This window comes from Platalea leucorodia (genome assembly GCF_965183815.1).
Source record: "Platalea leucorodia genome assembly, chromosome: 6".
NCBI lineage: Eukaryota > Metazoa > Chordata > Aves > Pelecaniformes > Threskiornithidae > Platalea > Platalea leucorodia.
This window is the reverse complement of record NC_138828.1, coordinates 12,762,374-12,834,462: the sequence shown is the minus strand read 5'-3', so window position 1 is coordinate 12,834,462 and position 72,089 is coordinate 12,762,374.

The window sequence follows — 72,089 nt, the reverse complement described above, 5'->3', positions numbered from 1 at the left end:
TGGGTATAAGAGGAATTACATAAGATAGTCTCTTGTGGAAACACCTAACATAAGAATTAGCACTTTCTTATTTGTTCTTCTATCAGTGGTTCAGTCCTTTACCACTTCATTATATTTCATAATACAGCAAAGTGTAAAGATCTTCATGTATTATGCTGATCTAGTGCTAGCAGAATTTCTCCTTCATAGTTGGTCCCAGTGAATGTAATTATCTAATAACGTTCTTATAAATAAGGAAAGAGCACTTCTTTAACTGTGGGGTGATATACTTTGTTATAAGTTGGTCTTGACCTGCACAGCCAGGAAGACTGTGTTGTAGTCACGCTCTGTGCACTATTGTATGAGCGAAGTGACTGTAAACTCTGGGCTATGTGACCCCTTTGGAATCTACAAAGTCGGTGAATTCATGGACAGCATGTTGTGCAAATCAGATTGCGTTGATTTTGGTCACTCAAATTACATTATGTCCAATTACCAGCCAAGTAAACTTACTTTGTAGCCTTATATCTGTTCTTGTACTTTTTAAAATTGTCCCTATCTTTGCAAAATTATTTTCATTAGATGGTAAGGCATGTATTCTTTGACTTGGTGCCTGCACTGCTATTTCAAACATAGGCTGTTACTGACGTTTATAATATATATATGTGAGGTATTGTGAATGTTAAATAAAACCTTCCAGATCTTTAATGTGTGATTCAGAGGTCAATAAGATGTCCCTGATTTACACAGCAATATGGGCAGGCTAGAGAGGAAAATCTCTTGCAAAACTGAGAGAAGAACTTTGTAGCAAAGGTGTCGCTGACTTTAGTTTTGTGAAGCTGCAGATTAAATGAGTACGTGGAATGTGACACAGGGAAAATAACCCTTCTGTGATCTGTGTTTGTGGTCCAGAGCCATCAGTATGGAGTATAAATGTAAAGTTTGTGCCAGGAATACTCAAACATACAAGAGAGATGTGGGCATACTGAAGTGAGCCCAGCAAAGGACTAGTAAGGTGATTAAGGGACTGGAGCATCTCTCATACAAGGAAAGGCTGAGAGAGCTGGGACTGTTTAGCCTGGAGAAGAGAAGGCTCAGGAGGAATCTCATCAGTGTGTACAAATACTACCTGAAGGGAGCGTGCAAAGAGGACGGAGCCAGGCTCTTTCCAGTGGTGCTCAGTGACAGGGCAAGAGGTAATGGGCACAAACTGAGACACAACAGGTTCCTTCTAAACGTCAGGAAAGACTTTTTCACCGTGAGGGTGAACGAGTGCTGGCACAGGTTGCCCAGAGAGCTTGTGGAGTTTCATTCTTTGGAGATATTCAAAAGCCATCTGGATGCGGTCCTGGACAGCCTGTTCTGGGGTGATCCCATTTGAGCAGGGGGGTTGGACCAGATGCCCTCCAGAGGTCCCTTCCAACCTCAACCATTCTGTGACCTTGTGTGAATGTCCTAAAATGACCAGCCTGGGTCCTGTCCTCAGGGCAAAAGTCAGATTTGTTTCCTTCTTTGGGTTACTTAGGATCAGCTTCTGCCATATTCTATTACACTGTGTTGCATATGATGTGATTTAAGATCATGCAAGTAACCCAGATTGGAAGCAGGAAATTAAAGGATTTTTTTTTCACTTTCCCTACAGTGGTATTTTAAATTGCAAATTCCTGGCTTATTTTTGTACTGCTTTAATTTGCTGAGAGAAGCTGTGAAATCACCTTGGCTTGGAGTGCTAGTTTTGCTATCCGTCTGGTTAGTGTATTAAGTTTATAGATAACTGATCTGAATGGGATAGAGGGAAACGGGGAAACATCTCTCAATGACAGTTCAGTGGTATAAGTGACATAGAGCGCAACTTAAAAAAATAAGCAGGCATACTTTACCATAAAGCAAGGAATTTGAAATTCCTCTGGTTTTATTATACTTTTATATATAGATATTGCATAGGTTGAAAAAATGTCACCTTCACAATTTGGATTCTTCCATGCTTGTGTAATATAATGTCTCATAGTCTCAGAAGAAACTAGTAAATCATCTACCCTGACACCTGTTACCATTAGCCATGGAGCTTCACCAGAATACCCATGCGTAGCTCAGAATACATTTAATCTGAAGTAATTATCAGTCTGAAGAGCAGATTAAGATATTTCATACTTCATTTGCATCTTCAGCTTCAACTGTGTCATTTCTCACCCTGGAAAAAAAAGAAAGACCTAGAGAGTAATCATATTAAAGCTAGCAAATGTTTGTTTCACCTCATGGCTACTGTGAACAAAATGCTACAATCCTTTATTTAACTCCTTTTCCAGTCAACAAGATTTGTTCCTGGACTAAGGATGCCGGAATCAATAAATATTAACATCATAAATATAATTAACAAGAAACTCAGGAATATGAAGAAAAAACATTTAAATGTAGTGTGTGCATGAATACATATATACACATATATGACTTAAAATTTGTGCTTATTAGGAATAAAACTATTCACACTTTTCGATGAGCTATGTTTTATATTTAACTATTTTTGTGAGTCTGTTCTAGTAATGAGTGGATCGGGATTCAGCATTTATCCTAGTAATTCAATCCCAAAATTATGATGGCTCAAAGCTTTTTATTGTACAAAAACTTAAATTTAATTAAGCAAACTGCGGTTCCTGTATGTCCTCTGCCTGAAATGAAAATGAGACAGTTTACAGATCAGATCTAACATGAAAAATAAAGCATCATTAAATACATCTTTCTTTTAATAGTTAGAAATCATTATGCAAGATTGCATAGCTAATACAGACAATTAAGTTTGTCAGTGAAATATTTACTTTACTTTTTGAAGCAAAAGTAAAGGAAAAAAGAAAATTTAGGAAGAACGATGAATGCTATTTTAAAAATGCTATTAAAATAAAGCCTGTATTTTAGTCCTTGAGTGCATGCGTAACAAATACATTTTCATAGTCCAGTCAAGACTGTAATAGTTCAGAGCCGATTTCTCTTCAACAATGTACACTAACAATTTTTGTCTTTGTTTACCATTTATTTTTGGTTAAAGAACGAAACTTAAATACTTTGTTGGCCTGTGTGTCTGTCTGTGTGAAGGAAACTCTCAGGAGAAACAGATAGTAAAGAACAAACTAAGCATGAAAGATCATGCATTGTAGCACAGTTTTTGAAGGCATTAGAATAAAAGAACTAGAAAATGAACAAAACTAAAGCTTTTTTTGGTATTAGGTCCCTCATTCAATCCTGTTGCATGTTTTAAGAGAAAACAGATGCTGTGATCCTGTCCTAAATACAAAGGAGAATATCCATTCACTGAACAAAGATATGTGCTTCAATGGCTCTTCTCATTAGTTGCCAAGTGTTTGGATGGCAGCATTTAATAAAGAGAAGTGAGAAGAAGCTGTAGAAGTTTGTGGAAATGTAGCACTAGTTACCGTTTTAGTCAAGAAGATACTGCTGATTCAGTTTCACGAGTACTTTTGAAGAATATTCTTTTCCTGGTGAACTCGCTACTTGAGTCTGAGAAGTATCATATTTATTCACATATTTTATTATTTTGCAAGAATGTAAGCCATGCACGGTACAAAATGACCCAGAGTTACATTCTCAGAAGCTTTGTGGTTAAGTATCCAGATATTTTAAACTCATTTTTTATCATTTCCAAATGTTACAGAAAGTTTATACTAAAGTATTTGATAACTAACGATTAATTTACACTATGTCAGGGTGATTGTAATGCATATAGATATTGCCTTTGATGTGAAAATGAGAGTTAAAAAAATCAAACTGGAGATTACTAACCCCACCAGTAATTGCAGAACATGATATATTATATGCCTCAAAGGCACAACAATTTTCAAATTTCAGGCTATTGTGTAATGACAAAATGTACAAGAACTTAATTTTACTAACATTTATTCCTGAAAAATGAATAACATATCAAAACCATGCATTTATAAGAGCTTAATTGTGAGGAGCAGCCTGCTCAATATGCAAAATCTAGTTCCATCTTACTATTACTGTAAAATCTGAAAACAAATGATGAAAATTTTCACAAAACTTAAAGGAAACAGGTTGAACATATGTTTTTTTACTTGTGTTAAATGATATGGTCTCTCATGCAAATATATGGGGGAACTGGCAAAGCTTCTTAGGACCATCATTGAATATAGTGACAAGGAACAGAAGAGTAACTTTTCTTAACTTGATTCATTATTTAGTGGTACTTTTGGACAATGTGCATCTTTGTTTCCTTTCTCAGGTGTACATTTCTTTGGGAAGGCTTCCTTCAGTCCCTGTTCCTCTAAATTTATTTCTGGCCTGCTGCTTTTTTTTCTTTATATGAAATATAAAGCTCTGAGAAGAAATATCTGTTTCCATTCTGTAACTGAAACAGCTCCAGTCTCTTTCTTTGTATTTTCTGGAATATGCTGTCTCTGACATCTTTTTTCAGATTTGTTTTTGCAGGGCGTCAGATTCCGGTGCAAGACACTCTTCCTTGCCTTGGATATCTGCCAGCTGATAAATTACAATTAGTGAAGATAGGGCTATTTTCTTAGCTGTGATTGGGAAGTTGAAGAAACTAGATAAACTCATAGCCAGCCTATTTCAGAGGGAAAACTTTCAGGTATTCTGAACCACCAAAGAGACAAAGCAAGTGAAAAGTACTAAAGATCTGTGCACGTTAGCTGATTTACTGACAATAACTCCAAAGAAGTGTACAAGAGACAGGGCACCACTCAAAGACCCTGATCTCATCTGCAAGAGCAACCTGAATTGAGAAGCCACAGTTTTGGCTTGCCACTGCTAACCAAAGACCAGCTGGACAAGATTGCTGTTAGGGCGTAAGAAGCCATAAATGTTTTGATCAGCAGTCCTTCCTATATTAGTTCATTTCCCACAATCCATGATGATTTAGAAGTAAAAATGAAAGCAGGAACTACCAGTTATTTCTGGGAAAACACATATGAATAACTAGGCAGAAAACGTGAATTACATAGGAATGGGATGTTTAGTTGCTACATGATATCTTATTTTTAGGATTGGGACAAGCCATTTGGTTTATGCAAGCCACGGGTCCTGATGTCACAGCACCATATACAGAGAGTTAATAATCTACTAAGTCCTTCATTTCTCACATTGTGTCATTTATAGGTGACTTGATCTGCTTGTTCTTCAAAATAACCAGAAGCCATATGACCGCAACAGCTATGTCAAATGTGAGCTAACAATCTGTGCTATAAAACAGGGCTGATAACTTGGGTTCAGAGCCATGATAATGCAATCATACAGCTCTCCAATATCTATCAGTATGGTACATGCTCTTAGGCTGTGAGTGAGAAAAATGAATTTTGTAACTTTTCCAGGAGAAAGTGATTATTAAGTTGGTTAGTTTTTATTTCTGATTTGGGTACTGAGATCAGAAAGTTCAACCTTTTTGTATCTGGCAAGTCTGTGCTAACAGGATCCTATATAATAGCTGAATCTTTATTGTATTCATAGATTTCACTTCTTTAAATGTACAGTAGGCTTATTCTTGTAAAGCAAATTTACCATTTACATTATACCTTTGATACAGAAGTGCACAGCAAAGTCTTGTAGGGCATGTAAATTCCTGAAATATTGAAAACCTCATGATGGTATTTAAGTGAAATACTTATCTGGTATAGTTACTACAGGTTTTCACATAGGTTGCTGCTAGGATATTCACAGTTTTTTTGTGGTTTTCCCAATGGGGATGTCTCCCTGCGTTTTGTTCTAGAACTCTAGTTATTAATTCCTTTATGTCCTTAATCAAACTGTATTTTTTAAAAGGAAGTTAGAAATTGTCAGGGCTATTCTGTAAGGCTAAATAATATTGTATTGATCATATTTTCTTTGATGGCACTTTGGAGAAAAAAAAGCAGAGGTGGAAAAGTATCAACAGCCACTTTTAATGTCCAGTCTTAAGCTTGTGTATTTTTATTCTCTTTCTGCCAGTTTGACAGTCTCTCTTGCTTATCCAAAATCTATGTTAGTGTTAGGTTCTGTCGTGGTTTAACCCCAGTTGGCAACCAAGCACCACACAGCCACTTGCTCACCCTCCCCCTACTCAGTGGGATGCGGGAGAGATTCGGAAGAGTAAAAGTAAGAAAACTTATGGGTTGAGATAAGAACAGTTTAACAATGGAAATAAAATAATAATTAAAAATTGTAATGAAAAGGAAAGCAACGAGGGGGGGGGGGGGGAACAAAATCCAGGAAAAGGAAGAGAGACAGCTGCTCACCACCCACGGACTGATGCCCAGCCTATCCCCGAGTAATGCTTGCTGCCCCCCGGCCAACTCCCCCAGTTTATATACTGAGCATGACATCGTATGGTATGGAACAGCCCTTTGGCCAGTCGGGGTCAGCTGTCCTGGCTGTGCCCCCTCCCAGCTTCTTGTGCACCTGGCAGAGCATGGGAAGCTGAAAAGTTCTTGACTTAGCATAGCAACAACTAAACCATCAGTGTGTTATCAACATTATTCTCATACTGAATCCAAAACACAGCATTATACCAGCTACTAGGAAAAAAATTAACTCTATCCCAGCTGAAACCAGGACAGGTTCCTTTTAAAGCTATGTAGTAACACATGTGGAGGTATTTGGTGAGTTCAACAGGTAAGATAATTTTGTGGGTAATACCATTAACCGCATAACATTTTTTCATTTCAGTTATGACTCATTATCTTCCTTAAGAGCAATTCCTCTGGATTTTAGCCATTAGGTAAATGACACTTAATTATTTATCTACCTAAATAACTTGAACCCATAACTAGAATGACTTTATGCTGATCTTCATGTTGTGGTAGAATGTTATTTTAATATATATAAAATACAGTGAACGTGTCCAAAATAGAGAATATTGAGTCCTGTATAGCGTTTTATGGATGGTAAACCAAAACTAACCACCTATATTTCTTGATCTGCCAGGAATCTGTTTTTGTCAAGCCAGCCTGAACTTTTGATTAGCTTCACAAATGATTTTGTATTGCTTGTGTGATATCATTTGGTGGTAAGTAAAGGAGAAAAACAGCTTTGAAGTACTCTAAATAATTTTATCTTCTACTCAATAGCGTATCTGTTGCTCATACCTATTTTAAAAAAAAAAAAAAGGAAAAAATTCTTTGGCTCTTGATTACACAAGAGAGAAAATGTTGGAGAAAAACAACTAAGGATGAAAAGATTGACAGGATAGCTAAAGAGGAAAGCAAATAAAATGCTTGGAGAACCTACCTTTACAAGAATAGGAATGAAATATATCATAAATAGAAAGAGTTGGAAAGCCAGAATAATATTAAAATCAGGGAACTGAGCTCTCTGTGGAGCATCGATAAGTGCTTATGAAGGATGGAGGATATTGCCAAGGACCATTCCTGGTTGAGTAAGGAGGGATACATCTGACAGATGAGGGAAAAAATGATACCTTCAACAGGTGAGGGCTGGCCTTGGAAAATCCTGAACTGCTTTGCATGTTGGTCTACTTATCCTGTATATTGACCTTCAGTTTATAGGCATGTTTTCAGATTGAAACTTTGTGCACTTTAGCAGCAAACAAACAAATATCCTATTACTGCTGCTGAAACTGTGGTGCCCTTTAAAACTGATGGTGTTAGCTTAGCTGAAGAGAAAGAAGAAATAAAATTAACAATTTAAGAGACTTTCATACTTATACTTTTCCATGTTTACATAGTCTTTAATCTGTGGGGACTCCTGAGATCTTAAGAATTATTTGTATGTAAAATCTGGGGATTAAACGTAGATTGTTTGAATACATTTAGAAAATGCAGTGAGCAATCAGTGCATGTTTTAGTTCTGATTCTTAATTTATAATATGAATTAATGACTTATACATTACTTTGTGTCTGTAAGATTTTAGAAATTACTCTCATGTCTTTACCTTTTTAAAAATTGTATAAACAGCTGTAAACACAGAAACAGAAATTTTTCTCCTGGTTGTACTTCTATCTAGTTACTTTAGCTATCAAGGTACTTTGTTGCTTTATTATATCTATTGATTATTCTGTGATTGGTATCAAGTATCACATTTTGTCAATGTTTGTAGAACATCTAAATCCTATAAAGATCTTCCTACATGAAATTTAATCTTAAATTTATATTGATCCTTGACATATTTATGGCTCTAATCAGCTTACTTGCCTAGGTCTCTGATATGAGGTTATTTAAATAGAAGATGCATGCAGAAAATATAAAAAGTATATTGTGTGGGTAATGTTTACTAATGTCTATTAAAAAGGTCTTATTTTTGATGTCCAGAAAAGTGAGAAGAAGTGTTGTGGAAGAGACTTTTATAAATTATGCCATAATGTTATGATAATCGTATCTTTGCAGTTCTTGCTGCCCTGGTTTCATTGACAAATGTTTCTCAGAGCTGCCTTTACTCCCCTTGACAGCTTGTTTCCTCTTTCTTTAAAACTACTGCATGGAGGAAAGGGCTGAGAGGAAGTAGGAGACACAATATTCTGCTTTGAAAGCATGTCCGCTCAATGACTTTCATCCATGCATTTCTAGATACTTTATGCGGTGCAGCTTACAAAGTTTTTATATGTTACAGGCCAAAAAGTGGAATGGTTATGGATAAATATTGCCTAGAAAGCCTTTTATGGTACTATTTCAATATTTAGAAAAGGTGTACTGTGATAAAATGTATTATACTTAAATTACACACTGAGATTTTACATGCTTTAATGAATGTTGTTAAGTAGAAATGAAACTTGTTTTGTGCAACATAAGAGAAAAGGAAGGTTAGAGTTTAAGTTCTCCCTGCTATGCCTGGGTTTCCTCAGGCTGAATATTAACAACCAGATTAGCAGTGCTAAAACTAGCAAAAGAAAGTGCCAAAAGAGTGAAATTTGCATGGGAATTTCAGGAGGGACCTTGGGGATGGGGGGAGCAGTGAGGAGGACCTGGGTAATTTTGCCAAAGCACACTTCTGTTCATACCTCTTGTGTCAACTTTTGATAGAAGAATGTTTTCCTAATTGCTTGCATTTCATTCCAAGTGGGTAAGTAAGGATGTAGTAGAGGAACGATTGACAGCGTGAAAAGTCGGAGAGGGAATCGGTGTTTGTGAGAAGCACTTATATTTTAACATTGGACTCGGTGTAATATGTTGCTTTTATTTTTCTGACCACTCTCCTTTCCTGAATAAATTACGATTCCAAAATAAACAGCAGCTGTTTGTTCCCCCAGCCCAGGGAAAAAAAAAAAAAAGGAAAAGGAAGCCCTTCTTATGTCATAGATGTAAAACCATATTGAAAATGTGAGGTAAAGCAGATAATTTAGTAAAGCCCATTTTAATATTTGGAGGAAAAAAAAAAAAGGTTTGGGAGGATATAGATTTCAATTATCACAGTGGTTTTTCGCATTAAATGTAAGTGGCCATTATACAGAAATAAGTGCCTATTTTGGAGCTGGTACTGTTCAAAGTCAGTTATTCACGATTATAGGTGCCTTTAAGTACATTTACTAAAGGGCAAGCAAGCCCAATTACTGAGCTGGTGAGCAGTGGTTCCCCAAACAATGTGACCAGTCCCAGTTGCTCATGCCACACCGGTGCTGTCAGCTTCTGTGGATGGACATTGTTTGCTATCACTGTCCTTGGGTGCAACAAGCACCTGGGAGGCACTGGCATTGCCCCATGATGGGTCTGATCCACGTGTGAAAGGCAGAGCAAAGGCAGATGCCTCTGCATTACCAGCTGCTGAAAGTTGTGTTCTGCTGCAGAGGGGCAGCCAGTCCTGAGCCCTTTGGACCCAGTTCAACATAGCCCTCAAGCACTTGAACAGCCTTGAAGAATTAATACTAATGAATTGATTAAGATTCAGGCTATCGGGATTCATGACGAAAAGAATTTTCTTGGTGTCTTTCCTCTGAATATCTCTGCTCTGAAACGCTACAGTGCATTTCACTCAACATTTCAGCTGAGGTCAGTGGAGACAAACATGTCTAGCAAGAGGTACGCTCCACCATGGTCCAAATGATATCAGTGAAGTTTTACTGAATTCCCTGAAGGACACATTTTGGGGGGATCTGAACTTCAGTGGAGTTCCTTGAGGTGACAGACAATAAGATGAGGAGTTTTCAAATGGTTTTGTTTTCTCTTCGGACAATTGTGTCAATGTTACTGCTGAAACAGATTCAGCTTTCTTATGGAAGGCTAGGAAAAGTCTTTTCCTTAATTAAGTATTTTAATGCAAACCAACATCTTTATTCTATTGTGTAGATTTTCCTGTTGTTCCTGAAAGGTGGCATATTCTGCTAAACTGTGCAAATGTTCAATAACAGCACAGGTAAGAGCCTTTTTTATGCAGCGAAGCTCATTGGTTTATATGACTAATAGCATAAGAAAATTCTTTGCCAGAGAAAACATTTTCTTTTAAGTTCTTTTAAGTTATTACTAAATGACAGAGTAACTGTTTGGAAGTGATAAATCTGTCACTAACTGAAAAGTATAAGCCAGTTTTTCAGTAGTTGTCTTTGAGACTAGGTTATTATCAGAAAACAATTAGGATAAATTTTTGCTCTGGTATAACTCGAAGCATTTTCAGATGGTTATAGGTTTTAATGTTTGTGTCATTTACCAGTTAAGTATTTCTAAATAACTTGCCATCTGGTCCCTACTGGAGCATTCAGAAAGGCTATTCCCATTGAAATGAGTTAGATACCTATGAGCTCTTGAAAAGCAAACTAAAGAAAGCTTAAACAGAGCCATGGATGCTAAGAGCTTATGAAAGGGGCTTCCAGCTCTTTTCTTTTTTTTTTTTTTTTTGGTAATTTTATTTTTTTGTTCTTTTATTGCAACCTTATTTGAAAGCATAAACAAGTTAAAAACAAGTTCTTCTAATTTCATTGCTGCCTTTACCATGGGATGTAGATATTTAAAGTCCAGAAAATTCATTACTATTTAGTAACTGTATACCAACACAAAAGAAAGTATATCTATGAATAAGTTTGTGGCTGTCAAGTGGAAAACAACTGTTCTTCAGAATTTTAGAATTCATCTGCTGTTTACCTGCCTATATCTTGTTTTCTTTCAGACTTTGAAGTTCATGATGTTTCTGCTACAGGTTTGTACTTGCATAACTCCTTTTATCTAAGTATATCAATCTTCTTTTTGGGGGGAGTGTGGGGTGTGTGGATTTTTTGTTGTTGTTGTGGGGTTTTTTGTTTGGTTTTTTATTTGTTGGTTTTGTTTTGTTTTTTTTCCCCCTATAAATCTTATAAAGTCTTGGGAGATAGGGAAGTCTCTACACTTGTGGATAGATACACTGAAGTAAAGAAATCGTGCATCTTGCTTAAGATTTTAATAAATATATATATTAATATATTTACATATATATATATATAAAAAAATTAGTAGCATGTATTCTTTCCTCTCATTTGCAATACACACACTTGTGTTAGGCTTATACTTAAAACATGAAATTTTGTCCATTTTTAAGTGATCTTTAAGGGTAAGCATTCATCACATTTGTATCTCAGGATTTAATCTGACTATGGTATGTTGATTCTGTTAAATGTTAAAAAAATATTATTACATTTCAAAGTATTGCTTTTTTAAAAAAAAAGAAATTGAGCACAGATGATTCAAGGTAGGGATAAGTTCTTGTGCAAAAGAGCAATGGATTCAAAAACAGTGATTGCTGAAGACTTCACTTATCAAATATACTGTGAAGTTTGTACATCTGAAAGTTTTTCATAAGATTATATTGGCTCAGATGTATCATTCCACCAACAGATCTGTAAAAAAATATAACTTTTTGAAAGATGGGAAACAAATGTAACTGGCTGAAAATCACTTAAATTGTTTCTGTTGGCAACAGATGTAATACAAGAAAAATTTTACTGATTTCTGTTTAAAATTAATATCAATTGAGTATATTCATGTTCCTTTTGATATTTTATAAATATTTTTATCAACTCGCCTTAACTTTCCAAAGAGATTTATTATATTTTATCAAGTATCTCAACAAGTTCTTCAGAAACCATTTAATAATACAATTAATGAGAAACTTCGATATGCTTCTCTAGTGTATTCAGAGAATGATGGAGTATTTAATCTTAAATGGGTAAAAAAGATATGGAATGGAATGATAGACAGAGCTTTGATCCTTTAATATTGTTCAGATATGCACATTAAAAGAAACCCTGGAAATCTTTTCTCTGCTCTAATTTTATTGTATTTATATGCCCACAGCTAACTTAAAGCTTTTAGTGTGTCCTTTCCCCACCATTTCAGTCAGAAGGATCTGAGATTTAAAATGAAAATTAAAAAAAAAAAAGTTGGTAATCCAATTTGAGGCAGTTGACTGACAAAACTAATTAACTACTCAAAGACAATCTTCAAGGATAAAGACAGTAAAACCTGAGAGAAAGAAAACAAGACAGAGTTCCTCTGAATCCTAGCACTGTCACAAGAGCATTAATATTTGTCAGGCATAGATTCTGAATAATGTTTTCCATTTAAAATTGTAATTCCATTAGAATTTAAGTGTGAAAGCAATATATGTAAATAGCCTTTTATAAAAATGTAATATTTAGAACACACAAAGCTTTAATTAGTTACCTATCTTCTAAGATCTAATTAACATCTTGACAAAACCTACTCTCTCTAAATCTGTTAAGAAAAGAGAAGTCCATTTTGCTTGCTCAGGTCACATCAATGACTAATTAAATGGATATTTTACTAATTTTTTGAAGATACTCATCACCTACAGGTTTCTATAGTACATCATTTTTAATCTTTATTTCTAAGGGGAAGGAGAGATCTAACTTGTTCAATATCTGTAAAGTCTTTTGTGACAAAAAAATACATAGGCTTGTGGAGCTGCAAGTGAGACTCAAGGCCATAGTACAGAATGGAGTAAGACTGGTTGTAGTTAGTATTAAATGACATCCTCTTCTTCCATGTATTGTTTCTATAATCTATACTTCTACAATATTACAAAATTATGTTTTCTAAGTGTGAAAACAGATGTACTCAGCAAGTGACCTGGTAAAACCAGGCATATAATGTCAGTCTCCTGTCACAGGTACCCCTGCTGCTGTTGTCTCTTAAGTTAGCAGTCGATGAAATAATACATTTTAGTATGTGTATCTTAACATCCACAAAATGGAAAACATGAGTCGTAAACTGACTTTCATCTTCATCAGTGACTTCAAACAATCCGCTTAGCTTTGCACTGACATAACTGAACACTATTGCAGACCAATGATATCTTCTAGCTGTAGGATTCTTAACGATAGCATTTCTCTAAATGTTTCCTTTCCAAAAAAAGTAAAATATTCCTTCTTCCCCCCCCTTAAATGTACTATAACTGATTCTAGTAGAAGAGAATTATAGTAGTATAACATAATAAATACTAACCGTTTGGATGTTTAAAATTATTTCTATGAAAATAACAATTAGCTGGACATCAGAATAAGGCCAGTAGAAAGTATCTGTATTTAAATTAATCCCCAAACTAAGAAAAAGGGAAACACAAAGATTTATTCAGTAACTTGTTGACATTAATCTTTCAGAATCCCAAGACCTGTCAGAAATTTCCTATCTATGAATAAATACATCCTGAGGTGCTTTTTAATTGGTTTGCTCATTAAGAGAGTATATATTTTAAAAATGGTCGGACTTGATGATCTTAAGGGTCTTTTCCAACCTAAAAGATTCTATGTAAAGACCTATACAGTTAAAAAACATATATGTAACTGAACAAAAAGAATGTCACAATGGTAGCTGATCATAAGACTACTGTAAAATGATGAGGTTTAAAATATTAAAGGAGTCTTCTGCTATGTGGCAGAACTGATGTTTAGATTAGAAATGCTCTGCTCACTTTAGAAAACAGTAAAGCAATAAATTGCACATTCTTGTATACATCATTTTAGTTTTATGGTACATTACCATTGGATGCTTAAGCTATGGAGGAAAGCAAGACAGGACAGATAACAAGGGAATGAGTAATTTAGTTTTGCAACAAAGTTATTACTATATATAAATAAAAAAATCAAATGTGAATGAAATAAACTCTATGCAATTATTCATTATGTGTCAAAAGTTCGGGAACAATAGAAACTTAATTTTCTTAAAAGATGACAAACATTTGTGTCATTGAGATACAGTGCACATCTGTGCTTGCTAATAAAGTCATATCTTGTATTTGTTAAACTGTGATAGGCAATATAGCCACTTAATGTAGGAGAGCTCAAATCAGTTTTTCATTATTTCAATAGAAGAACTTGGAGAATGAAAATTAAATACTCAGTGGGACTATTATATAGATGTGTATCTGCTCGTTTATAATACATAGGTACAGCTATTTATACACTTAGTCACAATGGCATCAATAGATGCTGTAAAAAGAGCCATGGGTCTAGGGGCATTTCAGAATGTGCATACACACAAATATGTACACCCACATGTATTCACACTATCCCTTCAGAAAACAGTCAGAAGAGAAGACAGACATAAAAAAGACACATAGGAGTTTTTGGGATCGGAGTATAATAAAGTAATGGGTAGGTGTTTGTAACCTGATAGCTAATGTTAAGAATAGTAGAGAATTTTAGCATCTGATCTTTACCAGGGTTTGTAGTTTGAAAATTCATGGTGTCCAAGGCAACAAGGTAGGTGGCTAATACATTGCAGTAAGTTTTAGTATAGAATATTCACTTTACTCTCTATTTTTAACAAGATTAAATAACATCAGCTATGTAACATAAAAGCTCGACGTCCTACTAGTCCTATTTATTTACACAGTAAAATGAAGACAAGTTTATTAGGAATGAAATCACTTAATAGTTGCGTTTACAACTACTGTTAACTTTTTCCATGAATGAAAATTACTACTACTACTTTAGCTCACCCATTTATTTTACATTATGATGCTTTCTGAACAGGAGGACTGGTTATTTCAAACCTGCTAGGCTACAAGGAGAAAATAGGGGCAGGGGAAATAAGGACAAATCATATTAGTTATGAATCTTACTGCTTTAAATTACTCAGCATGACCACGTAATGCTGGTTTTAAGTAACTCTCTGGTACAGAAGCATTAAAAGAAGACTGAAGTTACAGGACAGAGGATTTATGATATTAGCAAATCATACAGATTCATCGCTTAGAGCTAGCTTAATGAGTTATGAGTAATGGTAGAAGGTCAGGGTCTACCCTAATGTTAATGAGACTATTTAGGCAGGTTTTATCGATCAAAAAGGTGTTTAAAGGTTGCAGAATGACTGGGTTTGCTGGGGGTTTTTTTTGGTTGGTTGGTTTGGTTGTTTTTTTTTTTCTTCCCCTCTTTCAGAGGGATTTTCTTGTGCCCTTTCTAGCAGCTGTGAGGAAGGGATTCCTCAGGGCTCAGTGCCTTGGAATCCATGGGCCTCTGGGCAGATCTTTGTGCTTCTGCAGCCACTTTGAAGTGTTGGCTGCTCTTTTTTGCAATAGCAAATTGGCAAAGCGAAGTAGGTGCATTTCATAGCCACTAAAAGGCCTGTTTTCTCACTTCCCTCTCCCGCTCTGTGTGCAGATTGCCAATCAGCTTCAATATATACGAGTAAAAGGATTTCTGTATTTGGAAAAGCTAACTGCATTATACTTCTTGTAAAAATATTTGGATTAGCCTATCATAAAATGTGCCTTTCAGAGCTAAATTTAAATAAGATTAATTTACCTACACCTATTGATACTCTGTCTGAACAGAATGGATCAAGCAATTCTTTATGGGTTTGTTGTTGTTTGTTCCCGACAATTTTGGGTAATATATAACCTTGAGGATTCCACAACATTCTGGAGTACTTTATTCTTCTGGAGAAAATGTTTAAGTGATGGCAAGCCCCTAGAGAGGAGGTAATTTCAGTAAAAATACTGCACCATTTATGTATTATGCTCACCAACAGTCATCTAATTTCTTTTAGACTACTGATTAATTTTCTGAGAGATCCAAATGATCAGCAACTTAGAATAGCCTTTTTCCCTGTAGAAGAGAGAAGACTGCTAAAGGCAGGGAGGAAAAAAAGATGACTTAACTGTCCTGGGGGGATTAGGAAACTAAGATTAGCATAGAGGAGGGCTGGAAATCCACAGATGCCTTTGCAGAAAAGATACACTTAAGGACTCATCTAAATGTTTTCTAACTCGGAATCTAGCCCTGAAGCAGTGTCTATGTGTTTGTCTGTATGTTTCATTGTCTCACTTTACCAATTTATACTACATGCTGATGAGATAAATTTCTCAGTATTCAGTCATTTTTTTCTGCTTGCTTCCATATTGTATTTATATGTAAATCTGCGATATGAAAATGGGTATTCTGTAGCCACTGTGCCCTTGATGCAGTTGGTAGGGATCTAGTACATGTCAAGGATGATCTTTCACTCATATATAGTGTTGTTCATTTCCTGGGAGACCAATCTTGGTGGTGGTAGGAGGGGGGAAGGATTAAAACAGACAAAAAAAACCCAAAAAGCCTTATGCTTAATATGCCCATTCGCTCACACTTACTGGCTATATACCAACATATTCAAGGACAAAGAGAGAAAAATAAAAGGAGCGTGGCCCAGCTCTAGCTCCATCGCTCCTTTGTCGTGGGAGCTGATTATCTGTGCAAATGGCCTTGGCCCAGCTCAGGAACAGGAGGAAGGGATAATATAGAAATAATAGAGCAGTGTAGGAGCATATAAGCTTAGGCTGGTATTGTAGATGTAAGCAATGCTGCAGTATGATGCCTAATAATTCTGGTATTGGATATATTTAAGACTGTAATAGTTATATATTGGTGTATCACCTTGTCACTGAGTCAGGTCTTCTTTTCTCTTAATATTCTTGTTAATAAATGCAGTGAAATTATAAGCATCAGCTCTTGTTCTTCATGGGTTATATATTTCTAGTATATATTCACACCAGAAAAGTATTTATGTCATCCTTGTTTATGTAGAGATTTCTGTGGACACTTCAGTAGTTGAACTAGATGGTAATCAGTAATACAACAGCTTGAATAAAATGTTCAGGTGTAAGTTCTCGAAAAATGTAAATTCCCTTTGTTGTTGAAGTTGTGCATGCCTGTTTTGTAATGATGATACAGTGAAGTGCAAACTATGCAAGCTTTAATTTTAATGGGAGAAATCCCAACATTACTAAGATGTACAAAGCTTACCAATTTACTAAATGTTTTATAAATTTTATCTAGACGAAGGTTTGTTTTTTTATTTTACATTGACCGGATTGCTTGGATCCTCATATTTAGCAATATGTTCAGTAACTTCTATGAAATCTTTTTTCAAGAAAAAAGTTCATTTTTCTTTTTCCGTGAGAATACTGCTTTCCTTCTTGAGCTGACCCAAGAAAATCTTGGAAGACTCTTGTATCTGAAATCAGCAAAGATTAGCTTTCTCTCCCAGATAAGCCTGGGAGAAAATGTGAAATACTTAAAGGTTTATGTGTGTGAAATACATATATTTGGGGAAGGGAAAATATTTCAAGCAATAATAATCCTGTTGAAAACACTTCCTCATTTTTGCTCTTGCTTCAACAACAAGTCAAAGGAGAGCTTAACAAATCATTATTTTCTCTGACTCTGGAGCCTGTTTTAACAATAATCCTTAACATTTTTTAGTTGCCCACTGTACTATATAAAGACAACAGGTATTTAATTTGCATGGAGTTTAGTTTGGTAATTTCACATTCTAGACACATTTCTGAGGGTGCATATTGTTTTCTAGTTTATTTCTTGTATTTGTTCAGGCTTTTTATGTGTATCTGTAAATAACAAATATCTAAACGTATCTTTACGCTTATGTGAGAAATCTTACCTGTTCAGAAAATTATCCTTCCATCTGAAGATGGTTATTTTAAAATGAAGAGTAGAGTTTTATTTTATTATTGAAGTAAAGATATTTGAGCCTTTCCTGGGATGCTACCAGTAAGTCAAAGATCGTTCTTCTAAGCTGATAACTTAGCACGTTCCATTTTGAAATGGGCATTTGTACTGTTATTTCTATCAATTTAAAGTTCTTTTTCCTGTAATTGTACTGACCTAAGCCGTTACTTTGACAGCTTTCCATTACTTCTATTTTTTTGTGCTCTAGTTGTTATGTTACTGTCTACGAGTACAGCAAGAATCTCATTTTTCTAGGCCTTTGTGAGATATATCTGATTATCTACCATTTGAAATATGTTTTTTTATTATTTTTCCAAATGCTTATTACAGTTTACTTTTCTTACATTTGCCTGGATTTATAAAACAGTAACTTTAACTAATACTGAAAATTAAATAGGGGATAATTAGACTGATACAGAAGAACAATGACAGACCATATTGTGAGAATGCTTGCAGGGGCATTGCCACCGCCCGGAGAATTCAGGGAGCAAACAGTAAGGTTGTCTCAATGGGAAAAGTGAGTCAACATACAGGTAAATAGTCTCCAAAAGCTTTGTCTGCCAGAACATGGAAAAGAGATTCCTAGAGCTCTCTTTGCTCTTTTTCTCTCCACTTCAGGGCTGTCCTTTTGGTTAACAGTGTCTGCAACACCAGAGATCTGATTTGGATGGATTTTCATGTTCAATTCTGTCAATTAGTGAGTTGAAAAAGATGACAGCTATGATCAGGAGATAGAGAGGAACTTCAGTGACAAGCAGAAATCAGGATTAAAGAGAACCCATCTGCCACACAATATCAGAGCCCTCACTGAAGTCAGTGGAAATGTCTGTATAACTGGAAATATGTTTTCCTTTCAAAGAAAGAGGGAGTAATTTTTTTATAAATTGCTCCATTTTGTCCATAATCTTCATATTTTTAGTAAGATGAAAGGAGAGTGGAATGGGTCTACTAGGCTCTTGTAACTATGAGGAACAGAGGAACATAGGCACAAATTTATACTACTATTTTTATCAATGAATACAACAGATAAAAGGAAAGAGATGGATATCTCCTATTCTCATAAGATGTTAATGAAAGATTTAATTAGCAGTAGCAGCATTGTTGTATAATAAATCAATTAATCTCTCCTGCCCTTTCCCTTGTGAACCTTTTAAAAAAAAAAAACCTACTAAATTAATTAATTGAAACCTTTTGTCACTGAATCATTTCCCTACAACCCTAAATAATCCTGTGATGCAATAGAGTAAAAGGTCATATTTTTGATACATGTGGGATGACCCTTCTAGCTTGAATTAATTCACAGTGGTTTCGCAGAATAACTTAAAACAGACTCTTTGCTGCTTAGTTTGGAATTTGAAGGGACCTTCTTACTGATATGCTTATTGATGATGATGATCTATATATAAATACATATAATTTATACATATTACAACATATACAATGTATACGGTGATACAATAAGAATTATAATGTAACATATAATATACAATACACACCTCCCCCCCCTCCCCAGTTCATCTTGCAGCACATGTCTTTTGTACATGTCTTAGTATTGCTAATCAGATCACAGAGGGAGAAACATCCATGCTGGAAGTGCTCATATAAAGGGGACAACACTGACTTGTGGCAATTCCTTAGTTTTGGAATGTGGTAAGAGCTAAGCTGTATTTTACCTCATATTTTTCACATATCAAAACACTCAAAGTGTTTGAAGTGGAAGATAAGCAGATGACTTCTCTTAATGATGCATATTCAGAAGATAATCTGCTTAAAGAATGAAGCGGGGAGTAAGGAGATGAATATTTGACTGGCCTACTACCAGGAGGGTCCTATATGTCCTTGAGCCACTTATCTTGAGCTCAGCCTTTGCTTGTTCACTCAATTACTACATCTATAAAAATAGGTCAATAATTCATCAAAGTTAATTAGAAGGTGTTGGATATCTTCAGAGAGAAGATGTTGTTATTAATAGCTATCTTTTTATATCTTGCCTTTATTCTTATTTAAGGATTAACATGCCAAACATGTAATTTCATATAATACTTAAGGTGCTTTCCACAATTATCATAGCCCTGTCTGAAATTCTGACACAAGAGAACTGCAGCCAGCGTCTCCCCAAAGGTCAGCAGATGTTTGAATTACTTTTTTGCCATTAAGGTGACAGTGATTATACTGTCTCTGCTGCTTAATATGTGTGTGTAGGGTTAAAATACATTGAAATACAAAATAAAAATTTGGAAATGAGTAATACATATTTATAAGAAATTCATATTGTTCACAAAGTTTGTTTTGCTGACACTGTTTATAAAAGCACAGGTGTGTGATAAAAGCTTTCGGGTTGAAAGAAATATGCTCCTTAGTTGTGATTGGGCTGTTCTTTTCTTTTTCTTCTGCCTTTTATGAAGCACATTCCATCTTTAACAAATTATCTACTCAAAAATAATCAAGATGCTCTCAAGTATTCAAGTTGCCAAAAGCAATCCAAAGACTTTCTGCTTGTCTTGGTTTTGGTTGTCATCTTTAAAAGCACAGAACAAATTTTCACTTCACTTCATTTTCATTCACATTCATTTCACAAATGCATTTTGATTAATATTGTATGCTGTATTTTTATATGTAGATTTAAGATTGTGTTCTGAAATCTGCGGTGAGGAGATGCTGTTTGGAAGGTCTTGGAGGAAAAAAAGATTGATGAGAAGTTTTGCTAGCAGAGAACTAAACCAACAGGTGCCACATTGACGCAAGCAAGCACCTGAACTCTCCTGTGTTGGTTCTAAAGCATGTCCTCCTCTTCTTGTCCAACTTGCTTTTTCTTGTGGGGAATGCTGTAATAGACAGCAGAGGAAAACCTGTTTGACAAAGGTCATTTGACCAATACTGCAAAAGCCCTTCCTTCTGCTGCTTGTCTAAATCGTAGTCATATCTTTGCTGAAAGGATTTATGCTTTACCACGTGTGGAGTGCCTCTTCTGAACTAATGACTACTTGGAAAGGAATTTCTCTAGAAAGACAAATGTTGAAAGGGTCTAGATAAATGTGTTCATGAAGTAATTGGGTGAAAGAACTCCAGTAGTGCTGTTGACCTGAAGTAGCTGGCTCTCTTAGCTTTCATGTGAAAGACAACTTTTAAACCTAGTTCATCAGGCTGTAACAAACCTGTTTCCTCCTGGTTGTCAGTGAATCAGAATGATGCAGAGCATCTGTGATTATTGCATGAGAGATTTCCTAGGGCTGCCAAGCTAGAATGTGCTAAAGCATAATTTCTGTCAATCAAATTGTGCACAAGTTTTTCAATAATTTATGATAAAAACATAAACATTTTGATAAAAGTTGATCTTCTATTTGGCAGATGGTTTTGTCCCTTAAAAACAGGATAATAAAACACAGAATTATTCTTTAGCTTCACATACTTATATTACTTCATACCTATACTAATATGGGCATTTCTCAATAATGAGAACAAGGTAATAAAAATGAAAGTAAATCATTATAAAATGCTTTCAGACTAATTGACTGACTTAAAAGCAATGCATTAATAAAAATACTAAATGACAGTTCAATTATTGAGAAATGATATATATGTAAGTAAGGACAAATAAAGACTCGGTTCAGAAAGGTGACAGCAGTGTTTGCTTTAAAAATTAAGTATCTTTTTTTTTTTTTTTTCTCCACACTAGAAGGCAATGTTAGACTATTAAATATGGAATTGCAAGTTACCACAATTAAGTCAATGATCTTAAAGCGATATATGGAAGTTTCATAGTGTTATTTTCTAGAAAACTTAAAGTATCCTGCTGGGCATTATTCTTGTCTTAGTAAAAGGAAATGCGAAGGCTTATTGTGGGGATAACCAAGTCAGAGCAATCCGAGATATCCTTGAGAGCTGAGAATAAATATGAAACAACTGATCCATTAAGGAATCAGTATTAGCCGGTGTAGGTCTTTTATTTTATTTTTTTACAAGAAGCTTGTGAGCATGCTGTTTTCTATTCTTTGTGGGTTTTTTCTTTGATTAGCTCTGTGCTGCAATCACTAAAGATACTGAAACAAAAATGTTGCTGAGCAGACGTTGTACTAGAAAATGGGTCCAGTTCATTAAATGTATTTGTCTCATTTAAATGATTTACTATCATTTTCAAAAAAAGGTCTTTTAAAAAAACCCTCAACTACTACAGATACATGAGTTTATTCCTCCTAAAAGCAAATATACTTCATTTATTAAAATTTAAAGCTAGGATACTGACAGTTAGCAAATGATAAACTCTGTATTCTTTTTGTATGCAATAACAATTCATCTATATAAAAATTCATGGGTTTTTTTATGGATGGTAGATAGTATACGAAGTTATTGGAGAAGGTGGGAAATAGAAGTCCTGAATTGCAGAGTCCTGCTGTCTTGCCTGATTTGCTTACAATAACTTCAAGTCAAATGCACCTTTTTCAAATTCGATTTGAGGCAACTTCCTCCACCTTTGTGAATCCTTGTTTCCTCTGTTTCACATGTCTGAAACTAATGATCTATTTTTCTATTGGATGATTAACATTTCTATTTTCTCACCTATTTGTTAGTGTTTGTCATAATGCTTTGAAATATTTTTGAGGCATTCTTGAAGACAAGTCTATGGCAACACTGAACAAAGCTATGAAACGGTATCCCATGGACATAAGAGAGCCACAGACAAAATCTATAGCTTTCACTATAGTGTTTTTATGTCATAACTCTCAAATAACTCTTGCTGGAGGTAGTCAGCATGAATTTACCAAGTGCAAATAGTGCTTGACCAACCTGATCGACTTCTGTGATGTGATGACTTGCTCTGTGGATAAAGGGAGTGCAGTAGATACTGTTTACTTTGATCAATGTAGCTCTTCATTTAAGTCTCCCTTTGAAATTTTATGTTGTCATGATATTCAAACTGCCTTCTTTGCAGAACCTGTTGTATGAAATATTGTGGGGAAGTCTAAGGAATATTTTTAACATTTTATGTAATTATTCTCTTGTTGGTTTTTTTGTTTTTTTGTTTTTTTTTTCATTTTCTGTGATGCAAAACCTGGATTGTTGATATTTATACTGTTCTTGAATTTTAAGAGCAAGTTTTTATTATTATATAAATGATGCTTCTTGAAATTCATCTTTAATGAAGTTTCCTCTAAGCACTTTTCTCAATGATAAATATTATTAACACCTTAAAAATAGCTCATTGTTGTCTGTATGCTGTAGGTCATGAACTAATAGGAACTATTAACTGTAGGCCCCATAGGATAGCTAGACAGAGGCTTGTGTGAGTCTGAATTCAGAGGGCACTTTTCAGTGTGACAGTGTGAGGGAGCTGGAGAATGTGTGTTATATTCTTACCTCCTTTTAACTATATTTTTTGTAACTCAGCTTCCTTCATGCAATAGTTCATTAAATGTCTGCATCTAATTCACAAACGTGTTTCTATTCACAGCATGTGAGTACAAAAATATTGCGTGGCAATAGGCCAGGAGAGATTTGTTTCTTTGTACAACCCGTTTTTTGATCTCCTTGCAGAGAAGTTCAATCTTCACGTAAAATCTCTCAGTGAATTTCTTTGCAGTCAGCTGAGGTGTAAATGCCCATTCCTATGGGAAAGGAAACAGAGTTTTGAGATATTTTGCCTCTACATCTTTTTTTGTATTTAACTTGATCTTCAGCAGTCTGTCCCCACAGCTGCCTCACAGTCACTCTACTATCACAGTCCTTCATCTCCTCCTTCTGGATATAAGCAACCAACAGGCTAAAGGATTTTAGTTCTCATATAATCTATTTTGCCCTTCAGTCTTGACTGTTTTGATCAGTCCCTGGCCTGGAAATCACCTTTGCCCATACTTCAAGGCAGTTTTCGTTGGAACTTGCTGGTGATGTAAGTCAGACACCTAAGTTAACCAGAAGTGAATATCAACTGGTTTGATAATGAGAGAGAAAAATAGCTGAATAGGTCTTAGAGTAACCACTGATGTTTAGGGAAAGTAACTCCTCAGTGAAAAGGTATTGGTTCTTGGTAGGAGCAGCAGGGAACCTAAAAGGGGTGGTCTGTTCCAACCAGTCCTTCCAAGCGTTGCTGTCATCAAGCAGAATATGTTTTCAGCATGCATTTGTGTTTCTTCCTTTTGTGTGTCATGCCCCATAAAAAAGTAAAGTAACCTGCTTTCACAGTAATTTGAAGACCCTGGTGGCCTTCATTATAGGCAGAGAGATTTATATGAAAGGATAGGACAGCTGTAACGTCTTCTGTTCTGAATTATCCAGGTACTCAGGTGGGAGCAAGTCAAGCTGTTTTCAGAAGTATTTAGTTATATATTCTTCATTTATGTGGGAGCTAACATCTTCAGAAGTAATTTATTCTTTGTCTCAATGGCTATGTGCTTATTATATTTTTGGATGGAAAGTGGCTCTTAGTTGAAAGAATGCTAAGTTATTGTACTGCATAGCAGTCTAGAGCTCTCGGATCCTAGGCTTCTTGCACTAGATTTGTCTTGCCCCAAACTGGGAATAAATATCTGACTCCCCCCTCCTTCCCCATATGTATATGTAGATCTTTAGGAAAGTTCTTTTTAAGTGATTGCATTTGCACTTTACTGTGCAAGACAAATGTGTGTTATTACCAAAGGGAGCGGCATCTACTTCAGCTGCTGCTGTTCAGTTTGACAGTGATCATGAATCAAAGCCATCAGCTGTCACAACTCACGTTGGTGTATTAAGTGAAATCAACAGCAATTTACATTAGTACATCGGGCTTTGAATGGCAGCAGCTAAAGTGGTCAAATTGTCTTTTTTTAGTGAGTTTCTCTGCTTTTTGCCAGTAACCTCTGGTGCAAACCTTTAAATCCAGCCTAACTTACATTGTTAGGGTTTAGAAGAGCCATTCTGATCTGCTGTTCCCAAGGGCAGAAGATTAATTCATTTTTAATAATAGCAATAAGAATAATAGAAAACTAGTGTGGGACTACCATGGGACACATGACATGGTTCAGAATATTTTTCAAATAAGAAAGATGTTTCTGTAAAATCTGGAGGGCAGGTGGTTCCTAACGGAAACTAAAAAGTGATAGTTAATCCATCTTTTTCTAATAATAAGGTCAGTGATTATAATGGGCATAAAATGCCACACCAGAAATTACAGTTTAGAGTTTGATGCTGAGCACAGGTAAGAGAAGCAGTAATTTTTGTGTGTGCATTCAACTTTCTAAATGTGGAAGGAACATTATTTGACATAAATATTATGCCATAACATTAAAAGTCTATGTATGTGTTCCTTTTCATTGCTTCTGTAATATCCCATCTTGATTTTTTTTTTTTTTTTAGTTTTTTAACAGTATGTTTATAAAAGTAGTCCTTGCTGAATTAACTGTTTCCCCATCTTGATGTCCAACCACTCAATCCATTTATAATGATATAAATATAGATCAGGCATCATACACACATTGTAGCAACTCATCTTGATTCCATCAATTTTATCATCAGTGGAGGGAGATGAAAAGGCACAATGTGATTCCAATGGTATTGGTTTAACACTGCATATTTTCAACTACACTGTTACTGAAAACTGTTACAGCTCTAAGCAAGCTACATAAATACGAAACTAGTTAGACTGCTAGCAAAATAGCTTTATTTTACATAAAACATTTATACAGTTCATTGTTGGACTCATTTGAGATGCAGTGAAATAATTAGAAGCAGTGATTTCTCTTAACTTTAAATTATAAGTCCTAGTTAGTTAATGTTTAACATTTACTGTTTATTTGCATATGTATAAATTTTGGATTTTGTCTATTTTTGACATCTCAAATATTTTTTCTCAAGTTTTCGAAGTCTGTTTTGAAATTTGGGATTATGTGTCCATATGCAAAGAATAATCAAACGTTTATAAACATATACAATATTGGCATTCATTTAGCTTAAAACAAATGGAAAACATAGAAAGCAAGTATATTCCTTATGAAAAATCAACATATTGCGGTGTCAATTTACCATTGGAAACCTCATTCTGGACAGATTGGTTTTGATGTGGCTAGAAAACAAAACAAACTAACAAAAAACCCAATTACATTATTATTTTTGTCATTGTAAAGAATTAGTTCACTCTAGATTTTAATTTTAAAAATTTTCTCTCCACATCTACCCTGGATCAAATCTGTTCTGATTCCTTTTTGGATACCTTCCCTAAGCTGGATTTCTGTTCAGATCTCATTTAAAGGTCTTTGCATTTGTCTTAGGGGGGCTTTCCATACTTTTACTCCATTCCAGTAGCAACTTTATTTATTTTCTATAGTGGCTTTGGTCCAGCTGATTCTCAAGCAGTTCTTGTTCATACTTATTTTGTATGTATCCACCTGCAGATTGCAATCTAAGGTCTTGAAATTTAATTTACAGAAGAAATTCCTGCTGCCTGTCTATGAATAACAGTCTTCCTTATTAGTCAGTCTTATAACAATTATTTTAGATCATAGTATGTAACTAACACGTTACATATGTATTTTGTAAGTAGCATATTCAATACTTCATATTCTTTTTGGAAATACTATAACTCAAATGTTCTGTTAGTGAAATCCTTTAATGCACCTTTTGCATAGTCTGTTTTATTATGATTTATCTATGTGATAATCTTAATTTGATGTTTTGCTGCATAAATAGACTATTATGAGAGCAATTGCTTTAGCAAAATTTGAGTGTCCAGAAGAATTGGACAACATTTGTTAATGGAGTACATGTCAGTCATTTACATTTTAATTATGAAATATTAATACACAAAATACATGTTGAATGACATGTCTTCTGAACCTAATTGCATCATGTAACTAAAGATTGATTGGACTCTTGTTAGTGACTAGTAGAACATAGCCATTAGTTACTAAGTCGATTCTTTTTTTTTTGCTTCAGGGAGACTTTATGCTAAAGTTGTGATTAAACATGTTTTCTATCTGTTCTAGCCTAACCTAATTATATCTGACCAAAACAAGAGCCATTGTGAATGTCCCCACTTTTCACATAAGCACAGACTTTGGCCCAAAATATTTGCTCTTGCTGTGGCATTCCCTTACTTTTTTACAATATCATAATCCTTACTGGAAAAAATGGTTTGGAATTAAAAAGTTATAAGTCACTTTCCTATTTAGCCCTACTGCTCTGCCAGATTAGCGAGAAACAAATAATATTCTTTCTCCCTGGTCTTTCTTAATTTCTTCCCAGAGCATTGTTGCATGATAATTTGGAATGACTTGTACAATTGCTCAAGAAACATGCCCTGAATGGTTTTAAAACCTGCATCGTTCCAAGTTTTGCAAGTGACAACATATCCACAAGCTCTACTTTATTTGGTTTTAATCTTTGAATCAAATTGATTGTAATGCTAGTCTCTAAATACCTGACAGATGAAAACAAATTCTAAATTGTATTGGGTCAGGTGAAGTTTGCTACCACAAGGCAGTTTCATATCACATAGTTGTTCAGGATGACAGCCCAGACTACCTCAGGGCATATCATGCTGTTATGTTTCATGGCACCTTTGGCCCAAAGAGTGAGTAACACCGTTAGCTTCCTTGTTCTGATCTTTTTATGGAGTGAAACCATTTTGGATTCTATCACATTGCTTTGATCAACATTTTTAGCTGTGGTAACTGTTTCACTTCATTTAAAAGTGTGGCAATAAAAGACTTTAAGTTTTAAGAAACAAAATACATCCTTCACAAAAAGTCATAAAGGGAAGAGTCTGTTGTTCAATGTGAGCAGAGATAACCAACCATTGACTTCATCCCCATGAGAGTCTGTCATGTTTTATGTTAGATCATGTACTATGTCATTATTATAAGTGATCCTCAAATATTTTGCCTATTTTAGTCCATTTATGTTTTTATATCTCTTAATGTTTCCAAAATATTTTTCCCCTCTGCTTTTCTATGCTATAACTAGCTGCTATTGGAAAAAAAATTAACTCTGCAATTTATTCTCTCTCATTCCTATGCACGATAGTAGCATACTTTCTTTTTCAGCAAAGTGAACATCTCTAAATACTTGAGACAGGAAGGTTTAGGGTGGTAATGATTCATGATGGCAGTGTTGGTCCTGTGAAGGAAAATAAGCTGTTAGGAAAGACAAACACTGTCTAGTTCTCACTGGGTGATGCAAAAAGTTGCAGTTGTGAGGAAATTTTGTGTCCTTTTTCTCATTGCTGTTCCATTGAGTCTGGCGTCTCACACCTACAAGAGTCAATTTTTCACATTTTCAAAGCGAATGGTCAGAGTCCAGAGTCTTTGCATTTATACTGTCCTGAAATAAGATTTTAGGTTATCGGCAAGTTAAAGTAGTCACGAGACAGATGCTATCAAATTGCTAAATTAGTTAGGACTGATTAAAGAAAAATACAAAACCCCATGATTTTTAGGTTGATGTGGAAACTGTGCAAGTTGTTACTTGTTGTTTAGAGACCGTGCACCAGAGGAAAAAAAAAAAAATCTTGTAAAAGCAGTCAGTGTATATATTAAAACCCATGCAAGTTATGTAGAGATCTGTTACTGTCAGTCACTTTTGCTCGTTCAAGCTTCTATATAAAACATATACAATTTCTTGCTGGGACAAATGAGATTAATCCACCCGTCCTTTGTTGGATTAGGGAGGGGTTGATATAAATTTTGAGGGCAGTGGAAAGTGAGGGGGAAGCAGGGAAAGGAACTTCAGTGAGAGAAAAAAATAAAGGCAGGCAGGCACCAAATGTGGAGAATGATTATTATCATATCATATATTAATTTAGTAATTTGTAGGAAATTGCATATTAGATCAAATAAGTGACCTAGTTTGCCTGGTACCCTTCCTTTGACAGTTTTCAGTTTAGATGACTCCTACAGACAAGCCTGGAAACTAAATCAATTAGAAGTTGATGGATGCACTGAGTCTTCATGTCCCTTAATTAAAACCGCACTTGTAGTTATTCATTTAGAGTTTATATAAATATGTTTCACCTATATATGTGTGTGTATATATATAAAGAGTGAACATGTCATGTAATCCTGATTAAAGAAAAAAGAAAAGGTTTTCAGGAGCACTTTTCTGTGCTCTTGTTATCTCACAGACTACTAAAGCAATGATAAATTATCAGACTGAGTTGACTATTGCACGTTTCTGCATTGCCTGAAGTACTGTCTACATTTTTACTTTATTTTTATTATTTTTTCTGCCTTCCTCCTCTGTTCATTCACTATACCTAATGTCTTCTGTACTTTCTAAGTGAAGATTGTCATCACCTTTCTTCAGTTGTATTTACCTCTTTAGCCTTTATTTGTGAATTACTCTTGTAGATACTCCTATTTAAAGATGAAATTGTAAAAAGGGTAGAAAAGTGCATACCAGATGGTACATAAATCAGAATGAGTAGACTACTATGTCAAGGTTTTGTAACCTCTGTATTTTCACAAGGTCACTACTGCTGACAGAGACACCTGAGGAAAAAAATTTTGCATCACAAACACGAAAAAAATCAGTGGGATGACTTTACTAAAGTGGCAAACCATTTCCCTGGAGTTTTCTTGTATAAGCTTTTACCTTAAAATTGAAGTTCCAAAGGTAACAGAAAGCTACAGTAATTAGATGTAAACCAACTTTGTATGTCCTTTCATTATCTACCTGAAACACAGTATTAAAATAGAACTGAGAAGGTAAAATGTTAGCTTTTTTTTTTCACTCTGCATTGTGTTCACTTGTATTTAGACTGCTTTTTTGCTTACTCCTTATTATAATTCACCCAGAAAATCAGCTTTGTGCAAACCAAAAGTATGCATTGTTTGTCTTTGTGGGATTTGGATGAGTACATATTTAAATAAGGAAACATAATATGGGGATGGGAAAACATGCTTCGTTTGCCAGTAAAGGACGTGGGCAATCACTGAAACACATGGAAATCCTTATTTGGTTAAAAAGAAATAGCTACATTTTATTAGACTGAAGCAAGAAAAGCTGATGCTTGGAAAGCTTTTGGTTGGGGTCTAGCTTCCACTGCTCACATCTGTAAAGTTCCTGGTTTTGAATGCTGAAAGAGATGGACTGTGTACAAAACAGAGAAACTTATGATTGCGATCAGTAGTAAAAGAGGCATAGTAGTTGTGTTGAACATGATTTGTTAAAGCCCAGTTACTAGGGATATTCCATCTTTGTAGTTTTTCCAAGAGTGTTGGAACAGACTCAGTACCTCCTCCTGTTGTGGGACTTCCTGCCTTAGACTAAACAGTTGTTATGTTCTGGGCTTGGCATGAATCTACTCTATTTATCCACGTATTTTCCAGTTTAAAAGACAGTTCCCTGACAATAACTGCAGAATATCATCTCCCTGGTAAGAAATAAGACAATAGTGAACAGAGATAGAATAGGATTGCTTTTTCCCAGTCTATGAAAATACAGTAGGGAAAAAAACAGGCTGGTTGCCAGTTGAACTTAAAAACCATGTAATAATAATGAATAATAGTGATATGATAAAATGGACATATTGTGATTTGTATCATCATTTTGATGAGATGACTGATGTGTGCAATGACTTCCTCAGCTGTCTGGTATTTCCTGTCTGTGATGCGACCTTTGCAAGGCAGGCTGACAGCTTTATTGAAAGAGAACGTCTAGCCACATATGTAATTTTTTCTTCCATATGGTTGTAAACGTACAATTATTCAATGCATTAAAATTAGAAAAAAGACTCATGATCATCTTACTATGCAGTTTCTTAACCATTAAGAAACTGAGAAAAAGAAATCTGTGCAAAACCTTAAAGGAAAAAATGTAGTTTACTGTATACAAATTTGTAAAATACCATTTAGTTCATGGGGTTGGGTGGGGAAATCTGGTAATGCACACAGAAAAATGGTCCTTTATTAATGAAGTTTATCATCAAAATAGCGAGGAGTCAGACAGGACTTGAACTATATCCTTTCTTCCTTGCTAGTTGCTCAGATACTGGGACAGGGCCCTGTTTCATGATCTCTGTAACATACAGTTCCTTTCTAGCTAATTATAATTACTACTATTTTGAGGTAGCTTAATAAACTAGCGGACATTGAATAAAATCCCTCTTCCTATGTAACCTACTGATAATAGGCACATGAATAACTCCAGGTGAGCCAAGACTGTTGTTTTTTAATTCTTAATTTTCATAAATCTTTTTGCTTCAGTCCTATCATCATGCCAGCATGTATCTATATTTTTCTGTAAGCTGCAATTTTCCTGTATAGGAAGAATCTACACTGTAAATCATGCATAAAAATAAGTGGATACATTTAGGGCAAAGTGTGAAAATTACTTGTTTTTATTTATTTAGTAGATGTAGCCCACAGTCATAAATATTTCAAACGTTCATAAGAGTACTTGTATTTGCAGGTATTGCACAGTGCACTGCTATTAACTTGAAATACAGAAGAAGCAGAAAAAGAGCTAAAACACTTGAATATTCATTATTTCCGATCTGGACTACAAATGAGGTATGAATAAGTGGCTGCCCACATAAAAAATTGTATATGTCTACTGAAAATAATTAACAGAATATGTTGGTTAAGATGGATGAAATCTAAATCTAAAAGCATATTTTAACTGTTGTTCCCTGTTGGGAGATGACTTTGTTCAAAGTTCAGGTACCGTTGTTTTTGGGGATAATATAAGCCAACAGGGTAGGTGTCTTGTGATGGACACGCATTTTTAGCCTGTCAATTCATTACTGTATATTTGACTTTCCTTTGGAAAAATATTCTTTCTGTCACTGTCCTTGAGCTAGTCTGTGTCAGTATTATTTATATTGAATAGTGATAATTTATTCAGAACTACTGTGGTTGACTCTAAGGATTGTTTGCACGCTAACTACTTCACATATTATGAATGGTGATGTATGGATATTTACTGCTTTTGACTCAATTTTGAAAGGAATAATGTCTAAATTAAGAAAAAATTAGGGGTACTAATCACAAAGACTTTTTCATTTTGATTTAATGACTTTTTTTATTTATTTCAAGACACTTTTTAATAACTTCATTTAAGAGTTGGTAATACTAACTGTGCTAATAATGTTTGGGTCCAAACACCTTATTTTAGGTCTGAAACTTTCCTCTTGGCCCATTTACAATTGTAGATTGTTTTCTATATTTTCCTTTAAATCTTTGAGTAATGTCAGTCTGTTCGGGGGTCCTTTAAAAGAATCTAATGGCAAAAGAGGCACAACGATCATGGCGGATTATTTCCCTTGCTCTTCAGTAGTATGGTAAAGAAGTGTTTTTGTCAGCAGAGTATAACTTAAGAATTCACATTCTGAACAAAGGAATACGTGCTTTTATATACTTGTCTTTTTTTTTTTTAATAATAGTTACCTAAATTAATCTACATAATTCTGGTTGTAGCTAGAATTTGCAAATGCGACAAAGTCGTCATCTGTGTCTGATGACTGTGTGAATTGTTCTGATGCTGAAGGTTGCTACACACACTGCGATACAAGTTGTTAGGGAGGAACAAAATTTCTCTTGTCATTGTTATGTGTCTTTTGTTTAGAAGCAGATTGTGTTCCTGAATAGACAGCACTTCTCTATCGCTCTCACCTGGCCTTATGGTTGTTAGGTGGGTCTGGGATGTTAATACTCATTAAAATACTGTGAATAAAGAGTAGCCACTGCTACATCCTATAGGCTATGTCAGTGATTAGCAGAAAAAGTAAGTGTATTTTGATTCCATGATGTAGCTAAGAGCTGGAAAGGAATTGTCACAGTACCCCTGCGCTTCACCCATGTGAGGAAACTTTGCTATTTAAATTATGTTATTGAATGTTGGTGGGGGTTTTTTTTTGTTTTGTTTGTTGTTTTGTTTTGTTTGGTGTTTGGGGTTTTTTTTTGTTTAGAAAATTCTAGACTATTGTTTTTGAGACAACATTGACTTTAAACAGCTCTCTTCCTCAACTTTTCTGATATCTGTTTATTTTCCAGAGTGGTGTTTCCCTGAATAACATAAACACAAAATGTTTTGGTAAAATTTAAATTCCATAAGAATTGATTTATACAGCAACTTAGGTGGGAAACTCTTGTAGATTTGATTGGAGTTGCTTGAATATTTGATGAATTTCTATACCAGTGATAAGAGATTTTCCTAAAAATGTCTGGAAAGAGTGTCAGAAGTAGAGCATGGTAAGTTTGGAAATTTGCAACTAGGAGCTTGAGTAAAAGCTGGAATATGTTCATAACTTGCTGCCTCAATTAATTTTTTATGTTGAGGATTTAGCTTTGATTATTCAAATTTTCCAGAATAGTCCTTATTCTTTGGAACAATTAAGTAGAATAAAATATTTTAATAAATAATTTTAAATAGTTATTGTATGTATTCTTTCCATTTCTTTATTACATTATTTATAGCATATAAATATACATATGCTTGTAATGTGTAATGTCTTTTTTATAATGTATACAGGCTTGTACAATGTGATCTTCAACGTCCATAGTGCTCAAAAGCTTTGTTCTGGATAAGAATTTCCTTCCTTATGTTAGTATAAGGCAATATAATGTTCAAATACATTTGAAGAACAGGTAATTTTTAGGACCTGCTAAAGCAGATTAAATTGTTATAATTGATTAATCTTGCCAGGTAGATGAACTGTTTTTTCTCGCCAGGTCCACAGCTAATTTCCTTTTCAGTTTGCGGCTGCTGTGAGGTATGCTTGGAGTTGCATGTTGTCATTGATCATATGATATCTTCCCTGATTGCCTTTGTTATTGTTGTTTTGTGTGGGTGTTTGTGCATGCAGATGGTTCTCAGTTGGGTCCCTGACATTTGGATGTTTTTGTTTCCTGGAACTTATCCTGAAGTTGTAAACTTTGGCTGGTGCACACCGTTTTATGAGATTTGTTGTGATTTGTGCATGTTTTAATGTCTGACAGTTTAATAACTACATGCTACTTCTCTTCTACCACATAATAGTGAACAATAACTACACTTGAAGGTTTGTATTTTCTGCATGTTATTAAAAGGAAAGGTATGCCTCAAGGCAGTTTGTAATAATTCTGCAGTCAAAGGGAGAAATCAGAAGGGACAAAACTGATCTGGCACTGCTTCAGCTCACGTGAAACAGTAAACGTATTAACTTTGGTTCATTTGTAAAGTAGACATAATTTGGGATTAAATATTACAGCACATGCAGTCAGGGTTTACTTCTTTAAACAACTGGAGCGGTACTGCTGGAGATACTGAGCCATAAAGATGCTGGAAAAGTACTGCTGTTTGGGTTTTTTGTTTGTTTTCTTCCTGTTCAGGCATTCAGTACAAGTTGTTAAAAACACAGTCTCATCAAGTTTTGCTCTCACACAGAATGAAAAGCGTTTTTTTTATCTGATTTGAGATACATTATTACAGTTATTCATATATATTTGACCTATTTAAGTTAATTCTGTTAAAATTTAAAATGAAATAATCCCATCAGATATCCCTGAATTAAAAAAATTCCTAAACATTTGCTTGGTTTGTTGGAGGCTCTTGAATTTACGTGTCTACACTATAGGAATGTTCTGATGACGGGGTCTTACTACTCGGGAAAGAGTCCACCTCTTTTTCTACCTTTCCTTCCCATTTATCTCTTTTTTTTCTTTGGAGAGAAACACCCTTATGTGCGCAGGTCCTTTTGTAAGAAAAAGGTGTTATGATTTTATTTTATGATTTTTATTTTGCAGCCTCCCATTTTATTCTCTCCCCTTTCCCTATGGTACTTTGAAAGTCTGTATTTCCAGTACACAGCCTGAGGGCTCTTATAGGCTGCTTTTTTTACTTTTTTTCCTAATATCCAGCCTTGGTTTCAGTGACCTGGCCTTTTCAAGTGGAATAATATTCCTCATGAGAATTTCATACTGGATCTGCTGCTGAACTCAATCAATATATGATCTTTCTTGATAGCAAAATGGGAGCTGACTACCTGTGACTCTAGCCAAGAAACTTAAGGAAATCTAGCTTTTAAGTAACTGTTTGCCTAACAAACTACCTTTTGGCTTCAAGCTCCATACATAATGAAGTGGGTTTTTGGTCTTGGGCCAGGAGCCTCAGCACCATGCACAATCATTGATTTGCTAGTGTGCCATTATTTCTTATAAGGCTAATGCCATAAATCTCTTCATACTTTACTGCAGATAACAGGTAGCAGACTCCCTTGACTCTTCTCTTAAAACAGTCAGCAAAAAGTTGCAGAGTTCCCAGGGCTCATTTGAGTTCCCCCAGTGACATCTAGGCTTATTCCAGGAAAGATGATACATCTTAGTATCTCCAGGATCTTGTAAATGCAAAAGGAAATATATAACATGCAAGCTGCTGTCCTTTCAGGAAGTTTCATGTATTTTATGTACTTAAAGGCTTGAGCAGTCATTTGATTGTGCAATTTGATCTCCTGCATATTTAATGGCCGGAGGGCCATTAAATTGCTCTGTTACCTATGCATTAAGCTCAATAACTTTTGTCCTGTTGCCTTCAGGAGCCTCTAGAACAAATTTATTTTTCAAAATTTAATGTCTAAAGTTCATTTTCTAAACTCTACAGTTAGCTGTGAGTTGCACACCTAAATAATGTGATCCTCCAAAAAGGCCTAGCAATTCAGCAATGTCTGCTGAAATATAAAGAATATCTACCTTAGCAAGTACCAGAGAGCCAAGGCTACTGCAGATATTTGCATTTTATTTTTTAGCTTAAAAATAGGATCACCCTATAGAAATAAAAAGTCACAATTTCTGAAATTCCACCTAGCAATCATAGAATCCTCTATGTTGGAAAAGAGCTTCAAGGTCATCAGGTCCAACTGTTAACCTAGCACTGCCAAGTCCACCACTAAACCATGTCCCTAAATGCCACATCTACCTGTCTTTTAAATACCTCTAGGGATGGAGACTCAACCACCTCCCTGGGCAGCCTGTGCCAGTGCCTTGACTACCCTTGTAGTGAAGAAGTTTTTCCTAATACCCACCCTAAACCTGCCCTGGTGCAACTTGAGGCCACTTGCTCTCCTATCGCTTGTCATTTGGGAGAAGAGACTGACCCCCCCACCTTGCTACAACCTCCTTTCAGGTAGCTGTAGAGAGAGAGAAGGTCTCCCCTCAGCCTCCTCTCCTCCAGGCTAAACAACCCCAGCTCCCTCAGCCGGTCCTCATATGACTTGTTCTCTGAACCCTTCACCAGCTTCGTTGCCCTTCTCTGGACATGCTCCAGCACCTCCATGTCCTTGTAGTGAGGGGCCCAAAACTGAGCACAGGAATCAAGGTGCGGCCTCACCATTGCCAAGTACTGGGGGACGATCACTTCCTTAGTCCTGCTGGTCACACTATTCCTGATACAAGCCAGGATGTTAATGGCCTTCTTGGCCAATTCATTCTTAGCAATGAAACAACCTTCTATTTCTTTCCTCTTTCATAGGCTATTGCTCTCTCTTATGGCTGTCAATACAGCTAGTCTAGATATAAAATCACACAATTAGTTGATAGAATATTTGTCACCTGACATTCATTCTATCTGTGTTCCAATAACTGAAGAACAGTTGCATAAGGTAAGTCTAAAAAAAAAATTTTTTTTTTTTTTGTACCTACTTAACATGATAGTTGCTGATTTGTTGTTTCCTTACTTGAAGCTACCAGTATGTGGAAACACTTTTAAGCTCTTCTAGAAGTCCAAGTCCTGTTCACAGTAACATCAGTTATTATTTCCCCTTGATATTAACAGAATGTGAAGTAGGATTTTCCACTTAGTTTGTGAATCCTTTTTGCCAATGAACTACTTGTACCTTTTAAAAATTAGTAAATTAGGTTTCTATTTTAAAGTACTAATTACTTAATGGAAATATAGAGAAATAAGATATTAATGCCCAAAGAATTCAGTGGACATAGCGCTACTGAATGGCGATTTGCTTGTTTGCTGACTTAGTTTGTGATGTTGCTTCGTGACAGACATTATACTGATTATACTGAGCATACAGATGTGTGGCAGGTTATACCGTATGCATGATTGTCTAAGTTAAATCCAGAAAAGTGACCAAAAACCTTACCTAATTTATTTCAGCTTTGTTAACAGCATTTTTATCATGTAAAAGCAACAATATATGAAAAAACATAGAGTGCAAGTCTTATAGTTGTTAACATCTGTTTTATAGCTTTATTTAATTCAACTTTAGAATATAATGCAAGGATGCATTAAGAATACTAATTGTTTTGGTGGTATTTATAATTGTACACGACAGGGTGGCTGGAGTTTCTATTTTTTGGTGGTTGTTTTCCTTTCCATATATGTGTTTTTCCTCCGTCTTCTTCCTTCTTTCTGTGATCCCTTTTCTTTTATTCCCACTGCATTAAGGAGATCATTATTATTTTTTGCCAAAGGCCTGACTTGTATGTGTTTTGGATATGTTTGCAGAGTGCTTATTCTTGACGTTAACAGTTCTGACTAGTTCTGTGAGATTGTCAGCTTTACGTATAATCCTGCATAAAAACTTGCATTTGGTCCTAATCTTTAAAATGCTACAAAAAAAAAAAAAAAAAAAACAAAAACAAAAACAAAAAAAACCACAAAAACAAAAAAAAACCAACCAACCAACCAAACAAAAAAACCCACAGTAAAAATAAAGCTTCTTATGGGTTTAGCTTAAATCCATTTTGTTATGAAACCAGTTATTTTTCCCTTTTTCTTGTGTTGATTATGGATTTTGTAAATGCTGCTGTTTTATTAGCAAAGATACAAGATAAATACTTTATGAATCTTCTGCTTCCTGGTTGAATGTTTAGAGCTGAGAACTCAATTTTTGACAATAGAACTTTGCTCACTACTGCTAAATACAAAAAGGTAAATAATGGGAAAAAAAACCACAGAAAATTTGTAAATAACTAGATTTTTCCACTCCATAAAATGTTTTGTGTTCAGCACATTCAAAATACTCCCATGTTGAAATTATTGAGAAAAATGAGACAGACACACTTTATATCATTTTCCTGATAATCCAGGCAGTCACTTCTGATGGGTAATAGTCAAATAATAATTATGTATTCTGCATGACCGTAGCTGGTCCAGACAAGGTATTGCTTCTTTCACAACCTAAATGAATAATCTAATCATTGGGTTTACGAACTCAGCCTTTTTCTTGTCGGTCCAGTGAATATTGAGGTATTTGTATAGTTTTCCTGCATGACTTGAGAGACTAAATATTGAATATTGAGATGGTTTGGAGTAAGAACTGGAACATTTACTCTTCTTCCAGGGTTCAGACTGTGTACTGTTGTTAAGAATTTCACCAAAAAAATTTCTTCCCTGAACCTCACAAAATTTTTGCATTGAAAATTCTTGAAACCAGTGGAGCTAGTTTGTTTTTTGTTTGTTTGGGGTTTTTTTGGGTTTTGTTTGTTTGTTTGTTTTCTCCAAATCTTGTAATTAAAATAAGTTATAAAAATTTAACAGGTTGCCAGAGCTATCCGTAGGGAAATTCTTTATTGCTATAGTATTCTACTATCTTGATAAGTTTTTATACATTGTTAACCTTTTTTAGCATCCATCTGTCTTTGCTAAGGATGCCTAATTGTGAAAATTTTACACTTCCTAAAAACTTAAAATACAAAATGGAGGGGGGGGAGAAGAAAAGAAAAGAAAAAAAAAAAACTAGCCTGAAATTTTAGGCCTGATCTTATGTAAAAGTGAAACAATCCTTTGTTTCTCAGAGAAATGTAAACAAACATAGTTCAAATGCAAAATCCATTAATACTTTTGCTTGTAGGCTGGAAAACAGTGAATTATTTCCTGGAAAAATCTGCACTGTTTTTAGTGCTCTGTGACCATGTAGGTATTAATGGTCTGCTGGCTCTGATCCCCAAACCAAATCTAAATACATACAAAAAATAGTTTTTAAAAAGAGGAATAGTTTTCTGTTGTATTAAATAACATTAATTTCACTCTGCTGGGCTTTAAGTTCTGTTCCTTTAAATTGCGATGTAAGAAGGCACATGAGCATTGGGCCATTGAGACTTCTGTTTCTGCTGATGTCAAAAGAATTTATGTGGAGGGGAAACTGAAAAAAATTGCTGAAATGTAGCAATGTATAAAATACAAATATGCAAAACAGGTACATTAAACTCTATAAATTGTAGTTAATTGGACTGGGGCTTGCTTTAATTTAATTAGATGTGGCTCTTCGGCACTAATGCCCAGAAAATGTTCTGGTCTTAAGGTCATTGTTTCTATAAAAATGTTAACATTCTAAAGGTTTTCTCCTGTTCCAATTGTCAGTGCAATCATTAATTCCTGTGGTTTATAGGGTTAAACACTAGGAACTAGAAAAGAGATTCCTCTTATTGTAAACTTTGGCTAGTAGTAATAATCCTGAGCTGGGTACAAGTAACTCCCATTGTCTCCCCTGGAGAACGCAATTCTGTGTCATCCAAGTGCTCTTTACCTCAGAAATACATTTCAATAGAAAGAAACAGTAGACTGGTTAATGTATTTTTAATTTATCTTTCACTTTCTGACTATCTCTAATCAGATTTTAAGATCTGAGACAGAAGCTGTCTTTGTAAACAAAGCACTAGTAACAATTATGCCTCTATGGAAAATGATATTTGAGAGTATGACAACAGCTCAGATAAGTATTTTTTTTTCTTTTTTTCCTCTCCTTGTCTTTATATGAAGTATCACTTCTATATAGTGTACATTTTAAAAAAGAATATTTTTTTTGCTAGTTATATATGGTGTCACATGTACGCATACAATAAATGTAGTAGGATGAAGTTCCCCCAGTATGAGTGAGTTGGTTCATGAATGAAGTAGAAAAAGAACCTCACAGGTTTCCAAAACTGGTTCCTAATACTGAAGATGATAAAAGCGGAAACATCAAAAATAGACACAGATACAGCAGAGGGTAATGTTTCAAGATTAAAACTTAACCTCAGGTGAGTTCAATTTTGTGTGTTATTGCTTTTAAAATACTTTGGTATTTTCCAAGTAGAATTGGAAGATTAACTTTACAGAAAAATAAAGCAAATCTTACGTGAAATCTGGCAAAAAAAACCTAAGCAATTGCATGCTAAGATATATAAACAAGTTGTTTCAGAACTTTTGTTTTGCAGCTATGAAATGTTGGGGCTGAATTGCTAAAGCAAACCATATTAAAAAAAAAAAAGGCAAAAACCCTCAAAGTAAAGAATAACAAGAGAGGTCTTTCCATGCTTATTAAGGACTTCCAGATATTAATTTCTCAGTTGAAAAACGAAAAGATTATTTAGAAACTTATAATCCTGCACACTGTCCTAGGGCATAACTCTTAAGTACCTCCAAGGGGTGTAAAGGTATTCAACCAACAAGCCAAGTTTAACAACTCTTTTAATGATTTGAGACAGAATAAGATCCAAAACTCTTACCAATAAATATTCTTGTTCTGTGGTTCTAAGAGCTATGGTCCAGTTCAAAATGATGAGTAGATGGAAAGTGATCAGAATTTAATGATTCCATAGTATTGTTCTAAGATATTTTTCTTCACTTCCAGTTTCCAGTCTACCCATGCTCTTTTCAGATGATTTTGGTGTGAATGTAAATAAAGGCAAAGCTCTTTACACTTGACATTTCGAATAATCCTTTTGTCTTGGGCACAGATGAAGAAATACAATATACAAGAGAATGCTGTAACTGCAAAATTTAGCTATTAATTCTTCTGGGAACTGCCAGTAATTTGTTTGGGGAGGTCATAATTTCTTTCTTACAGTTGACAACTGTTTCCAGAACCGTCGTGGGAGTCCTATTGCCCTGCCTTTCCTTAAGAAAGTTCAGGAAAAAAATATTTATTTATTTAAAAATTATACCTAATATTGGAGTTTCCTTCCTCCCAGATTTTTTCCTGTAGATCTTTTTCTTAGGTCCAGTACAATTCTACTATGTCTGAGAACCAGACCATCTTTAAGGAGAGCTTCACTGGACTGAAGAAAGTGCCAACACCAGGACCTTCCTCTATGTCTAGGTTTCTAGAGAACTTGACGTTTTCTAGGTAAGCTTTTTTCTGTATAGACATATATACATTGCTTCTGAGGGATCTGTTTACAAAGTGTGATGTTTTTTGTTGGGTAAAGGCTGACATGCCTTTTCTTCAGCTGTTTGTTATTTTTTTGCTTCATGAATAAAATAGTGCTCCATTGTATTGTATACCGTTAATTTGATACAGTAAAACTAGCGCAAAGCAAAAGAAAACAAATCATTTTAGTAGCACTTCTTCCAAGCTGACTAGTGCTGCTTTGTGCCCAGTCTCAGCTGACTGATCTGCCTGTGTCAGAGCTTTGTCTCAGCTGCAGCAGTCTCCGGCTGGCGCACAGACTGGCGGAGGTGAGAAGTGAAGAACTTGGAAGTCTGATTGCTGGAGAGGAGCCTGTTGTTGCATTAGCTCCTGTGACTTTCTCCATGACATCGATGTCAACTGAAATCAAGCTGAAAAGAGAAAGGTTTTTGAAAAAGCTGGAGTCTCTAAGAATGGACTAAGTCATCATTCTTTAATTCCTCTGGCAATGGTGGAACTGTAGTGGTGAAGCATGACAGTATGGGAATATGAAAATCCTATAGCAAATACAGAAATTTAGATCAAAATGTGCCTGCTTACATAGCAGAACTGTCTTCTATGGTAACTACCAAAGTTGACAGCAATTATCTTATGAAATAAGCGTACCTATTTAAGCATAAACACATACTTTGAGAATTGAAAAAAATATCTAAAATACTTCATTGTAATAAGAATATGTCTATTTACTTTCCCCTAGGTTTTGAAACTGAACGCATTGGGCACTGTAAAAATGTATGAACATCATCAGTTCATTATTGATGAAAAATTATTTTCTAGTTAGACTGAACAGAAAATAATATTTATTTTCATCACAAAATGGGTATTTGTCTTCATATATAAAAGAGTAAAAAGTAGTTAAAATAGTTTATGGTTGTTATAGCAAATAGTTGTAAAGTTTTGATTTTGTAGGTTTGCATAATTCTATATCATTTCAAACTAGTTTTGATGTTAAAGTGAATAGTTCACATAAAGGTTTATTCCGGTAGATCAGTTGCAGTAATCTTATATAGTAGGAGCAGGTCTCTAGACTGTCACAGTTGTCGTTTCATTTCATCATGATGCTCAAACACATTGTCTCAACAGAATTTTTCTGTCAACGTGATGAGATTGTTGTGACATCTGCAAGTCCCTGAAGTTTATGGAAAATTGGCATTCATAACATCCTATAGAGGGACTGTGGTATGCACTTAGTTCTTTTTTAACTCACTGTAATTACTTTGGCCACTGTACATCAAAGGCACTTAAAATTTTACGTAAAAAGTACTTTAGCTATTTGAAAACTTCATTCAACCTATCAATATATGAGTAGCAAGTCAATCTGTACAGATCTGTGAAACTGGTCCTGGCTTCAGGATTTTTTGTCTTAACTTGAAAATGGGGCAGAAATTAATGTGCTATTTAGAGGGAAGAGGGGTAACACTTTGGAAGTGGGTACAGAGAGCATCGACATAAAGAATGTGCTGTGTAAATTGAGTAACAGATTATGTTTCCTGGTTTGTTATTCTAGGACCAGATCTGAAGAGAAGCAAGATAGTTCTACTTCTACCTTTTTGCTAAAGCAAGCATAGTTGAAGAAATTCCAGAAAGACTAAGAAAAGTTAGTAGATCAAAGCAGTAGATAACCTTTTATGCAGAGAAACTGCAGCTCTGGAAAAAGCATGCTGAAAATGTTTGTAGGTAAATCTCATTATAGCGATGCTGATTTGCCTGGTGGGCCCAAGTTTCATATTTATTCTCATTCTATATTTTTTTAAAACCTTTCTAGATTGCAGTTCACTCCATGCTGGTTTTTTGGATCCTTCTTGGACTTTAATTTTGTACTTTGTGAAGACTTGCTGTCGCTTGCTGCTCTCATAAGGCTTTCGGTCCCTGCTTTATCTTTAGACACCTTTCCTGTCTCTCCCTGCCTTTCCTCCTTGTCCCCTTTTATTTTCTTGGATCTGTGGCACGTGGGAGCAGGTGCTTGGTTACCCTCGGGGAAGAAGCAATGGCTATGTGTTTCTAGGTGATACCCAGTGAAAAGCAGCTTCTGCCCAGCTGTGGTCTTTAAGGGAGCACAACAAACAGTAGCATTTGGTTACTGTGCACAGTCAAGTGCCCTAACTACTGTGTACCTGGTATAAGTACAATCTTTGATATCAATATCAGCATTGCTATAAATTCATGAGTGCAGTTCAATTTTAACAATTTTATAGGGTTTTTCTTTTCACTTAAATCAGCTTGCAAAACTGAAGCTTTTTGGAAAACTTTGAGAAGTGTTCCGGACTGATTGTCTGCTACTGAAACTTTATTGACTTCTCTAAAAATCAGTCCTTTTCTACTTAAGGAGAAACCTTTATGTATGTATAGAACAACTGAAAACTAGAGGTCTCCATTTGGAAGAAAATGCTGATGTTTTGAAATAGTTACTATGCTTAGTCTGAGGCTTAACAGCACTATGTTTAGAGGCTGTGACAGAACTGATAAGTTGATTTGCTATAGAAACCAGGCTCAGTCCCTGGGTCATCCACTGACCTGCTCATTGAACCAAAGGCAGATGGATGTGATGTTAGTTGGTTGTATGAGACTGGTTACAGACACTGATGTACATTTAGCATGCTGTCCTTACAGTTCCTGTAAGCTGTGGGAGACCTATGGCTTTGTTTTCTGTCTTGAGTTTGTCCAGTCCTGTTGCAAGAGAGAATTCTTACTATTAACTCTGAGGGGAGAAGGATTTCATATTTACATTTTCATTCAGAAATGTTACCTTTGAGCAGATGGCTGCATTAGAAAAAAGTGATTTATAGATATTCTTTGGCTGTGGATTATTTTAGTGCAATACTGGCTCCCAACCTTATAAAAGGTCAAAGCTATTATAGACGGATCCATTTCATCTCCTACTGAAATCAATTGAAAGACTTCAATGACTTCACAGGGAGCTTAGCTAGCATAACAAAGTCTTCCTGAGAAGTACTGTGTGACCTAGTTGAAACCCACCAATTATACTATATTTTGCTGCAGTGTCTGGGTAATGTTAGAGTTATATAAGTTCTCTATGTAAGAGCATGCTCTTAAAATTCAGATTGTGTCAAGTTAGCGCCATTTTCACTAAGCCTAAAATACATAACTACTGTGGTAATTATTTTATCTTGTTTAATAAATAAGAGGGGCTTATTTTGATTTAACTTCTCCTTCCACAGTAGTAGTGATTTGCATTAGACTATGATCTTTGTCCCTCAAGTACATAATTGTGTAAGTAAAGCAAGTATATTTAAGCATTTTCTTGAGTAGAGTCTAAATGCAGGCTCTAGGACAGTCACTCTTACAAATACACTTATGTCCTAACTTTTTCATTATTCTGCAAGCATCCTGAAATGATGATCATCTGTAAATAATCTACTGTGATTTTCTGTTTCAAACTAGCATTTTTCTTGATTCAAGGGCCATGGAAAATTTGTCACTCCATTGTCGTTTCTTCTTTCCTAAGACTGTGTGAGATATCTTTGATTTACTTCTTTCTGAGGGCATCCCTGCCTGGCAATAAATAAATACATCTCTACTTTAATGCTATTTCTCCCCTAGGGTGTCTTTGAAATGCTTTTAACTAGAAGGGGTTTTGCTGGAGTAATCCATCAAAGCTAGTAAGACCTCGTTCAAATTGTGGAGGCCAGTAATAGCAATATGACTGGCTCTGAAGGAGGTTAAAAGAATGTTGACCTTGCATAACGCCATGTCTGCTTCCCATAAGGATGCTCATCTAGGTTTGACAAGTTTAATTAAGGAAGCTGAGCAGAATTTGGAAATGTTCCCTGAGTTTCCAAAGAGTTGGGAAACACTTTGGATGTAGATAAAAACGTGTGCTTTAGTTGCAAGGGATGAAAATGGAAACAAGGAAGGAAGGGGAAAAACAAATAAACAAACAAACAAACAAAAAAACCCAAACTTTGCTGCTGCTATCTGCAAAAGAGTTAATTATTAATGCTACTACAAAATCATAAAAGTATTTTTTTTTTTCTCTTCAACTGATGTGAAGTTAGGAGGGAAAGCCAACTATCAGGCAGTGAAATTCAGTTTTCTCCAACTATCAGAACTCTGACTTTTCAGGTTTAGAATCAGACAATGAATTACTATATATTTTAAAAAATAATAAAAATAAAATAAAATAATAAAATCTGATACTGAAGTGTCAGTTCAGAAATAGTTAATAGTTTTCTGAATAGTTCTGAAGGGATCAATTATTGTATCCCTGGAGTTCAGCTATAGAACAGCTAAAGTGGAAATCTGAAAATGATAAATATTATTTTGCATGTTCTTCTTGTTTTGTACGTAGCATGTGTTTTGTTTTTCCTTATTTTATTCCTGTATTATAATGGCCATTGTTCCCTGGATGTTTATGTGCAGCTTGATGTGTGTATATTACTACTATTATTTATTACATAAGAATGCTTTTGAGCTATTTTGTAGCGATAACAAGACTGAACAGCTGGACACACTAATAGGTCTTCCAAGGAAAGAAAGTATTTCATTTTGAGTAACTTTTAGGTATAAAAATACTCGGAGTTCAGTATCTACTGTTTCTGGAGAGACTTAGGTGCATATCCGTTACACCTTGCAACTCAGCGCGAGGCTAGAGCTAACTCCGAGGTAGTTGATATGTCAAGATTCTTTACTGCAGCAATGTGCAAGGAGATTAACTTTTGTCCAAGAAGTAGGACCTTTTTATTTCTGTGTCTGAATATGTGAATTGTTCCTTATCTTTGCACTGAAAGAAAATGAATGCAACCACCTGACCTACTAGTGTGGTCATTTGCCTGACACAGCAGAAATGTCCTACTCAATCTGTGTCATCCCATTACTGTGTATGTATTTCATAATAATACGTTGCTTCCTAAAGCAGATGGAAAGGGGGGAGCAAAGGTTTTGAATCTTCTTGAACAGAGAAATTAATTAATTCCAGGTGAGATGCTGTTCTAACCATTGCCTAAAGGGGAGCATTGTTTCAGGTGTGAGTGCTTGGTGGTGCAGGTGCTGCAGGTGGGGTGGGCCGAAGAATGTGCAGCCCGTGGCCTTTCATGCCTTGCAGGGCATGGGATGGGTGCTGAGCTGCTCAGGCTGAAGTGTTTCTAAGCATTTCCTGACACAGAATTGAGGCAGCTAGGAACTCTAAATTAAAAATATTGGTGCCTACAGATTCCTAAATCTGCTCTTCAATAACAAAGAGAATTTTCTGGACAGGCTTTGGTGTCTGGACCCCAGGACATGCTTTGGTGGTAGCAAATCCAGAACAGTGTTGTTTGGCAAAGACAACTTGCGGAAACCAAACAGCGGTCACTGGAAATGTTGCTTGCCATTGACTCTGTTGAATGTTTGGGAAACAGAGGAGGAAACTGACTGGGAAATGAAACCATCCTTAAATCTGATTAATTCCCCTTTCTGCAGCTGATGTTGTCATCTAAGGCTGAAAATTACAACCACTATGGTAAATCAATCCCATTGGAATTAATCTGGGGAATTTGGGCATTAATTACCTTGTTTCTTGTTAGGATCAAAATAGATCATAACTGATTCTATTAATAATTAGTGACTATTCGGATGAACAAAAACCTTAACATATGGGGATGTATCACTGCAATCCAGTATTTATAAAGTGCTGGTTCTACACAAATAATAAAATGTGGTTATTCCCATGAGAGCTATTTTATTTTTTTCCATTTTAATGTTTTAATTAATAGACTTGAAATTGCAATTTGTTAAAATGCCAACAAATGAAAAATCTCTTTTCTGATTAATCCCACCTGTTAGTAGACAGCAAAGAGGGTCTTAATTTAACTGTTTTTCTGTAAAAACCCTGTCAACACCTTAAAAATACTCTAATATCCACAAAGCCCACACCACCACGTTCTTCTGTCCATTTTTTTAAAGGCAGTTCTGGGGAAGTAGGCTGGGAATCACCCTTTGAAAATACCTGTGTTTATGTTTGGGACTGGGAGCAGAATAAAGATACTGCTTAACAATGCCATTCTCATTTCAGATCCCATGTTCTTCTGTAATAGCTTGGGACACTTAATTGGACTTTGGGGAACAAAGAGTGTTTATACTATGCCTTGCAGGGTGATGTGAGCTGGCTTCTGAACCAAAATAATTCTGAGTGACTGTATTAGTGTATGTCGTGGTTTAACCCCAGCTGGCAACGAAGCACCACACAGCCGCTCACTCACTCCCTCCCCAGTGGGATGGGGGAGAGAATCAGAAGAGTAAAAGTAAGAAAACTCATGGGTTGAGATAAAGACAGTTTAATAGGTAAAGCAAAAGCCATGCACACAAGGAAAGCAAAACAAGGAATTGACTCACTACTTCCCATGGGCAGGCAGGTGTGCATCTCCAGGAAAGCAGGGCTCCATCACATGTAACGGCTACTTGGGAAGACCAAACGCCATCACTCCGAACGTCCCCCCCTTCCTCCTTCTTCCCCCAGCTTCCTATGCTGAGCATGACGCCATATGGTACGGCATAGCCCTTTGGTCAGTTGGGGTCAGCTGTCCCAGCCGTGTCCCCTCCCAGCTTCTTGTGCACCCCCAGCCTGCTCGCTGGTGGGGCGGTGTGAGAGGCAGAGAAGGCCTTGAGTCTGTGTAAGCACTGCTCGGCAGTAATGAAAACATCCCTCTGTTATCAACACTGGTTTCAGCACAAATCCAAAACATAGCCCCCTACTAGCTACTACGAAGAAAATTAACTCTATCCCAGTCAAAACCAGCACAGTGTAGCACTGACCTAAAGGATAATAAGCCCTGCTGAGAGGTCACTGAATGTTTTGCAGTGGTAGCCAAAGTTAGGTTATGCGTATACAAACTGCCATCCTTTCCCTCCCTCCTCCTGGGTTCGTCTTTTGGATCTGGTAGAATATTTGGATTTGCTGCTGTATGTTCTGAGGAGGAATGCATCAATGAGTAATTCTTAGTGCCAGGAGGTACCAGTTTTGGGGTCATCCTAGGAAATATTTATCCTAGTTCTAAGACTAGCTAGTCCTTCTATTAGCTAAATTATTTGCTGTGTGCCTAACATACAAGGACTTGTAGATACCCACAGTCATGCAAAGTGTTGACATAAACTGTATTTTTTAAAGTATTTAACTACCTGCAGAGGTTCAAAGGACTCCAAATCACTGCATGAAAAGATATCGAAGACACACATCGTTTGTTTCTCCTATTCCCTGAGGTAAGGAAAGGCAAAAGTTTTGCTTCTGTTTTGGTTTTAAGCTATACATGATTGCAGATTCATGCCTGTGCCCCCTCACTGCTTTTTTTTTTTTTTATGTGCTTTTTGTTTGTTTGTTTTCATGCTGAATGAAAGCCTGCAGACCAAGTTGCCCTATAATTCTGGATAATTGGGTTATTCATTTTAAAACCCTTAGCTGGTAGGAGGAAATAATCACTGTGCCTGTATGAATTAGAAAGGTGCCATTCCATTGAAACCAAGGTGAGACAATTTGTTTCTGGAATACCAGCGAGAACTGAGCTGCTGGAGAATGAATGCCTTTTGAGATAAAACTAGACTAAACAGCTTTAAGCGTCTCTTTACTTGTTGGTGCCTGCAGTTCTGAACATTTTAATTGAAGTTTTTCTTTTGTTCTGCATGAAAGAAAGCTTTGTCCCTCTGTTCAAAATGAAATGTTATTTTATTTAAAAGAACACATTTTGACAATTGAACTGTAATGCATTATTTTGAAAGCATTTGGTCATATCCTGCGTTGGTGTAAAATCAATACTGAAGTTAATAAGAACTATACACCATAAAAGAATCTAATCCATTTACCTCTTCCACCACACTTAATTTATGAGAGGGACAGCATTTAATAATATCCTAAGGTAAGCAACACCATTTTGGTTATCATACAAGTGATTTTATCTGTCCTTTTTGATCTGTGAGATGTGAAGCCTTAGACACTAATTAAAAGGTCTGGCCTTGAACATGATGTTTCTGCTTTACTTTTTCTGGCTTCAAAATAGAAATATATTCAAATTTTTTGAAAATTATTTATATAGTTATTACAGAGTGGAGTCCATAAGTCTAAATACCAGCTATTGTTAAAATATATCTACTTTAATTTCTTCAAATTCAAGTATCTCTAAACTTCACGGTGTGTGGAAGAATGCAGCATACAGACGACAACACTAATATTTAAATCTGAGCATCTGAGGATTGGCTTTATTAGTAGAACATTCTATCTCCAAGCAACTGAATACGTTTTAACATCCTTTATCAGATGTCCAAGGAAAGTGATGAATTCTGAAGAAAGTAAGATGATGTTGTCACTGTTTTTAATAAAAGACAAATACTTCAGGGGTTATGTTTCTATTTCCTTTCTGATAATGACTAAGTTCTTGCACAAATGTACAGAATATAATCGGCTATTGAAGGGTATACAAATCTATAGTCATTGAGGACATTTCCTTAAATGTGAGCTCACTAATATTACACGTAACTGATCATAATCTATAAAATATTAGGCTAAGTGAGGTTTTTCTTTGGAGTTGGTCAATACCATTGTTGCTGTTGAATAGTTACTGGCTGTAAGCAGCTTAAGAAATAGGGAAGAAGCAAATCTTTAGTACATGTAAGAAGAGCAAAGCCAAGAATAAGAAAAAAATAGACACAAGTTTCATTAATTCAAGGAATAATCATTAGATAATCAGTGCATTCAGAGGTTTACATTAGTGCATAATATTTACTTTGTTAAAATGAGTGCCTAGAAAATATATTCTATATAATTATTATTATTTAATAATATGAGTTCGTTGAATGGTGTTACCTGTGGGCTGATGATAATAAGAGGACACTTTAATTAATTCATCAATCATGAAGAAATGATAAATGGAGGTGTTTTAAATAAGCGTTAGGTAAATCTCAGGTAAAATAAGTCTATCTGAGAAAATAAAAAATGGAATGTAACAATACAGGAAGGATGAAGTCCTCAAAGGTGCAGCCTCTCTTTATAAACAATACTCTTAATTCTAAAAATTCCAAGAAGTTTAAATAAAAAACTTAAGAATTCTAGCTGTTCTAAATAAGATTAATAGGGAAAAACAAGGTCTTTCTAGAACCTCATGGCAATTAGCAGCTGTAGTGTTGTTCAAAGACATAATATATGTGTATTTAATTTTCTCTTGATTTGCACAAACTGCTTTCCATGAGCTTTGCTTTGAGGTATCCTGCTTGGCCTGTTTGCCTTGACCTTGATGGACCAGTATTAACTATCAGAGTCATTTTTGCTAATGCCTGCTTTTGCAATCAGTGAGAACTGACTCTAACAGCAGCCGGACTTTCAGTTCTAAAGTCTGTCTTGAGAGAAGAAACACGGATGGATAAATCACTGTGCATTATGAAAACTGACTGACTTGTGGCAGAGAGCATAAAACCAAAATTCCTCTCCCATTTGATAATATGGATGTCCAGGAGTTTCTGAAGGTAAGTTGTTTTTCTTCTTATTTTAGGCTATTTAGCAATTGTACAGGACATCTCTGTGAGAAGAGGAACTGCGGAAACCAAGATAAAAAGAGTTTAAAAATAAGTATGGTGTTATATATGTGTGCGTGTGTGTATATACGCAATCAAAGTTATTGTCTAGCTGAGTGGTTCAAAATACCTGTAGGTCAAAGGACACTCTATTCTGTTTACAGCCTCTCTCATTCCCCCAAAATACTGTGTGCTGGTAGAAGTTGTTGGGAAGCTGATCCAACTGTATTTGGTGCATGGCATCCCAGCCAGAGAAGAGCAGGAGTATTTCATGGCAGCTGGGAAATGTGTGTCTGCTATCAGGGATCTTTATTTAATGCAATTCTTCCTTGCTGTAGGCCCTCTTCTGATCTTTCTTTCATGAGAACCAAGGGACTCTTTGATCCTGTACTAAGCCTATCTTAATCTCACACCTCCAAAATACGTTTTCCCGCCATGTTGCCCTGATGCAGTGATGTGCCTCTTAACAGTCACTTGATCCAATTCGATCCACATCTCTTAGAAAAGTGAGTGTGTCTCTTGCCTAAGAAAAACTATACCATTTTAAAACTTAGCAGACCAAATAAAATACCAAGGACTAGTTTTATTTTTATGTAAATAATAGACAAGACAAGAATGCATTCTGTTTCATTTGTATTTAAGGATACTATTCTCTATGGGATGTGCTAGTAGAATGCCTGTGGAACTGATCAGAGGATTAGCTTTTACACCAGCTGCTGCTATTGAGTGAGAGAAAAACAGTTCTAATTCAACATATTTCTCCAGCGCTTAAAGCACCTGTATCACTCAACCTGACTCCCCATAAGCCTACTTCAGGTCCATTTTCATTGAAATTGAAGGAAACTTTGAATAATAGTTTTCAAAATGTCTGTATTCATAGAGCTGGCTGATGAATCTCTTCCTGAAATGATATGTACTATATGTTTATCACTTCAGCCTAAATTAGAACAAAAAGTCATAAAGACTAAATACATTTTAGAAAGGGATGTCTAGAAATCATCGATTATTATCAAAAAATTGTCCTCCTTTCTGGCTGCTCAGCTAGAGAACTTGTGCTGAAAACCAGCGAGTTAAGGGTCAAAAATAATTTATATTGCCTAGTGTAAAACTTTAAAATATGTTTCCACCATAATTTGTTCTTTGAATGAATTGTTTTAAGTAGCAAGAAATATCAAAATAATCTCTTAATAAAAGTTCTTAAACTACCTTTCAAGGTATATATCTCTTGCTCTCATGATGTAGGGAATAGATGAGTTCGAATTCTTGTATTATGCAGTAACTCCAAATCAATGAATTGCTGAAGATTCAGGGATGCGATGTGAGAGACTGAATGTTAATCTGAGAATGGAAAAAAAGTTAAGAGACCTTGGTAGAGTGATAGAAGAGCCAAAGATGGACAATGAGATTTGGTGACTGAGAAAGAGATTGAGGAAGGTTCAGCCTGTCTCCTGTCTGAAAATAGGCAATGAAGAATGATGAATAGTGCCAGGCTTACATAGTAACTGTATGTTATTGATTCATAACACCAAATGCCTTTAAAAATGGAATTATCTATTATTTATTTGTTGAAGTCTCTAGACTTCATATAAAGTAAAATATTAGAATGGTACTAGTTTGAGAAATACTGCTATGATACTTAAAATTTAAAACCTAATATTAGGAAAAAACAGTATTGATTTCAACATCTATGCAAATACTGGGAAAAAAAGGAGGTAACAGTAATGAAACTGGGATATTGAATTATAGACACACTTCCACTTGTAACATTCTTCTTCTGCATTTTCAATGATCAGTGATGATGGTGACTTCATTTCTGCCAGAAACAGTACTCCATGTAAGGATGTACCTACAAGCTCCAGAAACCAATCCAGGGAAAGATCATGAACTGCAGTTTCCTAATTCCTGTTCCCAGCTGCTTCCCTTGCAGACAAAAGTGAGTATATATGACCACATTTCAAACCTACCAGGGTTAACTTTGGATCTCTTAATGATATTGTGGCATTACCTCAGGTTGCTGTTATGCTTGGGACTTGTATGGGTTCCTACAACCATCCACCCACTGGAGCCCACCTACCACTTATGTGGTGTATGTGATTTCAATAGTAAAATTCATATGGTTAATATTTGTGGAATCCAAGTAGATTTGTAATGTAGTCTGTTTGCTGTTTTTCATCAGGAAAAAAAAGTCATACTATCCTTATACTTGATGGCTTCCATATTGAGAATAATTCCACAAGCAAGGAATCTTGTGAAATCTAAGTTCCTGCGGATTTTTGCCTCGTGACAGATCCCTATGGTGTTTAGTATGCTGTGAACTACAAGAGAAATTTTCCCTCCCTTATTATAAAATGTATAGCTCCTCTTGGTAGCTCAACTCCTTTGACAGAGAAGCCAGGGAAAATACCTTTGCATGGTTTCACAAGTCTGTAGAAATTGAGATATTTTGAAAACTAAGATTTCTCTCAAATTAGACTTAAGTGTAACAGTGATTTCAGAACTGCTAGGGAAGGGGAGGATGGACTGATTTACATCTGTGGAGTGTGATCAAATGTTTTATATCCTGGTCTACTGTTTAATTTCATGCATGTGCAAAAGTCCTGCTGATTTCAAAACCTGGAAAATGGCATAGGGGAGTTAGCTTCCTTATCTCCAAATTTAAATTTACTGCAGAAGATGAAAAATGGCATTTTGATGCAAACACTCAGCAAAACATGGGAAAGTAACTTTAATTTAATAAGCCAATTATTTTCCTATTAATTAAATGTGTATTGATTGTTGCAAGAACAATTATTGAGTTTAGCAAGTATGAAAGAGATTAATCTAGTTGTAATCTAATTAGTTGAGAATTGCATGGGCAATACAAAATACATAATTAGAAGGAACTGCACTTGTAGGAAAGTTAAGGATTTATTAATGAAAAATGCTCTAATTGTATGAGTACATATTGTAGAATTTAAATAAGAATTCAGGGAAGTAACAGTTTTAGAAAACTGCTAGTTTACCATCTCTCCAGTTGCCTAAAGATTACACTTAGATGTGTGAAGAAGGCAACGATGAGACAGGTACCAGTCGTGCTTATAGCCTAAGTCTGTATTAAAACTACTTTTATTAAATAAATAAAAAGCAGTTTCCTTACCACCAAAGGACTGAAAACCTGCTATAAAGAAGAATAAAAATGCTGCACTTCCAGTAGATGGCCAAAGGAGAAAATAATTTAAAAACTGCCTGTCATTAAAACATTGTGTTCCCTCTTTCAGAGTAGAGGCCGTGTAGCAAAGAAAAGCACAGGATGGCTGGGATCTGTTCTGCCAAAGGATCTATGCATGTGAAAAGTCTGAATAGAACAACCCACTGAGAATGTGTGTGGAACAGAGGGATGAGTGGCGCAGGTCGAACAAGGCTGAATGACCCCTTTTCCCTATACACATACATGGAGAGCGCTCATGAAAAAGCTTATACTGTAATTTCTAAATGTTATTAAATCGAAATGGTCTCACTGACAGGGCTGGATGATTTTTATACAGGGATTTTTAAGGAGATGGACCATAAATTTTAGTGACGCTGGGCAGTATTTTATAGCTCTATAGGCCAAAGGAGATTTGTGGGTCACTTTGAAGCCCTTGCTAGCTAAACAAGCAAGCAATGTGTTTAACTCTATTGTCATTAATGGGAAAGGAACTGTTGAGATGTGTCTCACAAAATGCTTAGAAAAATTTGGTGAAGCGTTATGTTTAGAGCAAAACAAAAACAATTAATCAAGGAGAAAGGATGAATTAATCGTGTTGCTGCACGATCACACAGAAGGGACTTAAAATGTCAGGTAGTTCAGAAGAGCTGTAGTTAAGCATTTAAACTTTTCCACGTGTACTCAGACAAGAGCTAGTATTATAAGATGCATATTGGTTTTTTATTGATAGAATTAATCTAGTTGTCTGATCAGATGCAGTAGAAATAGAAATGTAGAAGTAAAAAGAAAATAAAGAAGTCTCTGAAATTTTGAGCACGTTAATGAAAGAAAAGGCCTTTTCTCAGGTACATGGTATAGAAAAACAGTGTATTTGTGAAAGGTAAAATATAATAGATAATAATTGGAAAAGAATTTGCTTGTGTCTGAATCCTGAGGAAATTTTCTTCAAGATTGCATTTTCATTACTGTTTTAAAACCAATACCAGTTCATAAATCTTTCCATGATGTGTCACAGAAATTCATTAGTCCTATTGGTAACTGTCTTTCAGAACCTACAACAATAAAATGACTTGTCCAAGGTCGGAGTGGATCAATAGTGTCAGTGGGGATCAAATCCCGTGAACTCCTGTTTTAGTTCTTTGCTTTTGTTACTAAGCTGTTTCCTGTCAATTTCTTTGGATATGACAATTCAACGCCGGTCAAGTCACTGTGTGTATTTCATCCTTGCTTCTCCTTTGCACTCTCTTCAAACATATTTATTTTGCAAAATAGAATGAAACTCCATCCATCTCAATTTGTTTGACTTCTGTCTCCTTCACACTCTTCCTGACTAAATATTCTAGGTCATAGGCTCACTGCAGATTACCGGCTCCATGCCCACGTCTTTCTCCCCATTCACAGTTTCAGTGCTGTGAGAGCAGGGGGCAATTAGCAGTCGTCTGCAGCAGCTCCTTCATCCGCTGAAGACACAGACTGTGCATTACTGGCTTTTAGTGAGAAACGCAGTAGTGCCCCTTGACCTATCGCTTGTGTGTCAGTGAAAGAAGCTGCAACAGCTGTTTCTCAGAGGACAGCAAATGTATCAACAAAACACTTTGTTGAGATAGTTACCTTGCACAAATCTAGCCTCTGTACCTCGATGTGGCAAATAAAGGCTATTTTGGGTTGACAACTATATAATAACCCGTGTGTAGAGATTTGTAAAAAGCAAAGTTTGTTCTGCAAAACTTAAATCTTTTCAACGTGCAGGACCTAGGAAAAGTTGGTATTCTTTTAGGTCAAGGAGATGTGACTTGCAATGTTTTCTCTCAGGGTAAACTTTGTGAAGGAAGGTAGAATCCCTCTGCTCTGGGACTGTGTGTCCTGACACAGTTGCTGCTCCCTCTTCCTGTTTCCTTTCACTTTTTTCCTCTGTTTCTCTTTTCTACTTGTGCTTTTTTGTTTATTAGACTAAACTAGCTTTTTAAAAATTTTCCTCAATGCATATTTCTGCAAGCCTTATGTTATACTTACTCAAAGTTTATATGCTTCTCCAGGTATGAGCACAGAGTGGTGGGCTTCCAACCAAACGTTGTACATGTGGGTTCTTGCATTTATGTACTTACTTTAGAAGTCACACCAAGAGGAGGAGCAGAAAGTACTACTTTTCAAATGGCTGTATTCTCATATTCCTACCAATTACTGGGATATTCCTGGTGTAAGTTGGACCTTAGTGCCATTATCTTCCTTTCTTATTTGATTGCATGCCCTCTTAGCCATCCCTAGTCTAAACTAACACTTATACTAGAAAAGAGCAGTATTCAAAGGACGAGAAACCCTGAAGCAAACTATTCAACATTCAAAATATATGTATTTTTAGAAAAATGGATGAGTAAGAGGGAATAGCTAGGTGCAAACTATTGCACTCTAAATATACTGTAAAGTATTAACCCTAACTAATGCATTAACAACCCAATACTATGTATTCATAATATATTTCAAAGAAAAACAAGAAAGGGATCTTGTGAGCGTCTGTCTTCAGGACAAATATTGCAATGATGGAAAGAATATTTTATTCTCTTGGCATGTGTTTGAATAACTGGTTTAAAGAAATCACTTCTCAAACTTGATTGATGCTGTATGATATGGTAAAGTAATAAAAATGTATGTTCAACATATGTCCATCTGCAAAAATCCAGATCCAATTTTTGTATAATTTTAAACCACAAAATCTCTTAAACCTGTTTACATAGGAGCAGGTTATTTGATTCATGTACATGTTTGCAGGAATTTATTAAGGAAGAAATCCAAAATTAGAGACTGGAAGGTGTGCACTTCACAGTGGGAGTATCTTGTAAGGAGGTAAGAAGCTGTTTTTTAAGCATATAGGTGGTCAACATTTAGCTAATAGTAGCAAGGAAATGTATTTCCATTTCCAGTTTCCTATAGGCACAGTAGAATGCTGTAAGCCAAGGTCATTATATCCTATAGTACAGACCATAGATTACAGGAATTCGGTATGTTTCAGCTGGGAGTTATTATAAATCAGCTATTGTTAAATGCAATAGCTTAACCTTTTTGAAAATCTTATTTGTACTCCCCAGAGCCTGTGGTGCCAATTTAGACTAACTGTTGAACAACAACCGTGCATATTTTTAAGCAAATTAAATTCAAGCTGTAAAGACCGAAAGAGAATTCTTTACAAAGTGGTTGGACAATCGGAATTTTCACTTTACTGCAATTTTTTACATTGCAATAGAAGGTCACATTGTATGTGATTGACAGCATAAATGGTTTTGATATACCCCATCACCTTTCAAGACTTCCTTAGGTAAAGCGTTGAAAGATTAGGAAAGCTCTCTAGAGTAACAGAGCCTATTAATCCTCAAGACTTGCTCTGGTTGGGAGAATAGCTGAATATATAGAAATTTCAAGAACATGTGGAAGGCAGAATAAAGCCCAAAACGTGTCATGCTGAACAGTACGTAACAGAGCTGTTCTAATCTGATCAGCACCACACCCTGGGAGCTATAACAAGCGTATAGCTGCGAAGGAAGATCAAACGGGCATGTGTCTGGGGTAATGATTTTGTGTCTCCCAATTTAGATATAGCCAATGTTGCCTATCATTTTCTCTGATACTATGGGAAGTATTTGCAGGATTCAATCCATATCTCAAAAATTGAATATTGATTAACTTTATTTGATATTTTTTCCCCCATTACAGTTATTCTAATTCTGTTGTTGAATATGATATCATGAGGCTACAGACTGTAATGTGTAGTTAAAGTGTGCTCTGACTCATGGAGACAGAATTAAATCCTCTTTCTTGACCATCAGAAGTCAGTGTGCTGCTCTAGGACTGGAACTGTTCAGGGCTATAGGGTAGGAACACTGATGAACTGATAAATAAAACGGGCAAAGAGAGGATAATCCTTCAAAGCGTGGAGGGGAAACAGAACATACTCACTTTTTGAAATATATTTGGCTAAAGAAACCTTCACAGAATTTAATTTTGGCCCTAAAGGTCCAGGATATATTTGTCTGGGGTTGTTTTATTTGGATTTTTTATAGCAATATGTTCAACTGTACAGAATAATTTCGTGTTTTATCATCCCCAGAAAACAGTTTAGGTAAGAAACAGAAAACATCAACGTTGCATGTGTAGCTGTCATTGCATATTTGTGCTGCTTGTCTGAAGGGTACAAAATAGTGAATTTATGATGAAAATAACTAGAAAGACACCATGGTAAGCAATGCAAAATATGTCGTTTAAAATCAATAAAATAGATCAAGCAGAATAAAGCAGACAGAAATAACATTATATTTGTGACTTAACTGAAGGTGAATGTATCTGCAGTTCAAATGGTAATATTAGTGTTTTAGGAAATAAATGAGTAAAAGATACACTATTAGTGAAATAAGTAGCATATGGAGTGTATCTCCCTGTATTATATTCTGACTAGTATCATCATATACATTCAACAAAAGACATTGTGACTGGACTTTAGAGTTTACTTTTAACTATTAGAATGGGAGAGTAGTTTTAAGACATTCTTCAGAACGACCTGATGAAAATACAGCAGCTAGGTAATCTTTTTTTCAAAGTATTCCTCAACTTACAAATAAGGTGTAAGAATTGATTTCTATAGTTACTGCCCTCACTCATACAGAAGAAAAATTCTTTTTTTTCTCCACTTCAGATGCCATATTAGAAATTGCTACTACATCACATGTCATTTTAGGTGAAACCGTTCATTTTTTCAAGTGACTTTCTACATTCTGAATGCGAGCTGTAGTCTCTTTAGTTGACTTTAGTTGCCACCAGAAGAGCAACACATGTCAAGGTCTAGTACACCTTGCCTAAGAGTCCGCCATGATTTAAAGTTCCCATTTAGGTTGGTGAGATTATGGATGATGTCTTTTGAATGCTGCACGTCTAGTTCATCACAAATGTTCAGAGTTGAATTCTTTTATGTTCGGTTATGGGTTTTAGCAGAACTATCTGCCACCTTCATCTTTGCTTTTGACGTGCAACATTAACAAGGATAGTATCTGTGCTATCTATTGCCAAACAAGTAGTTTTGAAAATAGATGCTGACTGGAGAGTCAATGCAGCTAACAGATGGACTTGTAACATGTTCTTTTGAATCACTAAAAAAGAAAAATAGATTCTCCTGAGCTTCCTTCCTCTCAGCAGACAAGCTCTATGACAAACAATAGAATCCTGCTGGTTCCTTAGTCAATTGAAAAAATACATTGTCTGCCTCTAGAAGACAAGGAGAAAGACAAATTTCCTAGGAAAAAGAGCCCGTAGGTGATATCTGCTCTCTTAGTCTAACTCAATGTTCCTGAGAAGAAAAATTGAAGAGCATAGCTTGCAGTACACCTATGCTATTGCAATGCTGTGTTGTTAATGTGGTTTTTTATTTGTTGTTTTGAAATAACTGATTATTCCTAATCACAGCCTGCACACAATTAATCATTGTCAGCTGACAGATGGCAGATGAGTTTGAAAAATATTCTCTTTATAAACATTTTCTTGGGATATATTCACATTTTCTATACTTTATTGCTTTTTCAGCCTTCAAAAAGAGAATTAATACAAACCTAGGATCTTTTTTTCTTAAAATCTCAGTCTCTTCTGCTGTTCATAGCCTGTGGCATGAACGGCTAGTTATTGTGTTACAAACAGGATGGTAACAAATCTGGATCAGCAAAAAGAGAATATACGAAAATTCCCTGAACCTAATTTTCCCATACTAAACCCAATGAAGTGACCACTAGGCAGTAGCCTTCCACAAATGAGCATCTGATACATTATGCTTTGGGAATACTTTCTACTCACTTCATATAAGAGCCAGCAAGCCCTTCAGTGAGAAAATAGATTTGTCATCTGTTTTGTTACTTTGTAAAATCTTTGTGAAATAAGCCTGTCCAGTTATTTAAGTGTGCTCAGTCCTGAAGTCATGTTTGCCAAGTCTCAATTTCTCAGTTACATAGTTAATAATTTAACTATGGCTTAAGGAATGCAATATATAGGCTTTTACTTTTGTATGCTTCTATTTTTAATAGAAGACATAGGACTTTTGAAAACTTTTTGACTTTGAAGATGGCATCTAGACTTTAATAAGCAGGACTTTCAATAAACTTCAAACTGATCCTAAGGAGATGGATGACATTCAGTTGATTAAAACATCTATTTGTTACTGGTTTATTAAAGATGTCATTTACTAAGGTGAAAGGGCTTTTTAAAAGCACTATTTTAACAAGTCCACCCTATTTCTTTTCACAGACTTGGCTTGTGAGCTTCATCCATGTATCAGCATAAATTGACAGAGTCAAGTGAAATGCACGGCAAGATGTCTGTATTGATTGGCAGACTTGGCCTGTGAAGCTATTATGGGCACGCAGTGAATTTCCCTTTCAGAAACTGATTGGCATCTTTGCAGCCATAAGCAGCTTGATGAGGGCTAATGTGAGGAGGGAAGAGGTTCCAGCACATGTCCTTGATGATATAGGTATATAGCTATTGATTTCGAAATGGGAATGACAATGTCAGTGTGTTGTACGTGTGCTCTGTATAACAGATAAGGTAGCTGCATTCTCTAGGGGGAGATGCATGTGTCTCTCATTTTGTCATTCTTTTTCTACAGGTTTCTTATTCAGTTCTGGGAACAAATTTTGATAGTGAAATGCTTAGGGATGTAAATTCAAGAAACACAATTTCAATTTCACGTGATAGCATCTTCAGAAGATATTGGAGACATGTTCAGAACATAATACTGAGATATAAACATGTATAGTTCTCTATGAAAAGATAGAGATGCTACAAAAATGAAGCCTGCATCTCAGTATCAATCAGGGGTTTTTTGTTTTGAGAAGAAAAGGAAAAATAAGTTAATTTAGTTAAACCTCTAGTTCTGAAATTTTAATTTTTGTGTGTGTTCCGAGATTGCTTCTTGTTCTGAAAGTACTTTGCATCTGATAGAGACCTCAGAAAAAGATCAAATTGAAGGAAAACATCAATTTTTCAAAATATTTTTTCAAATAATATGGTATAATAATATCTTGTTTCTCTTGCATTCCAAACAGAAAAAATAATTCTGTAGAAATCCTTAAATTCCCAGTAAACCAAAAGCCAAACTAGGCTTTTTTTTTTTCCCCTATTTTCTTTACAGTAATAACATACACATGTTTCTGTAATCTCTCCAATGGGGGGGGGGGGGGGGGGAATAAGAGCTTGTATTTCTAATTTGGGATAGATGAATCACACTTGTATCATTATGCAGATATGCTACATGTACTCAGATAGTAGCCTTTACCAAGGTCCTTCAAAGTTTAGCTAGTTTCTAATTGGTAATTCATTGTCTCAGCATTGCAGATCTGACCCGGTGATTGGTACCGATGTGTCTTATTTTGTGTCACTACCCACGTCTTTCTCCTGCTTTCTTCATTTGTCTGCCACAGGAAGTATGAACATCTTTGATATACGGACTGCATTCTCCTATTTCATCATGAATTTCAATAATTGTTTTAAATGAGCAAAACTGTTCTACTCTGTACTAATTAAGAGTCCACAAAACAAATCCTCCAAAGCTACAATAGATCCAGCTCCCTAGTTTTTGTCTGAAGTTCATTCATTTCTCCTTCAAGTTAAAACTTTGTCTTGGGGAGGGGAAAAAACCAAAGCAAAACAACACCTATATATAAAGAGAATAAAATCCTTAATTACTAATCAGGGAGAGGAGACTCTTGAAGGAGATATCAGTGAAGAATAAATGCTATGCAATAATAAATGCACTCAAAAATAACATTGCATAAGCGATGCAAGGAGAAAAGAAAAACATCATTAGGAGATTAATCAAGGAGATTCATGATTGTGTATTTTTTCTAAAATATGATGAGAGTAATGTTAACATTTATCCAAAACATTTTTTCTTTTAGTGCCACTTTGAACTGAGTGCAGTACTTCATACATTGTACAAAATATACCCCATTAACCTTTCTCTCTTTATAGAAAATCAAAATGATCTTTACGCTTCTCACAACCTCTGTCAAGTAATAGTTCCACCACAGAAGTTTGCATTTCATAGGCTTGGCCCCATTTCAGATGATTGACCCTGAAGAACTTTGCTCAGAGTGTCTAATATACCTTGCAACTTTCTACTGTAGGTTTTATGAAAAACTGTAAGATCAATACTTACGTGACTCATTTTTCCAGAATCTCAGAATATTGTAACCTTTAAAAAAGCAGAGAATATAAGGTTTAAAAAAAAAAAAAAAGAAAAAGCTGCTAATGATATAGATCTTTGATTCTTATAATAAAGAAAAGTGCTTTAAACTATTAGGAGACATGGACTATTGACATGCAATGTGAGAAAACTACGAGGAAGAAGAATGTATCTAAGAAGCATCTTGCTATTTGCTGAAAGTTGTTCATGGGGCGAATAAGACAGTTCAGAGCATCTTATGCTATTCTAGATACATCTCAGTTATCTGAATGTCATGTTAGTATCAAACTAACATCTTTTCCTCATTTTTATGTAGCTCAAATTTGACTTGTGCTATGTTGTGCTATATTACAAGTTGGAAATTAGTCCTGCAATAACTGGGTTTGAGGGAGTTGGTTTGTTTTGTTCTTTTACACTACCCAAGCAATCCACCTTGCCACTTGCAGCTCTACCATCCCATACTGTACACGCCATCACAGCGGAGTAAAAGAGGCAGAGTTATGCAGTTGAGATGGCTACTGTCATATCTTTTAGAGCAATTTGTCGTTGAGTAAGATTTGCAGAGTAGTCTGGGAGATCCTGCCATGTCCTAGTTGCTCATTACTTATAAAGATAAGATGGCACAAATTATTTCCAGCTTTAACTATTGTTTCTGTTGGCAGTCTGGGAAATTGAAATTAGTTCTTTCTATTTTGGCTTCCACCAGCATGTTGAAAGTTCTGCCTCTGTCTTCGTGGCACATTAGCTTGTTGTTGGCTTTTGAAACAGGAAAGTATTATAATCCTATTGCCTCCAGACTTTCCGCCAGTTTTACAAGATGAAGTTCACAGACATTTTTATATGCTGAACTTTTTGAGGTTCTCCCAGTGTCAAGATTAATTCAGCTAGTAAATGTTTCATATGAACCTTTGCAAAGGTTAAGATTCTGATTTCAGAATACAAGTTACAGTAATTGGAATTTACTCTCCGAGTTATTGCTGTTCTCTTCTATGAAGATGTAGACTTGTTTTCAGAAGTCAAATATGCTTTTAAAATATCTTGTTTTACTCCAACCCCACTCCTCAAAAAAACCCCACCAACTTTCCAACACTTACGGCAAACTTGAACAAAATAGTGCTAGCAAATTGTACTTTTATTTTCTTACAGACAAAAAAAATCATGACTGTCTGCACGTAAACAAGCATTGTAAGAGTCTGATTATGATTATTGCTCTTCATTGCTTAACATCTGTCTACATCTTATTGTTTCTCCCTCCTTCATCTTAATCCATTTATCTCATTTTCATGTTACTTCTTTCTTATTAAGAAGATGAGAGATTGCATTGAGAGAATACTCACTGCTATATTCTCCATGTCAGTATAGTGACCAGCGTCATAGTACTCAGCCTGGCTGAATGCTAAATTACTTATCAAACCCATGCTCCTAGTGAATGACTGAATGTATATTTAGTTGCCACCTTCCAATTTTTATATCAACTAAGGCAAAAGTCCCACAGATGACAGCCTCATTCACTATGCAGCCCTAATTCATCCCTTGAGCACTGTCCATCCTACACAAAATGCAATTAAGTAATTAAAAACTGTATCAAAATGCATACAGGCAGGGGGGTAGAGGGAATTAAAAATGCACAGTCAGTGTTAATTCTAGCATTTCTTCTTTTTTCAGTGCTCATCTTTGCAGACTTAATGATCTTTTAACAGAGTTTTTGTGTGTAACCTGCTATGTTTGTTAAGAAATAAATTGAAAGAAACTCTGGGTGGCTGTCATGGGGGGACAGTACAGAGGCCCATGCAGCTAGCATTTAGAGGGCTCAAGTCAACAGTGCGGACCTCTTTCTATTCAGCCAAAAAGATTTATAAGCAGTAGAAGTTGTAAATTGTCATCCTTTATTAAGATCAGCCATGAGAGGAAGATACGGTATGTATTTTGCCAGGGGTTTCTATATAGTATTTGCTGATAGGAAATTACATTATGTAAGAACTGTAGTTTTTATTCCAGATTTTCTGTATATCTAGTCACCTCTTCCTTTTGTGCCAGCTCCGGGTACTCTAAGCTCCATGGCTCTTCTCTCTATCTCCTGAACTCCCGAGTTCCTGTTCTGCTCCCTAACATGTAAGATTATTAATTTTAAGAGTATTAATCATAAGATTAGTAATTTTAATACGATTTTCCTCTGCCCTCTAATATTTTAATCTGACCATGACTATGCATGCCAGGGGTGCAGTCTACTTCTGACTTCAAAGATATGCGACAGGGGCCAAGACCAGATTCAAAATTAATAGTATAGGTGACAATCAGTGTATGAATACATAGAAGTAGGCAGGAAAGTACTTAAAGTCCTGGCTTTATTTACAAAAGTGTTATGGTAAAGTGGAATGTGATGAACATTTATCAGTATGAAGTCTATAATAAATCTTAATGTTGTTAAAGACTATGGTGGGACTGCTGAAACTTTAGAGAGTTCATAATCCAAGAAAAACACACCTACGTGCATTGTAGTGTCAATGTTGCAAGCATCAGTTAGAGTTTTGGGCATAAGGTTAAAATGATTTTTATCTTTTTCAAAATAATTACATAATCTTTGTATTCATTGTAATACATGCTAAACTTATATGTACTTAAAAGAGAAAATGTTTACATTTCATATCCTTCTACATGTATTTGAATTATTTTCCTACTTTTTAATTCTGTCTTTGAAGGACAATATCTGACCTTGCTGTCCAGTAGAATTGTGGTTTAAATGAAAACCCTGGTAATTTTTCATGGACCCCTGCAGGCTTTCGGTTAGAACTGTACAGCAATGCACAATGCGAGGAGCAACTGCTGTGTAGTCCATCAGCGCAGTGACGTTGGAAACTGGTTTTATTTTAAGTTCTTTTTTAAACAAATGATTACACTTGATCTAGAATCTATTGAATCAATGATTGTAAACAATATCAGAATTTTTTCTGAAAATAATCTGTAACTTACTGAGGAGCATGATAAATGTCTCCATGAGTATGCAATAGTCTGAAACTCTTAGAGGAAGAGGCGTGGCTTGACAGAATAGCATTAAAAGAAAATCAAATCTAATTGTAATAGCTATGATGTCAACAAAATATTTCTAGATATAGCCTTTCACCTAAGTAATCCAAAAAGTTAGAGGGAGAAAAAAAAACCTTTTTTGTTAAAAATAAATATTGTTTTCCTGACCTAGGTCTTGCTTTGTAGATTTTGAAGTATGTAAGGGTCCTCAGGGGAGACAGCACTGTTCTTGAAACATGTGAGTCTAAGGCCTGTAGTGATGTTGAAAGGAATGACAGACAGATGCCTCTCTGTACATTTGAACATAATGCTGTTTAAAAGAAAATTCAATGTTTAAATGGTCCCTGGTCGTCTTTTTGACATATTCAGATTGTAGTCAGTTCTGCAGGGAGATTTAGCTGTCTATTCTGTCAGATGGAAGACTGGGAACTATGCAGAAGTTAGCAGAAGCCACAGATGAAATTTGCTTCTTCAATTACATGATAAGTTCAGTTCAAAAGAAAATATTGCATTCCATTTTCAATTTTAAATGTGAAGTTTCCTTTCTGTTCCCATCCTGCCAGACTCTGCTGATAACCTCCCAGCTGGAGGCTGTTATCAATGGGAAGGAGGTTAAAAGCACTGATCCCAGAAATGGGCAAAAGCTTGGAACACTAAAGACATGAAATTAAATCTAATTCAAGAAGGATGTTTATAATGTAATGAGCCTTGGAGGTTAAACTTGGGTGCAAAATACTTATATTTCTAATATGGGTATGTTTGAGGAAGTTTTCATAATGAGAATTATTCTGTACTGTTTCTAGACTTGCTCTGGTGAAGAACCAGGACAGTTGCCTGCTACACAGGAGTACAAGGGCAGCACAAAATTACCATCTCTTCATTTTGTAATGATGATGCAACTCTATTGGGTCTGCGTGGCAAGGTTTTGGTGGCGGGGAGGGCTACAGGGGTGGCTTCTGTGAGAAGCTGCTGGAAGCTTCCCCTATGTCCGACAGAGCTAATGACAGCTGGCTCCAAGGTGGACCCGCCGCTGGCCAAGGCCAAGCCCATCAGTGACGGTGGTAGCATCTCTGAGATAATGTAGTTAAGAAGGGGGGGGAAAACCTGCACGACTGTAGCTGGAGAGAGGAGTGAGAATGTGAGAGGCACAACCCTGCAGACACCAAGGTCAGGGAAGAAGGAGGGGGAGGAGGTGCGCCAGGTGCAGGAGCAGAGATTCCCCTGCAGCCCCTGGTGAAGACCACCATGGCTTCTATGAAAATATATAAATAACTTGCTCCAAATAACTCTTTCTCTTTCAGGAAAGTTGCATTTAAGAGATGCATATCGTGGGGTAAGTCCTGATATGGCAGCAGCAAACTGAATGTATGGAAGATACTGTCTGGTTTTAATTTTATATGCCTATTTTAAGACTAAAGAAGAGTGAACAGGACACCATCTCGGAAAGTCCCTAAGCTGCTCACCATTGTGGTCTGGATAGCCCTATTTGGGGAAGCATACTAAAACCTTGCTCTGTTCTTGTATTCTTACTCTAAGCAGCTGCTGCCTAGTTAGGTGTGCACATATTTATTTATTTTTTTGTTTCTCAAGGCCACTGTAGATATGTATGTAGAACAATATGTACTTGCTTATGTAGTTAAAAAAAACCAGAAATTTGATTGTAAAATTACAAGTAGTTCCATCTTTCATTTTTTAAAGGAATGTTTCTTTACAATTTTCTACATCATCATTCATTGATGACAAGAGTTAATATTCCTAACAGAACTGTAGATAGGTATTTTTCTCTCTCAAAATGCCGAAGTCATCAATGGAGTTTAAAGGTTTATGTATTTTAGCTCAAGTTTTATAGAGAATTTCCTCACTTCAAAGATTAAATTTTACATAGTGACCACAATGACAGCATTGTCTGCAAGGGCAAAGAGAAAATACTCCACTAATGAAGAAAACATTGAGTTATAAGAATAGCTAAGGGCAGTTTAGAAGACCGGTAGTAAACTCACAAAGAAATATGGGTTGTGTGTCTCACCATTTGGTAGAATTGCATCAGTCACCATTCACATCCCCATTACCTAATACTTCATGATTGATTCACCCCATTTAACCTATCATCTTCAACATTTGACTCAACTGACTTTTTAGTGCTTTATACATCAGAAGTGTGAGGCACAGGAACAAATCAAATTGAGAAAAATCTTTCAAAGCGGTTTCTGTTAGCCAAGATTGTCAGCTGAGCCTTTTTTTAATGCATAGAGGCTAAGCTGACTGTGAGGTGGGATTTTTCTGCATTAATTATAAGGCAGGTTAAATAGTGTCTGTTTTAAAATGGGTACAATCTTTAGCTTCTTGGCAAGCAGAGAGGTTCCAATTCTGCCTGTAAATGAAAGGAACTAGTGTTTGCCAATTAAATCAAGCAGCTGTTTCACAGACAGTATTGCTAATAGCTACCAACTAAACTCCAAGCCGTTACTCTGGATTGTTTAATGAACTGCTTTTAATACATAGTAAATGCTAACCTCTGTGTCTCAATTTATTGAGCAAGAAGGGAGGGATATTTAAAGGCACATGTCCCTTCAAACTTCTATAGCATCATAGGAACCGTCTGTGCCAAGGAAGCACAGGAATTTGAGACTTTCTTACACTATATAAATTTATAGGAATTCTGGAGAGAATAGTGCTAGTTAAACTGTTTTTCACAGTGCGTGACAAAAATCGCCACGATCTGATGCTATACAGTGACTATTTTTCTCTCTTAAGGAGATATTGTAGGCATGTTATGTAAACTTGCAGCTTGTATTCTTCAATGTTAACTGCATGAGAGTGACGATAAAATCAAAATGCATCTCTCATTGGACATACCAATGTACGTTGCAGTTCTGCGTGGTAAAATTAAAAAAGGTATTGAAAACAATGTATGGTTTTGAGCTAAAAACAATCAAAACTTAGGAATTCTATCCTGAGGATGATAATTTTTTTTCTTTTTTTCCTGCAAGGCATAATCTCTGGTTCTGTATTGCTCAGAGGGCCTTCTCTACATCAGCTCTTCTCTGAGAATAAGCATAACAAAATGAGGCATCAAAGCTCTCTCCACTTCAAACACTAGAAGTAACTGGTCCAGAGCTCTGCAAAAAAAGTTTCCCATGTAGACATACATTATTTAAAATCTAACTCACTTAATAGTGCTGTTCCTAATAACAATCCCTTGCTCCTCAGCTGATGGCTCTAAGATTTCAGTATATCAAGTTACAATGAGTCACCATCTTCCAACCCTAAATATTAGTAGTACACTCAGTTGCCTGTATGTCTGCAGATAGTCTTCTAGAAGTAAGTGTAGAACTTCTAAAGTGTCTTAGAATGGGACTGTTCTATCTTGCTAAGCTTCAATTGTCCAGAAAATAAAAACGTATCTTGAGAAATAGTGATTAAAATTAGTTTATAATTTGAATTATAAATGTTCAAGGAAACAGGAGACTGAGCTTCAGCACAAAAAGGAAGTACACAAAAGGTGAAAGCAGGGAGAGGTTACCCAGGAAGAGTATAGAGATACTGGGCATGCAAGGACAGAGTTAGGAAAGCTAAAATTCTACTATTCATGAAACTAGGAAGGGATGTGAAGGGTAATACAAATTTACTCTGTTAAGTATATTAGCTGCAAGAGAAAGGCGGAGGAAAATATGGGCTTGTTGTCAAATGATGGCAGATGACTTTGTAATGCAGGACATGGAAAAGGTTGATCAGTTACCCTATGGAGAAAGGCTGTGGGAACAAGGCTTGTTCAGCCTGGGGAAGATTTGGCCCAAGAGCTGATCTTGGTTTTGTTTACAGCTTTCTGATGGGACTGTGTGGAGAAGATAAAGACAGACTCTTCTCAGAGGTGCGCAGCCAGGCAATGGACATAAGCTGAAACACAAGAACTTCAGAGAAGGTACAAGGAGTGATGGTGGTTTGTGTGGTTATTGTGTTTGTATTTGTTTTACTGTTTTGCCAAAACAGTTGTCAAACACAGGAACAGGTTGCTCAAGTTGTTGAATCTCCATCCTTGGAAATACTTGGAACTTGTGTGGATATGGCCATGAGCAACCTGAGCAACCTTGGAGCAAGGGGATGACTTAAACGACCTCTAGAGGTCCCTTCTAACCTAAACTATGATTTTGTGATTATATGTGCAGGAACACAACCTTACTAAATCCTTTTAAAACTATGGAGGTTCTTGTCTTAGAGCCTCTTATCTCTAATCAAAATTGTCCTCTGAACGGATTCAAAAAGAATGCCAGTGAGAATGATCTGGTTATAGAGGGTGATGTTGGAGCATTCAGACTTAATTTCAGGGGTTTTCCCCATATCAATGCCTATTACACCTTCAGATACAAGTCAGTTTGTTTTTTTCCTAAGTTTAAGAGAATTTCTGAGTTGGTGAAACTGCATGCAGAGCGAGCGTCCCTAGCCCACACCTTAATTCTAATGCTGTGTTAAAAAGGTCTAAATGTCTCTTTATTAATTCTGCCTGCATTTTACACTGTTATATCAACTTAAACTGCAGTTAGTCTTGTTTACTATATTTCTATAGCTAAGCTTTGCCTTAACCATACATAATCTATAAGTAAATAGCATTTTTTCTTTCTCAATTTTGAAACTCAAACAATCAAGCAACAGTGAAAAATGTAAGAAGCTTTCATTTTTCTCTCATTGCTATCTAGGTCTTGTGCATCCCTTAAGTGCAGCAGAGGATGACAAGTATAAATATTTTTTAGAAGCCGCTTTATTTTCTTTCATTATTTCCATCTAACATCTGTCTTTAAAAGGGGAGAAAACAAAAAAAGACAAGGAAGGAAAAATTAAGGAAATTTCTATAGACCTGTTGCAATCAGCATTCTCTATGCTTTTTCTGTTACAGTTTTATGAATAAATCAAACTAGAGAATACATTTATAATCGGGGGTAGGGGGAAGCAACCACAAACCAAGCACACAAAAAACAGAGATGCAAACTTCTGACTTTACAGATGGCTGTTTTTCTTAATTACATGGATAACAGTTCAGAAATACCTAATTGGTCATGCTCGACAAGTAATAGCAGTTTTTCCAAGATAAACAAATGTTCACATTTTTCATACTTAATCAGGGAGTTTATGTGCAAAAATGACCAAATGTATCATCTATTCTAAGCCTCCTATGTTATTTTGTAATAAACCACCATCTGTACTTTGATTTTACAGAATCTGTGTGTGATGACCACAGAATCTGATTATATGGCAGATGGGTTTGTGAAAGAAACTAGACTTTAATTCTTTCTTTTTAAAAAAAAAAAAATTAAAGTAAACTATAAAAGCTTACTTCATTAATTTAGAGAGTCTCCAAAGCAAGTTTATTTTGCTTTTATCTAGTAGGTAGTACTCTGAATACTCAATAACTGTCTTACTCTTGCTTTCTTGTGTCTTCCAAACTCATAGACTTTATTTGATGAGTGTATTTAGCTTGTGACACTGTGTATTTGTTTCTGTGCTGTATGTTTACATATTGGTTGTTTATTTTCTAAGTTATTGAAGTTTTAGTGAATGAGCTTGTCCATTATGGTTAAGATATTAATTTAGTCACATGCTGAGAGCTTGGCAATTTAGCTTTATTTTTTCTAGTTATTTCTTTTATGAAACTTCATAACTCTGCAGGTTTTGTCCCAGTGACTAAATATGCCTCAAATAACTATTCTTTACTAACTTTTTTGGTGAACAGTTCTTCTTTTACACCAATAGTACTTCTGGCTTTTGTTATTTAGAACATTTTTGCAACATGCTACTGGATGCTACCTGCAGGGGAGGCAGGGTAGTACAGCTGTGTCCTGGCTCCCCACAGGTCAAAGTGTGATCCTTCTCTCTTCCTCCTCAGAAGCGCTCCAGCCATGTCTCCAAGTCAGACTGGGCATGCACCATGCAATGCATCTGATTCTAACCATGTGCTATTTAAGAGCATTTAGGTAGGAAGGCAGCGAGGAACACTTAACACAATCCAAAATCACGCCTTTATCCTAGTTCTCAATAACTTCTCCAATTATAAAAAGTCTTGGCTATCTCAAAGAAAATAATCTGAAAGACTACCTCCTGTCTGCTCCCCTCCCTCCTTCTCCCCTCCAGCAGCCTTCTGCTGTTGCCTACCCCAAATCCTGGAAAAATCGAATATTATCAGTGAAACAGGGAGGATATTCAGCAGCAAGCTCTCAGCTACTCTGAAAAAACATACGGTGGCCTGAAAGTCACTTACACTATTTTTCTACACAGTTTTTCTAGCCTTTCTTCCTGATCATTCTGAGTTTAGCCTTCAAGGGTTGCTCTGTCTAAATTGTGCTGCTTAGGATGCCTTCAGCATGCTGCACTCCAGACCACTTTTACTATTTACTCTTCACACTTTTAGGGAGGACAGCTGACAATGGGATAGGTCTTGACAAGATTCCATGTAATTAAAAATTGTGTTCAGTGGAGAGTCCCAAATGGGCATAATCTCGGCCTGAATTATCATGAGACTGTAATTTTTATCCACTGTCATGAGCTAATTTAAGCTGAATCAGATAGCGTGAAATGACAAGATTGGAGTGGAAATGTATTTTACTATATTACTAGATTTAAAGCAACTTCCAGTTCGGCGGGGTTTTGAGAAGCAGTCTATTTCCAGGCTACTGCAAGAGCATCTGCTCTTGCATCTCGTGCCTTACAGATTTGCTATTTTAGTAATAGTGGGTATGAAGAAGAGAGGAAAACTGTCATTGAAGATATTCCCAAAATACTTATGATGATAGCTGGAGATACTTCTTTTTGTACTGGTTGTAGATGGGTTTTTTCCTTGTTTATTTTTTCCTTTTTTTTTTTTTCTTTTTTTCCTCTCCTACTTCCGTTGGTTGGTTGCTAGTTTGCTGTTAGAATTGTGTTGGGTAAGTTGGATACTCATAGCTCCAAATAATTGGTAGGGTAATATTTGTTAGGGAACAGAAGAAAAAAGATTAATTACACTCCCTAATTACTTCTCATGAGGGTTGCATGCCCTGTCTGAGCTGCAGGTGGGAACGGCCCCTTTTGAGGGACTGAAGATGAAGCACCAGGAGTGGGAAGAGTTCTTCATATCTTTGTCTATCTGCACACTTCTTTCTGATTGCCTGGGGCTAGGAGGCCTCTAAATCTTGGGAGTATAAAAACTTGAAAAGATTTGCTTCAGACACATGCTCAGAAAAACAGAAATATATTTTC